The following is a 64,468-nucleotide window of genomic DNA, read 5'->3' on the forward strand; positions in this document are numbered from 1 at the left end:
GATGGGGGGCAGGGACAGGGGCGTCGCCGATATTTATTAATAACCCTAAGCCCAGCCTGATTTTGTTCCACGCATGCAACATTAAAAAAAAAAAAAAAGACGTCATAGGAAAAATGAGAACTCTAGATTTCCCCAGACCTCTTCACCATTTTTTGGGTTTTCCTCATTCGGATTTTTTTTTGGGGGGGATGCACCCCGCCCTCTTCAGCCTCTTTAGGGGGTCTACATGGTCTTTAGGGCTGTATGTGTATGCGGGGGGGGGGGGTCAAGCTTAGAGCATTTACGAATTCCCTGGGGAGTTTATTTTAAAAGCTGCTCCTGAGAGGGAACGGCCGCTGCAGCCGGTTTCCCTAATTCCCAGGAGTCTCCGCCGGGCGCAAACAAGATGCTGGAGTTAGGGCGGCCTTGGGGGCGGGGCTTTGGTCTTTAAATGAAAGGATCCTCTGGATGGCGGTTCTCTATCCTGGATGCTGGAAACACCCGGGGAGCTTTAAAAACTCCTGATGCCCAAGCCCCACCCCCAGGGGTTCCGGCTGGATCGGCCCGGGTGAGGCCCGGCTTCCGGGCTTTTGAAAGCTCCCCGGGGCAGTGTAAAGTGCCATGGGGGCTGGGAACCGTGGCTCCGCCCGGATTCCAGGGAAAAGGGGTGGTCTATACGGTCGGTTCTCAAACTCGGCTGTATGTTGGAATCATCAGGCGAACTTCAAAAAACACTAGTGCCCTGGTCCCAACCCCAGAGACTGTGTGTGGGCGGGACTTTGGAAGTTCGAAGGGTCCCAGGTGATGGCAATGGGCAGGCGAGTTTGAGAAGCTTTGCTTTACCAGGAGGTGCGAGGGCCGGGCGCAGTGAGCACCGCGCGCCACTGGGTGGCGCTGCCCACTCGGTCCGGCGCTCGGGGAGGCGCGTGGGGGCCGAGGCCCGGTGCGCACCTGCCCCGCCTCCTCCAGGCGGGCCACGGGGCATGCAGCCGGTCGGGGGCGGGGCTCCGAGGCCAGGACTCGGCCACCGGCTCCCCCGCAGCCTCCTCCAGCTGGACCCCGTCGCTCTCCTGATGCTGCTCGTGGACGCCGACCCGCCGGAGCCCGTGCGCAGCGGGGCGCGCGAGCTCGCGCTCTTCTTGACCCCCGAGCCCGGGGCCGAGGTAGGGGACAGGGGATGGCGGTGGGGGAGGCGCGTCTCGGGGTTGAGGGTCTGGTCTCTTGCACCCCGCGGCAGGAAAGGGTGGGTGCGGCCTCCGGAGCGCCGGGACCCGAACCCTTGGCGTCCGCGCCGCATCCTCTCACACCCGGCACAGGGGCCGGAGGGCCCCCTCCTTTGCGGAGAGGTGATGCCTGGCGCCGCCCAGAGATACGCGGCAGGTCGCGCCGCTCCCTCCTCCAGCCGATGAGGCCCCGGGGGTCGCAGACTCGCGTCGCTTCCCGGGCAGGGCTCCCAGCATCGGCGGGGACTGGGGAGCAAGGCGCGCAGGCAACCGCTGCCCTTTGCCAGGCGGGGCCCCGGGGAGGCCGCCCCCGGGTCCTGCCCCCCGCCGGGCGCTCAGCCCACATCGCGGCGAGCCAGGGGCCCCAGGCCTGGGAGGAGGCGGGCGGGCTGCGTCTGTGCGGGGAAGCCCTGGGCCTTGGTCCTGCTGTTGCTAAGAGGGAAAATACCTCGTCTCTATCTGTACTTTCTATTTTAAAAGCACAGAATAAAAAGTAGATCTGAAACTAGGCCCTTCATCGTCCAGCTGAAGCCAGTCTGTTAACAGTGCCGTGAAAAAGTTACTTATCCAAGTCGGCCGGGGGTTATTTAAGGCTTGAATTCAACTCATTCTCTTTTTTAAATCTCAAAAGCAGGACAGAACTATAGCACAAAAAGGGTGAGCGCCCTCTCCTTTTTCTCGGCGTCCCTAACTCCAGTCCCCAGAGATAACCATCACCAACAGTGTGGTGTACCTCATTCCAGACACTTAAAAAATGCGTTTTCAAATGTGGGTATGCATACATATTAGTAATGCTACGTGTTAGTTTTTATAACACCCCACTTGAGACTGTAATGCCGTTCTGCAGGTTGCTTTTTTCCACTCAAAATCTCATGAACAAATGGGAAGTGACTGCTAATGATAAGGGACAGGGCTTTTCGGGGTGATGAAAATGTTCTGGAATTCGTGGTGATGATTGCGCAACTTCGTGAATACACTGAAAACCACAGAATTGTACACTTTTAAGGGGTGAATTTTATGGTATGTGAATTACATCTCAATTTTACCAAGTAGCATGGACATATTTTCATGTCAGAATGTATCCATAAGAGCTGTCCAATAGAAATATAATCTGAGCCACGAATATGAGCCATTCATGTAATTTGAAATGTTCTGGGAGCCACATAAAAAAGGAAAAAGAAGCAAGCGAAATTAGTCCCAGTATACTTAAAATAACAGTGCCTCCAAAATGGCAGTCATTTTAATATGTAATCAATGTAAAACCATTTTAATGAGATTTTTACTTTTTTGTGTGCTAGGTTTTCAAAATCAGGGTTTTTATTTATTTATTTTTTTTTTATTTTTGAGAGAGGGGGAGAGAGAGTGAGGTGGGGGGTGGGGAAGGGCGGAGGGCCAGGGAGAGAGAATCTTAAGCAGAATCCTCTCCCAGCCTGGAGCTGGTCCTGGGGTTCGATCTCACGATCCCAAGATCACCACCTGAGCCGAAATCAGGAGTTGGACCCTTAACCGACTGAGGCACCCAGGTGCTCCCAAATCAGACTTTCCTACTGAACTTACAACTTATCTCCATTTGGACCGGCCACATTCTAAGTGTTTAATCGTTATATGAGGCTGGTGGCTTCCGTGTTGGAGAGCGCAGGTGCCATCATTGTTTGGCTTCCCAGTATCCCACAATGAACTAATAATTACTCCCGTTTCCTGGGCACATATATGTGCTAGCTGTGTGCTGGGCCCTGGTCCCACTGACCCAGTGGCCAGGAGGTTTTTGGGGGGCTTGTATGGCTGAGAAAACAGAGGTCCTCGCAGAATCAGCACCGCCCCCTGGAGGGGCCGTCATTTATGACCTCTGCCCCCAGGGACGGGCTTTTGGGGTGTCTACGGTTTTTCACTGGTTTAAGGAACGTGAGCATGTTTCTCGTTCCTTCTCTGCCTTGCTCTCAGCAGAGAGATGTCATTGTGCCCAGCGGCTAAACCTCAGCTTCATTTTGTCTCTATTAGGGACAGCCTTCGAGACAAACTGCGTGCGTTAACTTCATTTTCTCACTCAGGGCTCTCTTTAACTCAGACACGGGCTGGCTCACCCTCGTTTGTGAGGGAGGTAATGAAGAGCCCAGCTCCCTGCAGCTCCGTGCGGCAATAAACCCACTTAGAGCGCTGGCTGAAGTTTATTTACCAGAAGCAGCAGAAACTGCGGGAGCAGAGTCACTTGTAACCTCTATTTAAAGCTTAATTCATTAGCGGGTCCCCACGCTGAGGCTGTTTGCAGATGGGTCAGTGAGCTGGAAAAGGCAGATCTGGGTTGGGAACAGGCCTGGACAGCTGGGCCCTTCTCCTGGGGCCATTTTTGGCTTTTAAATGGGTCCCAGACCAGCCAGCTCCAGTCCTAGGGGTGTCCTGGGATTCCTAGTGAAGTGGGCCCTGCTGTGTTCAACACCTTGAACCTCTGGTCTGTGCCAGGAGCTGGGGACAGCAGCGAAACACGCAGGGGCCCTGCTCTCAGGACACCGTCGGACTATAGACACGTCACACACAAAAGCTCTAGATGGGGGACAGCGGCCCTCGGAGCAAACACGTGGTGTTGTGGTAGAGGGTATCTGTGTGAGTCAGCAAGACAGGGGGTGGGCAAGGTCTCTCCAGGGAAGCAGAGACCTGAGTGGTACCCACTGAGGAATGTGCAAGAAAGAAGCAGCCCAGGCACCTGACTTTGTTGGGGTGCAGTCAGGGAGGGCTGCCTTGAGACGGCAGCATTTTAGACTGAGCCCTAAAGTGTGAATGAGAGCTGGCCGGGCTACGAGGAGAAAAATCACCCAGGCAGAGGGAACAAAACCTGCAAAGGCCCTGGGGTGGAAGGAAGCAGGATGCCCTTCGGGATGGGAGAGCAGCCGGTGGAAGGGGCAGCCGTGGGCGGTGTGGTCAGCGAGGAGGGCAGGTGCGCGGCTGCAGCGTGGCTGGCTGACGTTGCGGGCAGCTGAGTGTTTTACTGTTTCTGGTGCCTTTGGGGTATTCTGTGCAACCAGTTTTGTGTGTGTTTTACTTTCTCTCTTTTTCTGGTTTGAACTTCCTCTTTTGTGGGGGAGTTTCAGGCCGGTCTCCACAAGCTGCTTCAAGATGGCAGAGAGAGAGATGTTTGCCTCTCCGGTGTGCTCTGATTTACGAGGACAGGTCGCTCGGGGCCCTCCCGAATGGCGGGACGCCGGTACCCACGCATGGGTGAATCCTTGGCCAGGCTCTTTCAGAATCCTCTTTGGTTCCTGTGCTGGGACACGGGACAGGCTTGTGAGGTTCATGGCCTGGGTGGGAGAACATCAAGCCTGCCCTTTCCGAGGCCCAGGGTCTCTGCTTGAGTGAGCAGAGGATGAAGGCGGAGAAAACACCTGGTTCTGTTAACCGCATGTGGACTAGCGCGGGGGTTGCAAACTCCCGGCCGCAGTGCTGAGTCCCGCAGTCTGATGTGACTGAATCTGTCAACACAGGGCTTCTTAAATGGAGCACTCTCGTGAAAAATTCTGAGTTTCTGGTTTATTTAAAATATTAGGCAGTCTGTTGTTGTGTTTTGTTCTGAAGGTAGCTCTATGCCCAGTGCGGGGCTTGAACTCACAACCCCGAGGTTAGGAGTCACATGCTCCACAAGCGGAGCCAGCCCAGAGCCTCTCGGTCGGTGGGGCAGGTGACTCTTGATCTCGGGGTCAGGAGTTCAAGCCCCACATGGAGCATAAAGCCTACTTACAAAAATGAAGTAAAATAAAACATTAGCTGTTCTGGTAGGTCTGGGTCCCTGTTTGCCACAGTCCCCACTCCTCCTTGCTGTCTTCCCCATACTGAAGCTTCCCCATAGCATCAGTTACCATTTACCCTTGAGCTTGAACTTTTGATTTTTCTGTCATAGGGAGAAAGTGGAGTGACTTCTCTAAACCATGTGTTTGGACTAAAGTAGGAAAATCTAAACTAAACAAAGATGCCCTGGAGTTTCATGGGAAAAAAAAAAAAATCAAAGAGAGTATGTCCAACCTGCAAATACCATGTGCTTATGCTCCCCCTCCCCCGGTCATGTGTCCTTGTGACCCGCTGGTCCTCTTTTGGCATTCAGGTGAGGGATGTTCAGATGCCCCGTCTCAAAGTGCAGTTCCGTGTTCCTTTATTCCTCAGATCTTTATGGTGAGCCCCGTGTGTGCCAGGCTCTGTGCTGGGCAGGGGACCAGGGAGAGGCCCGCAAGGCCAAGGGGGTGTCTGGCCCGAAGGACTGGCACTGTGGTGAGGGAGATGAGCACACTGGTCACGATCGAGCAGAATAACTCAGTGGTGCCCAGTGCCGTGAAGGGGACAGCAGAGGGACGATGACGGACATGCAGGGAGGGTTGGAAGGAACCACCTGGCAAACAGGCACGGGGTGTGGGGAGATCTCGGCAGCCGAGGGTGAGAGTGGGTGGGGCGAGACCAGAGCGTAGAGCCATGGGGAGGGATCCGGATTCGATCCTAGGGTGCTGGCCGTGAGCAGGGGTGCACTGGCCATCAGCAGGGGAAAGCCGTGATCAGGTTCCTGGCCTCACGGCTGCAGGTTCTCAAATGTGTTGCAGGGGCAGGAGGGGGAGCAGGGGGACCACAGATGCGGCCGTCTGAGGGGACGTGGCCTGAGCTGGCCATGTTCCCTGAATCAGAACCTTTAGGGTGTGGGGCCAGAGCAGGTGCTTGAAGGGGGCAGCCTCTCTCAGAAGGAAGTTCCTGTCTTTCTGCCCCGTGGAAGGAGCCATACCTGGGTCTGAACAACCTCTTCTCGTAGGACGTCCCCGCTTTGCGGGAGGGTCAGGCTGGCTGACTGTCAGGACCGACTGAGAAGCTTTAAAACAGAGAGGATCCGAAAGATCGGGAAGGATTTCAGTGGCTGGCAGCCGGGCCGGTTAACAGCAATGCGTCCGCACAGTGGCCAGTTGACGGCTGCAGGGGGAGTCAGCTCTGGGTGGCCGTTCACGGTGGCCTGCGGCGCCCGGCTCCAGGGGAGAAAGGCGAGGGGCACGGAAGTGTGTGTGGTGTATACAGCAACTTACACTGCAGAAAACCCCACACCTATTTCATGCACCTATAAACAGAAGATAAAGGGGAAGCAGTCCCCAGGGATGGGGCGGGCCATCGCCGAGGTCAGGAGCATGTAGGGCATGGTACCCGCACTTTGCTGAAGGTTGCAGTCATCTGGGGATTTTCAAAAAAAATCTTTTTGGGGGGTGCCTGAGTGGCTCAGAGGTTGGGCCTCTGCCTTCAGCTCAGGTCATGATCTCAGGCTCCTGGGATCGAGCCCTGCATCGGGCTCTCTGCTCAGCAGGGTGCTTGCTTCTCCCTCACTCTCTCTCTCTCTGTCTGCCTCTCTGCCTACTGTGATCTCTCTTTCTGTCAAATAAACAAATAAAATCTTTAAAAAAATTAAAAAAATCTTTTGGGGTCCTGCTGTGTACCACCCCCAACACCAACCCCCCAGCCCCGGGTAGTCCGATGTCACTGGTACGGGTGGCACGTGGACACTGGCCTTCTGAAAGCTCTCCATTCTGGTGGGCGTGCGGGGAAACCAGTGTGGTTGCTGACTGTGGGGGCCCCCCGTGAACAAGCCCAGGGCTGGGCTGGTGAACTGTCCCGTGGGGATTCTGATGGCCAGCCTGCCCGTCTCATGCGGCGGTTGGGGGCTTGGATGAGCGAATCTGAAGGAAACACGTGGCGCGGGGCCTGGCCCGTGGTTAGCAGGCTGGGAACATCCGCGGCCGTGGTTCATTCCCTCGTTGTGCAGGTGTGTCCCGAGCAGACCCCTTGCCGGGTGCTGGGAGGGAGAACGCGTGAGAGACACTTCTGTCCTTAGGGACAGAGCAGGTGTGGGGGTTGACGCACACTAATTGTTTGGGACAGTGTCGGGCAGTGGGGGTTCCGGCCCTTTTAGGCCCTTCATTGGTGCTGAAGATCACGAGTTTACACGCACCGCGGCCTCGTGGAGGCCTAGAGACCCGGCGTTCACCCTGCCCTGTGCGCACGAGGCCGGCTGCAGGTTCCAGCTCTCGGTTTGCAAAACCCAGTTGCTGAGCCCACCGTCCGCGTGAGCCACCAGTTCACCTAAAGCAGCCTTGGGTCCTGAATTAATTCCTTGGTGCAAGTGTGATGGAAATGTGGCCTGGGGGTTCTTTTATTGTTTATTTTCTTTTATTTTTTTAAAAGATTTTTTTAAAATATTTTTTATTTATTTGACAGAGAGAAATCACAACTAGGCAGAGAGGCAGGCAGAGAGAGAGAGGAGGAAGCAGGCTCCCTGCAGAGCAGAGAGCCTGATGTGGGGCTCGATCCCAGGACTCTGGGATCATGACCTGAGCCGAAGGCAGAGGCTTTAACCCACTGAGCCACCCAGGCGCCCCAAAAGATTTTTTATGTATATATTTGACAGAGAGGGACAGACACCACGAGAGAGGGGCACAAGCAGGGGCAGTGGGAGAGGGAGAAGCAGGTTTCCCGCCGAGCAGGGAGATGGATACGTGGCTCGATCCTGGGACCCCGGGATCATGACCTGATCCGAAGGGAGACACCCAATGACTGAGCCACCCAGGCACTGCCCTGGGGGTTCTTTTAAAGTAAACGGGGGTTGGTTTTGCTCTTAAGTTTTGTTTTAGGGGCGCCTGAGTGGCTCCGTTGGTTAAGCCTCTGCCTTCGGCTCAGATCATGATCCCAGGGTCCTGGGATCGAGCCCTGCATCAAGCTCCCAGCTCAGTGGAGAGGCTGCTTCTCCCTTTGCCTCCTGCTTCTCGAGCTTGTGCGTTCGCTCTCTCTCTCTCTCGCAAATAAATAAACAAATGCAATCTTTTTTAAAAAAGTAAAAAATAAGTTTTGTTTCAGAAAATAAGTATACGCACTTGTCACAAAATTCCAAGGCCCCAGTGGCGAAGGAGTGGTGAGGACGCTTCCTCCCACCCAGGTCCCCAGCCCCTTGCTGCCCAAGCAGAGGCCACCACTGTTCCTGTCTGTGTCCCCTTCCCCCAGGTGTGACAGGTCCTTCCCCATCCCCACCTGTAGCCTTCCACTGGCGAATCCTGCTTCCTCTACTCAGTTTGTCTTGGAGATGTTCCGGATGAGCACACACAGGGCTGCCCGATTATTTTTAGCTGCTCAGCAGAATTACATCGTCTGGACTGCGGGTCCGACAGCCATTTCTCTGCTGATGGACATTTCGGTTACGCGGCTGCTTTGCTCCCACAAAGCTTGTTGCAGGAGGAGCTCTGCGCACCCATCGTTGCGTTTGCGGAAGTATGTCTGTCAGATCAGCACCGAGCAGGGGATTTCCTGGGCCCAAGGGTACCTGTGTTTTAAATGTTGGTGTCTGTTGCCAAGTAAACTCTTTACGATACCAGGGTCAAGGCAAGCATAGTGGAGTGGCTCAAACCTCAAAGTCAAGTGTCCCTGAGGCTTTGTTGGGCGCTCTTGTTTGCCCCATTTTGGGGCTGGAGAGGAAGGAGTTCCCGTGTCCCCTCTTTGGGAAGTGGGTTTCTCTGAGCATGTCAGGTCCTTCCTGGGTCCGGCTCCCAGGGGCTTTCGACCATCACTCCAGCCCTTCCGTCCCGCGCACAGAGACGAGGCTGCTGTTCCTGCCTTCTGTCAGGCTGGTGGACAAGCAGACACCGACGTTAAAAAGACTTGACTTTGCTGTCCTCTGAAGGGACCACCACAGCTGCTTGGGGAGAAGAGGTGTCAGGCCTGCTGGCGTGCCCAGGGTGAGGGCAGGCCACCCGGTCCTCGGGGGTCGCTTCCTTTCCACCCAGGTCGTGTCCTTGGCAATCCCCGGCCCCGCCTGGATGGAGGAAGCCCCAGGGCAGGGGCAGGCAGCGGGTGTGGCGTCAGAAAAAGCTGAAAAACCCGCCCTGGAACTCGATGTGGCTGCAGGTGGGTGTCCTCTGGCTGGCACCGTGATTTGATTTGAAAAATGCTAAGTGGTTGCCAGATTCTATAAAGGGGGAGTTTTCTCATAAAAAATCAAATGTCTGGCTTCTCTGAAGGTATTACCCTGTTCCTGGCCTGGCTGGATGGACCTTGTGGTTGCCTAGGAGGATTCTCGAACATGCGTGCATGTGCGTGCGTGTGTGTGTGAATGGCGTTATTGCGATGTAATACATACATGACACAATGAAAGTGTACAATTTAACGGCTTTTTGCTTATTCACAGAGTTGTGCAACAATCCACCTGAATCAATTTTAGAACATTATTGTTAACCCTGTACCCCTCACTCCTGCTCCCCAGTCCTCCTCGTTGGTCTGCTTTCTGTCTCTATAGATTTACCTGTTCTGGACAATTCATATATGCTTACGTTTTGTTTATTTTTTTAAGATTTATTTATTTATTTGAGAGAGAGAGAGCACGTGCGCACTAGCGGGGGCGGGGGGGGAGGCAGAGGGAGAGAGGGAAGCAGACTTCCCGCAGAGCACAAAGCCCCAGGCTGTTCAGGGCTCCATCCTATGACCCTGAGGTCATGACCTGAGCTGAAACCAGGAGTCAGACGCTCAACCAACTGAGCCACCCAGGTGCCCTATATATTCTTGTGTTTTAAAGACATGGGTCCGTGATCGAGCCCCGTATCAAGCTCTCTGCTCAGCAGGGGGACTGCTTCCCACCCCACGCCTCCACTTGCCTCTCTGCCTACTTGTGATTTCTCTATCTGTCAAATAAATAAATAAAATCTTTAAAAAAAAACAAAAAACAAAAGACATGGGCCCGTGGTTCAAAGACCCCATTCAGCCTGCAGACAGGTTTGTTTGGCTGTTGGGGGGTTTTGAATTCTCAAACCTGGAAAGTTTGTATACATTCCTGGGTCACTGTCTCCCTTGAACAAAACAAGTTTGGTGCCTTACCACCTGGTTCACTCTACTGGGGTCAAGTAGCAGATGTTCTATTTAGAGGGGCACGGGCGCTCCTGTGAGCCCCAGTCCCCACCCCTCCCTGTTGTCTCTCTGCCTGGAAACTGAGTATTAGCTGCCATTCATTATCCTGCATGTGCTGCTGTGTTTCCTAGAGAAAAGTAGAAGGTCTCTTCAAAAAGTGAAAAACTGAAAAGAAGCAGTGTACAGAAAGCATTCTCCCTTGTATTCGTTTCCTACATGGCTTTTGTGTCCGTGGCGTTCGAATGCAGAGACTCTGGTAGGTCCTAGTCACACCTGTCTTTTGTGTGGGTTTGGCAACTTGCCGCGAGTAACCTAGAGAAATTACTTCATTGACCCTTCTCGGCTTCCATCTCAAGACGGAGTCTGAGGATTGCTTTCCCCCAACTTTCAAATGGGAAACCAAAGCACACAGATGTCAGAGTGTAGTTAAGCCCACACAGCCCTATGACACGCAGGGGTGGGACTGGAGAACAGTCTGGGCTGCTGTCCTCAGGCTGTAGCCCCATTTCTCCCTCCTTCCCGTGCTCATTTTTCTTTCCTTCCCCGCTCCCTCCTTCTCTCCTTTCCTGCAACAGGTGTTCTCTGGGCACTGTATTGATTTCCAATCGCCGGGTACCAAACTACCCCAAGTCTTGGTGGCTGAAAACAACCACTATATTATGGCACGTGGTTTTGCAGGTCTGCGGAGCTCCCCTGAGCAGTTCTGCCCCCAGACTGCAGGCTGGGCTTAGTTGGGGGGCTGCCTTCCGCTGGGTGCTGCAACACGGCCTCACTCAAGCCAGGCAGTGGGTGCTGACTGGGCGTCTCAGTCCTCCACGCAGCCACTCTTATCCTGTGGGGTCTCCGGCAGCATCGCCAGGACTAATGGACGTGGCTGTTGTCTTCCAGAAGGGTGAGTCAGATGCTGCCAGGTCTCTTGATGATGTCACAAAATATTCTTGCACCCGTTTTATTGGTCAGAGCAAGTCACGGGCCAGGCCGGATTCGGGGGGAGAGAAGAGTAGATTCCCCCTCTTCCTGGGCAGGGGCCAGAGTCAGCTTGCGCAAAGGTATACAGATGGGAGGGAGTCAGAAGGACATCTCCAGAAGCCTGAGCCCCAACTAGGTGTCAGGTGTTGCTCTAGGCCCTGGGAATGCAGAGGTGAGTGAGAGGCACTAAGACCCCTGCCCTGTAGGGGCTTTCTTTCTGATGGAGGAAGATGACACCAAACAGGCAAAATACACAAGATGTTAGACAGTGATGGAGACTGAAGAGAGAGAGAAATTGGTGTAGGACGGGGAGTGGTAGGGACTGTAAGGCCAGGGAAGGCCTCACTGAGGAGAGACAGCTGAGCAAAGGCTGAAAGAAGTGTGCAGTGAGCTTTGTTGATAGCGGGAACAGCAGGTGCAAAGGCCCTGGGGTGAGGATGTGGTTGGTATGGTTGCTAGGGAGTGAGCTGTGGGCACTGAGGTTGGAGAACAGATGGAGGGTCCAGATGGTGTAGGGCTGGCAAGGCGTCTATTTGGTGATTGCTGAGGGAGGTCTTGGACAGGGGAGGACTTTCCTTTTTTCTAATTAAGATATAATTCATGGAACAAAACATTTACCATTTTAAAGTGTACAATTCCGTGGTTATGAGTATATTCACTACGTTGTGCAAACATCACCATGACCTTGTTCCAGCGCATTTCCATCCCCCGAGAAAGGAAGACCATGGCCATTAGCAGTTCTTCCCTCGTCCTCCCGCTGCCTGTTAACCTCCAACCCGCCATCTGCTTTCTGTCTCTGTGCATTTGCCTCTTCTGAACCTTGCCCCTCAAAGGAATCATGTGATGCTTGGCCTTTTGTGTCTGGCGGCTTTCACTCCGCCTCACGTAGGCATTACGCACGTTCTAACACGTAGCAGGTCGACATTCCTCTTGATTGCCACGTAATATTTCTTTTCTTTTTTTTCTTAAGATTTTTTTTATTTATTTGACAGAGAGAGAGAGCGAGCACAATCAGAGGGAGAGGGAGAAGCAGGTTCCCCGCTGAGCAGGGAGCCCGATGCAGGGCTCAATCCCAGGACCCTGGGATCGTGACCCGAGCTGAAGGCAGACGCTTCGCCAAATGAACCACCCAGGTGCCCGCCACGTAGTATTTCCATAGTGCGGCCACGGCATATTTTGTTTGTTTGTTTATCACTTGGTGAACCTGAGTTAGTTCCACTTTTCGACTCTCATGGATAACGCACACCTTTCCTGTAAGAACAGTGTGTTTTGGGGCGCCTGGGGGGCTCAGTGGGTTAAGCCTCTGCCTTCAGCTCAGGTCATGATCTCAGGGTCCTGGGATGAACCCCGCATTGGGTTCTCTGCTCAGCGGGGAGTCTGCTTCCCCCCTCTCTCTGCCTACTTGTGATCTCTCTCTGTCAACAAACAAACAAAAAAACACAGCGTGTTTCCTGTTCCCTGGCTCTGTGGCTGGGTCATAGGGTAACTCTGCATTTCACCTTCTGAAAGTGTCAGACTGGTTTCCGCAGCAGGGGCACTGGGTCCCAACCCGCCAGCGGTGCACAAGGGTTCCAGTGGCTCCCCACACTCGGTGGCGTTTGTCATTGTCTAGTTTTGCAGCTGTAGCCACCACGGTGGCCGGAGATGGTGGGCTGGGAGATTTCCAGCTGACGAGGGCTGTGGTTGTGGCAGGGTCTTTCAGAGGAGTAGACGGTCGCGGGAGCCAGCGAGCGAGGACTGTGCCCGGTGCCCCGGGGGGCAGCGAGGGGGGCAGACGGAAGCCTTGGGCTTCGGGCTATGTTCCGAAGGCGGCACAGAGAGGATTTGCAAACACTCCGCGGGGGGGGGCACCTGAGAAGGGCAAGTGCACGGAGGCTGCCCCCATCGCCTGAGCAACGGGCAACGGAGTTTCCCCTTGTTGAGCTGCGGAAGCCCGCGGTGGATGGCCTGCTTGTGGGGTGTTTGGTGCCTGTCGCTTGTGGACAGGGACCAGTCGCATTTCGGTTTCCTGGCATCCCCAGCTGGGAAGCTTGGATTGGCACTTTGGGAGATTGATTTAAGAAAGTAGATGCCGTGATTTACATGTGTTAGAAATGCTCCCGCCATCCCCGCCGGCCGAGCCCCGAATGTCACGCTAGACGAGCCATTTGCTTTCTTCCCCTCCGAGTGCGACAGTTTATGCCCGGGGAGTTGCACGGGAGGGCGAGGGCATTCATTTTGCCGATGGGCTGGGGAACAAGGCATGTGGACTGCAGCCGCCAGGACTCTAATTTCTGAGGCCACTTAGGGGATTATCTTGAGAGAAGATTGTCCTGTGAATGATTTGTGGGCATGGCGGGTTGGCTAATCCCGAGCTCCTTCCTGTTGGTTGGGTATGACTCCGGCCCATTCCTCCTCAGCTGGCCAGTCAGCAAATGCCTTCTCGGCTCTCTCCTGCTTTGGGGCCCTGCCCCAGGAGGTGGGGGGAGAGGTGGGGGACGGAGACCGTAGCTGACAGGCAGCCATAAAGGGGACACTTTTCCCAGTCTCCAAAGAGCCCCTGGTAGTGACAGACTTCAGCTCTGCACTCGGAGTGCTCAGGGTCAAATCTGGCTTCAGACTTTATTAGCTGTGTGACCTTGAGTGACTGCCTTAAGCTCTCTGGTCCTCTGTTTCCCAGTCCATAAACAGGGGGAAGTTAGAGGCCGTGCTGTACGGAGTTCTTGTGAGAATCAAGTGAAGGAATCCACATAGAGCGCTTAGCCGTTGTTTTTATCATCTAGGGAGAGAGGGACGCAAAGCGGCCACCTAATAGCTCCTACCGTGTGTCCGTCGTCTCTTCCCGGATTCGACCACATCCATTGTACGAGGTTAACCTCCTAACAGCCCTGCCCGGCGGGTGTGGCGGTTACTGTCACAGGGGAGCCCACTGGAAGGCAGAAGTCAAACCCTTGAATTCAGGTCCCATGGTCGGCCCAAGAGAAGATGGGATTTGAACCCGGGATGGACTGACCTCCTCTCGGAACACACCACCGTAGGGTGAGATGTGCTGCCTCTGAGGAAAAAGCTTCGGGCCCCGCCGGGGAAGGAGGCGGCCCATCCAGCTGGGGGGGGGGGGGGCGTCCGCGTCCCTCTGCTGGTGTTGCCTTCCTCAGCGGGTCTGAGGTCTGCGGGCGGCTGCACCTGCGCTCTGGAGGGAGCCTCCCCTTCTCCGGTCTCATCCCTCCCTCTGCGAGCAGAAGGAAGCGCCCAACCTTCCTGTCTCCCATGTCTGTGGCCTCTTGCCTCCTTCTTCCCTCCTTAGCACAATAAGGGGCTTCTTTTCCCATGATCTTACTTTTTGGGGGATGGAGAGAACTTCCTTTTGCCTCTCAGTCCTCCCTCCGCTGTGGTCCCCTTCCCCGTCGAGCCTCCCCCGTGCAGGCACAGAAATAGTCCCAGCTGTGAGACGAAGGTGCCAGAGTTTAAAATTGCAACTTGGTACTATTTTTACTCCAGCCGGAAAGATGTTGGTTGTGTTTTTTTTTTGCACAGCCGTTTATTTTGTTGTGGTAGCGACGGATCCTGCCGCAAGCAGCAGGCCCTGGTGGGGCGTCAGCCTCTCTGCCAGGACGAGTGGGCGATGAGGGGAGCCTTCAGGTGTCGGGGTGCCGGAACAAGGCCTGCCCAGAAGTGTCTGCGGTCGCCTTCCTGGAGCAGAACGGTCTGGCTGGGTGAGCCCGAGAAGGTGGCTCACGTTCTCGGTGAACTTTCTTCCCAAAGGCCTCGTCGTTACAGAAACAAAACCAAACCAAAAAACTGATATTTTAGAAGTCGTGAACATGGTACATACTTGAGGGGGGATAAAAAAGGTTCAGGCTGAGTTTTGCACAAATGACTTGAACGGGGTGTAGACCGGCAGACCCTTCCACAGTCATGTTTGACTTGGCCCGTGCTTGGCCGGATGTGAACCTGTGCTACCATTTAAAAATTGGGACATTTGATGGGGCGCCTGGGTGTCTCAGTGGGTTAAAGCCTCTGCCTTGGCTCAGGTCATGATTCCAGGGTCCTGGGATCGAGCCCCACATTGGGCTCTCTGCTCAGTGGGGAGTCTGGTTGTTCCTCTCTCTCTCTCTCTTTGCCTGCTTGTGATCTCTCTCTCTCCATGTCGAATAAATAAATAAAATCTTAAAAAAATAAATAAAATCTAAAAATAAAAAAATTGGGTCATTTGGGGCACCTGGGTGGCTCAGTCATTAAGCCTCTGCCTTCGGCTCAGGTCATGATCTCAGGGTCCTGGGATTGAGCTCCGGGATCAGGCATCGGGCTCTCTGCTCAGCGGGGAGGCTTCTTCCCGCCCCCACTCCCCGCCTGCCTCTCTGCCTACTTGTGATCTCTCTCTCTCTCTGTCAAGTAAATAAATAAAATCTTTAAAAAAAAAAAGGAGACATTTTCCATAATGTTAAGATTCCTGGCATCTCTTGAAAAATGGAAGGCTCTGGCAGCCCCGAGTCTGTGTTTGCTGCTGGCTGCTTTAGATTTGGGCAGGCACTTTTCAGATCACCACAAAGCCCCGGAAGCCTGCTTTACTCCTTGATATCACTCATGATGTCACTCCCCAGTCCCGGTACCTGGAGGTTTAGACCCTTCGGATAACATAAAGCACTCGAGTCTCCCTTGTCAGACCCTGTTCCCCAATTCCTACTCGCCAGGGCCAAGGAAGAGCCATTAACAGGTTGCCAAATAAAGTAGGGGATGCCCGGTTCAATCTGAATTTCAGATTGAATGATCGTTTAGTGCAAGTTCATCTCCTAATTGTTAGCAGGTTGGTCTGTATGGTTCCAGGCCTTTCTGGTAAACCACGTAGGTCCTTCGTGCGTTGTTAGCAGGTTGGTCTGTATGGTTCCAGGCCTTTCTGGTAAACCACGTAGGTCCTTCGTGCGTTGTTACGAGGATGGGTTTCTATTTCCGTCTCTTCTGCATCTTTTGTGAGCTCTCCGTGGTGTTTGTTAGGGGGCATTTCTCGGGGTGTATAAGAGCTTTGAGGCTGTGGACTCAAGCCCAGTGGGAATCCTGGGTCCCCCACCTGCTACCTGTGTGACCTCGAGCAGGCTTCCCTCATCCTGGAGGCTCAGTTTCCTCATCTGAACAATGGGGTGATGCAGGTAGCTTCGCCCTGCTTCCTGCTAGTTTTCACTCATCTCCTCCCTTGTGACATCTGCACGGAGTGGATGGGCGGTGGTGGCTTTAACCAGGCCTCTGTCCACGGGCGTCAAGATCGCCTCCAGCTTATCACGATTTTAAATGAGGCTAGGAGAGATTTTGAAAAGGGAAGGGAGGTCTGAAGGGAACTGGGCAGATAATCCTAAGATTTAGTTTGCTTTAAAAAAAAAAAAAAAAAAAGTGAAGGGCGTTTGTCTCCCTGGAAACCACTTGCTAATCTCCAGGATATTGTCTCTTTTCAGGCGAAGGAGGTGGAGGAGACCATCGAGGGGATGCTCCTCAGGCTGGAAGAGTTCTGCAGCCTGACTGACATGGTGAGTGCCTGCCTGAGAGGCGTGGATTTAGGCCCAGGCCAGACTCCAGGCCCTTCCTGGAGTTTTCTGGGGAAGCCATTTTGGTGGTGATTTAGCAACCAGAAGGAATGGGGCAGCAGCCAGCGGTGAGAGGAAAGCCACACACACACTCCCTCACACTCTCTCGCTCTCTCTCAACACCAAGGCTTCCTGAGGCGGCCATCTTGATAATGCCCATCCCCCCGCAGATGGCTCTTATTCCACCGAGGAGCCTGGAGTGGGCCACCAGGTGGCACTCTCGGGCACTGATGCGGGGAGCCATTCAGCGGGGATGCTAAGACTATATTTAACTTTCCTCGGCTCTGCGCGGTCCGCCAGGCAAACATGGAGACAGCCAGGAAATGGCTTCAGGCCTGCAGGGCCTAGAGGAGCCTCCAGCCCAGGCTGTAGCCCGAGGCAGGGGTGGGCATCAGGTTCCTTCCTCAGGTTCCTTCCCGAATCTCTTGGCTTTTGCCTCCTACTCTGTTCTGTTGGATCAAATCCCCTTGGCTGGTGGAGAAGAAGATGGAAGATGGTGCCTTAGGCCCAGAAGACAAGGTCTCCACTCCAAATTCTGTAAAAAATCTCTAGATCCTTGTGTCCCCGGGATGGTAGCCAGCCAGGTGTGGGGCCCTGGGGAGCAATGATAGAATTTTCTAGAAACTTTCAGCACCCTGGGTTGAAGGCTTCTGCCCAAAGGCCCAAAGGGCAGAGCTCCATATTGTGGTGAGACCCTGCCTGTCCCCGGAGCGGAGGAAGCCCAGCTGGACCCAGTAGGGTAGATTTGTGCCCCCGTGAAGCAGGTGTCCGGGGAAGTGTTTGTGAGAGCCCAAGGGTGTAACAGTAACAGCAGCCTCGGACGTTTATTGAATAGCTACTGGGTGCCTGGCACGATGCGAAGCATTTTTCCGTGTCACCCCATTTCTCCTTGAAGCAGCGTGAGATGATGGGCACCGTGTCATCCCCATTCATTCAGCAGACCTACCTCATGCCATCCTCTGGGGACATAGCAGCGAACAAGGCAGAAACGTCCCCAAGAGGACCTGTATGTGTTTCTCTCTTGAAAACCAGTTTTCTAGTTTGGGTGTGGGTCCAGGTGGGAGCTGGGTAATGAGAGAGACTTTATTGATTGATTTATTTAGATTTTATTTATTAGGGAGAGAAAGAGAGAGAGCACACGGCAGGGGGAGAGGCAGGGGGAGAGGGAGAAGCAGACTTCCTGCTGGGCAGGGAGCCTGACGTGGGACTCGATCCTAGGACCCTGAGATCACGACCTGAGCCAAAGGCAGATGATTAACCCACTGAGCTACCCTAGTACCCTGAGACAGACTTTAAACAGCCTGGACAGTCCTTCCTTCATCACCAGCCATTGGACACCTTCCCTGACTGGGCGCCTTAGTGAGCCTGAGGGTAAAGAGAGAGTCAGCTCCGTCTCCTGTCCCCCCTGCTGCAGGAGAGCCCCGTGTGACCAGGACTGTCACCTAGAGTTGAGGCACCCGCCTGAAGCTGTGTTCAAGGTGCAAAGGGAGACTGCAGAGGTTTTGAAGAGGGAGAAGAAGGTCTAGAAGAAACCGGGCACATGATCCTAAGACTTAATGTGCTTAAAAAAAAAAAAAAAAGTAGAAGAGCAGAGGCGTTAAATTCTGCCTAGAAAATTGGGAAAGCTTTGCCGAACAGGTGGTGATTAATTTGGGGCTTGAAGAAGGAACAGAAAGAATTCAGCCGCTGGGGAGGGCGAACGTCCAGGCAGAGGCACTGACCCATGGGTGTGGTGTGCGGGCACAGTGTGGACCATGGGGTCCCATAGGCAGGGGGTGGATCTGTAAGATGGGTGGACTGGTGACCTAGGGACACTTCGTTCTCAAATTCAGCCATCCTGCCCCTTGAAAGGAGACCCACGCCCTGCCTGAGGGGAGAGCTTGGAGCCGGAGTCAACCTGGATGGGCAGAGGTGCTCGGCCACCCTGCCTTAGAAACTGTCAAGGCTTCCTGGTGTGGCAGGGGGGAGCCTGTGTGTGTCACCCGGAGGCCAAAGTGTCAGGCAGCGCTGACAAGGCCCTCCCCTAACCAGAAGCCTGGAGAGACATTTATGCAAAGATTTTAAGACTGAGATCACACGTGACCCATGGACCTAGTCCTACCTGCAGATATGTTGGATGTTTCTGGAAGGAAAAGAAAAAGGAATTTGCTGCTGACATTTATAGAATGTCATGCAAAAAAAAAATCAGGATTTCTGGCTTCTTTTGGAAGAGCAAAGACCTGGCTCCCTTGGGGTGTGCTTGGTCCCACCTGCCCAGCATCAGCGAGGGTGGCTTCGTGCCCTCCCCACTGTGGACGGCATGTGAGGCCTCCAGCTGGTCACCGTCCACGGCTCCTGTGGGGGCTCCCCGACTGCATGGCCAACTGCCAGGTACATCCGTCACGTGCTTGTGCGATTTATGGCAGAGTATGTTTCTCTGTACTTTGGGCCCTACTGAAAGCAGGAAAATGAAACCAGACCAAGAGGGTCCTGTGTTTCAAGAAAGGGAAGAGAGTGGGTTTCCCATGGGAGGGAAGACCATTTCATGAGTCTATATGTAAACACGTGTGCATGCATTAAGAAAACATGTCAGGTATGATGCTTTTTTTGGCCCCTGCCACGATGCTCAGTGCTGACACCATTTTGATTATGGAAATCCTCCTGCCCCAACGGGTGAGGCTCAGTTTACCTGGTGTGTCTGTCCACATGGCACAGAGAGAGGCTTCCAGCTCTCAGCCTTGGCTTGGGACCTCCTTCTCTCTTTTGATCCAAGCTAGGAATAAGTGGAGATCTCGGGGGAGCAGGTAATGTCACAACACGGACACTGTCCCCTGGGTCTCTGCGGTGGCCTTTGGAAACACTGATCACATTAGAAATCTGAGAGACGCCAGGCTCCCTGCACAGTCCAGAGAGAAGCAGCTCCGTTTCCGATCAAATCAGGCTCTTAGAAACAAGAGTCCGGCTTCTTGTCGGATGCATTAGCTCTACGGTCAGCCTATCCCTGACCACTCTGTGTGGCTGGAATTCATGACCCTGCACCTGCCACCTGTTTAGACCTTAGATATGATGCTAGTCACTGCCACTTTGAGCTCTGACTCTTCCTGCTCTGGGGCCTTGGGCATAGCCTGTCCCCTCTCAGTGCCTTTCTTTTCCCTCTGTAAAATGGACATAATGGTCCATAATGCATCACACTACCCCAAAACTTAGAGGTGTCAGTCAACAACCGATGTATTATGTGGGCCAGGGCAGGGCACAGAGGGGACGGTTCATCTGAGCCACATGCCACCTGCTGGGGCAGGGATTTCCAAGGTGGCTCCTTCGCTTGCTTGTGACGTCTGGGCTAGAAATACTGGGTGGCTGGGGACTGGCTGGTGTCACCTGTCCCTGCGCAGCCTCTCCTTGGGGCTAGCTCACCTCCCACAGCAAACGTTCCGACAGATGGGAAGTAGAAGCTGCCAGTTCTCTGGAGGGCTTGGGATGGAAATTGACACAGTCTCACTTCTGTCCTGTTTTACTGGTCGAAACCGTCAGGTAGCACACCCAGATCCAGGGGGAGAGGTCCCAGACCCCTGCGTCCATGGAAGGAATGGAAAGAATTTGTAGCCCTCTTTAATCTGCAAACCATGTCCTTCTCCTAAGAGTTACGTCGCAGACTCGATGAGGTGGGGATGTGCCCGTTCCATCCTCTAAGCTGACCACAACGACGAAGACCGACAGTACCAAGTGTGGGCGAGCGTGGAGCCCAGAGACACCCGCTCACGCGTCGGTGGAAGCGCACAACGGCCCGGCCCCTTGGGAAACAGTCTGGCAGATTCTTACCAAGTCACACGTGCGCTGACCCTACGTCCGTCCCAGCAGCTGCAGCGCCACCCGAGAGACGAAAATGAGAATCTGCAAAGACCTGCACACGAGTGTTCCGAGCGGCCTTGTTCATGATGCCCCAAACCGGAAGCAACCTTAACGCAGACGAGTGAAGTGGCCCGAATGCCGTGAGCGCCTCTCCTGAACGTGAAGCGGGGGAAGGAGCCAGACACGGAACGCCCGGTGTCGGAAGCTGGGTCGTGGTTCGCCCCGGGAGGGCGGTCGTGACCGGAGCCTCTTCGGTGATGGGAGACGTCCTACACGTTGGCCCGAGTGGGGCCGGCACAGATGCGGACACACGTACTCGTTCACCCAGCCGTCCGCTTGAGGCCGGGGCCCGTCGCCGGCCGTCGTTTCCTATGTTCAGTGAAAGATAACTGCTTAGTCAGGTGCCAGGTCTGTAGGAGGTGACCCACGTGTGGTGGCTCCCGAGGTCACCGTCACCAGAGCACCAGAAGGTCGTGACACCCGGGAGGATTTGTATGGCCTTCAGCTCAGTGCCCTCTGGAGCTTGGGCCCCTTGTCCGGGCCCTCCCTCCCTGGCAGGGAGCGGGCTCTTACTTTGCTCGCATGGATGGAGCAAATTCCTTGTTGGCCTTGGGCCAGCACTTGCATTTGGCATTGGTGGGAGTTCTTGGGTCAAGTGCACTTGGCTGTCCTTCTTGGAGGCCCTGAATCATCCTGGACAGCCGTCTTTGCTCAGCGAGAACCCCCGCATCCGCTGGCCAGCTCCGGGGAGGTGGGAGACCAGGCTGGAGAAGGGCCTGCTGGGTGCTCAGGCAGGTAAACCTGGTTGGGGGTGCATCCTGGCAGAGGCTCAACCCGCATTGGCTCTTCACTGACTCTCTTTGCTCAGGTGCGTGTGACATGAGCGTGTAAAGTGGGCGTGACGGCAGAAACGTCTTTCCTTTGACTCCTCTATAAGAAGAGAGCGCACAGGGTGGTCACAGATACTGGGGAGACTCTAGGGAGTGGTGGGGACTGTGGTTAACCAAAGGAGGCAGCTGTCCCCCAGCTCCAGGTGATTGCTGTCACATGGGACGTGGACCCAGGATGGCCTGGTCCTCTGCTTTTTCACAAGAAGCTAGAAATCTGAGCTTCTAAGGGAAATATGCTTCATTTTAGATTGTGGCATCTGGTGTGGGTGCGCTTTGGTTCTCTCAGATGTGACATGGGCTGACTCCACAAGGCCCCGCAGAACATGCGTGCAGATCTCTGATGTCACCGGTAGCCTCAGACCAACTGGGATAGGAACGTGCCATCTCCTGCATGGTCGCCTGTGACCTTGGGCCGGCTCATTTCATCTTCCTGTCTCTGCTTTGTCCTCAGCCAGGAAAGGTTGAAGATAAAATCGGTTCTGAGTCACAGGACCCGTTCTCAGCATGTGGTGAAGGTTTGTGGCGCACTGGCGTGGTGCCCCTCCAACCTTAGTTTCCCCTTCCAGTTCCCAGCTCACAGGGGAGCCACAAGAAATGTTTGGGGGCCATTCAGACCCCGAGGGTTACTCTCTACTTTCCCCCACGCACATACAGCCAGCCATGCGGGCGAGTGTAGCTGGCTCCCCATTGCCCACGATTCCCGTTAACGGGTGTCTTCAGAGAGACATCTTCTTGGCTGGCCCCAGACCCTCTCTTCCTTGGCTTCCTTCAGAGCTGGAGGAGGGGAGGGACGTGCTGGTGAATCTCCTCTCTGCACCATCCCTTCTCTCCGGTGGGTGGGTCACTAGGACCAGGCCCTCCTGATATGCTTTGTTCTCACCCTACTCGTTTCTCTAGAAATTAGCAGAAAGAAAAGATTTGCGTTTGGTCCACCATGTTCTGACCCTGCCGTGAGTTATCTACTCTTCGTCGCATCACCAAACCTTGGTGATTTCTCCAGAGTTTAGCCCTGTTGGGGGGATGGGGGGGGATGAGTATGTCTCTAGAGATTTGGCCTTGGGGGAAGAAAAGGAGGATAGTGAGGGCTTCCCCCCAACCAGGGTAAAAAATGCAGGTGCCCGTGGGAGCCAGGCAGGATCTGGACCCGAGTGAAGGGGATCGGGGTGAGGCATTAGGGAGGGATGGTGACTGTGTCCCAGAGAGCTCATGCCCCACCTCTGGGGGAGCAGCCCCTGCTCAGCCTGGCCCTCCGTGCCCGGGACACGTAGACCCAGTGCTGCTACAGGGGCCGACTTTTTTTTTTTTAATATTTTATTTATTTATTCAACAGAGAAAGATATCACAAGTAGGCAGAGAGGCAGGCAGAGAGAGAGGGGGAAGCAGGCTCCCTGCTGAGCAGAGAGCCCAATGCGGGACTCGATCCCAGGACCCTGAGATCATGACCTGAGCCGAAGGCAGAGGCTTTAACCTACTGAGCCACCCAGGCGCCCCCAAGGGCCGACTTTTAAGACACCTTGTAAAGCCCTGCTTAATCACTGGAGCGTTTTTAAAGCCATGTTTATATGTTTTGTTTTGCAATAGTTTTAGATTTATAGGAAGCGTGCAAGGATGGTACAGAGGGTTCCCACACGCCCGCTCCCTGCCTCTCCCTGCCCCCCCCCCCGCCCCAGGGCTAGCAACTCGCGTGGCCACAGCGCCTTTGCTGGAACTGAGAAACCAGCAGGGGCCTCTTGATTTTCCTTTTGCAGGCTCCCCACGAACGCCCTCTGTCTTGTCCAGGATCCCACATGGCTTTCAGTCGTCCCCTCCACGTGGTCTCCTCCTCCATGACTTTTCTGTCTTTCCTGGCATCTCATGACCTTGGCCATTTTACGGAGCTCTGGTCAGGTATCTCGTAGAAGACCCTTAGCTTGGCTTTGTCTGTTATTTTGCTATGGTTGGACGGGTGTGGCACCCGTCGGATTCTGGAGAGAATCCGCCGAGCTAAGGGGTCTTCTCATGGCATCATGAGGGGCACATGGCCCCTGTGGTCCCCTTCCCATGGCCTGTGTCCCTGACAGACTCGTTTCTTCCCGACAGACCTGCATGGGTTCATCTTGTCCTTCGGGTTCTAATCCCATATGGCCTTACATATTCTGTTGTCCCGATAATTCCAGCTTCAGTCATTTGGTCTTTCTGGTTGGCTCCTGTGATCCTTTGACAAGCTCCATCCTTCATCTTTGCAGACGCTCTCTTACAGGGCACCTGGCTGGCCCCTGTCCCCTGTCGACCACTGGCGACTCTGGAGCTCAGGGTCATGAGTTTGAGCCCCACGCTGGCTATAGACATTACCTAAGGAAAAAAAAGTTTAAAAACAAACAACAATCACTTACATTCTGGTACTAGAAGGTTCTCCAGGAGCTTGTCTTGCTTGCCCCAGCTCTAGAATCAGCCATTTCTCTTAAGAGCCCCACTTGACTCTTAAAGTCAGAAATTAAGTCAAATTTTAAAAACTCAGACACTTTGCGAGCCGCACGCGATGCGTGTATAGGCCCCACACAGTCAGAGATGGTCTCGTTTAACCTCCAGAGCATTCTTTCAAGAGAAGTACTTGTATGGTCCCCATCTTATAGACTAGGAAACCGAGGCACAGGGAGGTCAGGGCAGAGACAGGCCAGGTGGCATGATGCTGGATGCCAGCCTCTCAGAACCTGTCTGTGCCCTTGTGGGGCCAGGGCGTGGGACAGGGGGTGTACCCAGGACAGTGACTTGGAGCCAGGTGCCCAGGGACATGGCAGCTCCATGACCAGAGGAGGGGAACCAGGAGGGGGGAGTTTGGTTTTGGACATGCAGGGGATGGGGTTGCTTCTGAGACCCAGGGAATGGGGTGGGGAGTGTCATCCCACAGGGCGACAGGAGCAGAATTCCAGGAGGACCACAAGAAGCTTCATACATTTAGGCAGGAAAAGGAGAGAAAAACAGAAACAGTTTTCCAGTCATTTCTGGAATTTCTGAAATTTCAGAATTAATTTCTGAAATTAATTTCTGAAATTTAAAAAAATGTACTGAGTTCTCGCTGCGTTTGTTATTTCTTGCTGGTTAACACCCTGTCCCAAAACTCTCAGTCCTCACGACCTGGCAGCACCTGGGACTCAGGAGTCCGAGCGGCCGCGCCAGGTGGTCTGGGGGGTCCTGCTCACGCGGGCTCCTGGCAAGGTGTCGATTCACCTGAGGCAGGACCGCGGGTAGCAGCAGCAGCGGGTACGTGGCCTCCATTCTGCACGGGCAGGTGACTGGAGGCTGCCCTCTGTCCCCAGCCACGCAGCCTCTCTGCCATGGCAATTGGCTGGTGACGGAGAGGCCAGGTGAGAAAGAAGATGGGGGAGAGAGGGAGCACGAGAGGGAGCTGATTCCTGGTCCAGGGGAGGGGACCCCACAGCGGTGTGACTACCAGGAGGCAGTAATCACTGGGGACCGTGTCAGGCACCGCCTGCAGGAGCCGCGCCAGGCACTCCTGCCAGACGTTGTCTCCTCACCGCACGCCAAGGAAGCAAGGACCACCAGAGGAGCAAAGCAGGGCTCAGAGGGGTGCGGTGACTTGCCAAGGTCGCACAGCTCATGGTGGGTAGACCCGAACTCACACACCAGGCTGAGCCCTGCGTCCCGCTCATAGCGTCCTAGCTGGTGTTCTCCCACGGTCCCCGCCACACCCCGACTCCAGCGCGGCTTTGGAACTTGCCTGAAAACACATTCCCAGCTGATCCCAGATGGGGAGGGGCCTGGAAATCCACACTGGGCGGGTCTCCCGCAGGGGATCCCGATGCTCCCTAGCATCTGAGAGCGAGCCTCGCTGCCTCCTGCTCCGAAAGGAGATGCTAACATGGTGATGGTCTCTGTCTCTCTCTCTCTATCTCACACGCCGAGGGGTTAGGCTTGGTCCTTTGGCTCTTGAAGAAAATTGAGGCCTAGGTGTCTGATTTCGGGGATCAAGGGAAGCATGTGGCTTTGTAAAGGTCATAGGCACTTTTGGAGCCCTTCCAAGCAGAAGCAACATGAGATGCTGTGTGTGGGGGAGGCTCGGCGCGGCGTGGACAGACACGGCGCCCTTGGATCCACGAGAGCTGCGGTTTCCATTCGTGTTGTTCACGGCCGTCAGTAATTGCGATCAACTTAGTACCATTAATTTCAGTGCAGTGACAACGGTCAGCTTGGGTTCCGAGGAGAGACTCGGCTTCTTTCCATTGGCTCCGGCTGAGTGGTTTGGAAAACGGGGCCCTTCCGTCGGCCACTGGTATTGTCAGGTGTTTGTGGGGGAACCAACTGGTGGTTCCAAGTAACAGCTGGGTAGGTCTGGGGCCTGAGAGGCGGTGGGCTTGGCCTCCACCTGGGAGTCTGGGCAGTTCCCGAGCCCATCCCCAGGCAGGACACCGCTCGGCGACTTGGCAACCCGCCAGGTCTCGACAGACCCTGGGTGGGCGGAGAGGCGGGCAGGAGCCTGGGGTACCCGGGCAAGGGGCCTGATGAGCTGTCTTGTTCCTTGCAGATCAGGAGCGACACTTCACAGATCTTGGAGGAAAACATCCCGCTCCTTCAGGCCAAAGTGACAGAAATGCGTGGCATCTATGCCAAAGTGAACCAGCTTGAGGTGGGTTCGGGACCGGGAGCTTTCTTTGTGAGATCCGTGGGCTCATCCTGGGTCTTTTGTCCTGTCTTCCGAAACGCTGATCTGGCCTCAAGAGTGTCAGTGCAGGGGCTTGGTGGCAAAAGAGAGTCTGCATTTACGTGGTATTTTTAGAAATACAACAAACACACATTTATATGAATTACCCTGCTTAAAAATCAGGGTACTTTTTAAAATAAAAATCTGACTTTTAAGCTGCTTTTGTAAAGTCAAAGCTTGACTAGCACTTAGCCCACATTTCTTTAAATACTTTAAATATTTTAATCTCGAGGGTTATTTCTTGAGGTATAAATACATAAAGTGTACACATCGTAAGTGTATGGCTCAGTGAATTTTTACACACATAAACTCCCCTATGAGGATGACCCACATTGAGAAGCAGAACGTTTCCAAGCCGTGGGCTGTGTTTTCGTGGAGCTAAGGGCAGCTGCCCCTCAGGTGGGGCTGGTGCCCTGCAGCCGACCGCAGTCCCCACCATGCCCTGTTGCCTCACTGCTGACTTACCTCACCCACGTCTTCTTTGTGGAAGCCCCAGGCTAAGCCTCAGGGTATCTCCTTTTTCTCCTTGCTGCATTACCAAGTCGCACCATCCCTGTCCCATCTCCCAGAGGGAGCATAAACTCCAAGAGGGAAGCCACGTTCCTGGTGTTTCCCCCACTGATGCCTTGAAGCTGAGACTTTTGCTGGCATCCGCTGGAGCCCAGGCTCTTCATCGTCCTGGGCTGCTCCGCCTGGGTTCCTGGATCCTTACACAGGGAAGAACCCGGGAGGCTGGGAGGAGCTTGCCACTTAATCGTGGTCACCTGGACAGAGGGGATGGGAGCCCCCCCTCCAGCCATGGAGGAAAGGAACGTGGCAGTCTGCACTGGGGTTAGCAGAGAGTTAAACTTCTTGTCAGCAGAGGATGAGGCAGGAATATAATTAAAACTTTGCCCTTGGAATAGCTGATTCATTTGAATTTTATTCCACATGTTTGACAGAGGAAAGAAAATGTGAAGATTTGAAGCCCTCCCTGGTTCTCTCCTGCTCAGGCTGGCCTGGCTCTTTCCGTGGCTTTCAGTCCACTAACACTGAGGACCTACTGTGTGCCACTGAGGGGCTCTCCCAGTGAGACAGACAGGTGCCGTCCTTGGCCCTGCTCCAGCAGGAGAGACCTGACCTCAAAGGACTGCTGTAACAGTAACAGAAAACCACAAACTTAAGGGCTTAACACAACACGGATTTGTAGCTTACGATCCTCCCGAGGCTGGAAACCCAGAATGGGTCTTACAGGCTAACACTGGGCTGTCAGCAGGGCTGGTTCCTTTTGGAGGCTCCGGGGAGCCTCCGTGTCCTGGCCTTCTCCACCTTCCAGAGGCAGCCTGCGTTCCTCGGCCCACAGCCTCTGCCTCTCCTTCTGCCCCACGCGTAGCTCCTTCCAGACTCTCTTACTCCGCCCCTCTGGCTTCCCTCTGACAAGGACCCTGTAACAACATGGGTCCACCTGGACAAGCCAGCATCTCCTCCGCATTTCAGGATCCTTCATCCCTTCCGCGAAGTCCCTCTTTCCCTATAAGGTGATCTATTCACAGGTTCAGGGGATGAGGACGTGGACCTCTCTGGGGGGACATTCAGGTGCTCGGTGAGGACCACCACTGTTCTGCTGGTTGTTGGCACCGGCCGAGAGTGGAGTCTGTCTGGGACGTCTGCTCGCCGTTCTGCCCAGTTGGCCGCGGACCCCTGGCTGTCAGGGGGCTGGGGGGGCCATCAGGGCCTTCCAGGGAGCTCAGGACCACCCTCAGATCAGTGCCACCTACCGGGAGGGACTTGGGGACCACAGGGTGACCCCTCAGGCAGGCACTGGGGCCTTTCTCAGGTTTAGTATTAAAAACGAGTCCATACAGGGCACCTGCTGCGAATCAGGAACCCCAAGTGCTTTCCCGGAGAGAAGGTTCTCTCTCGGCCAGCAGCCCCGGGAGCCAAGCCCTGTTACTGGTCCCATTTGGGAGAGGAAGCAGGGAGGCACAGAGAGGTGAGGTGGTTTGCCCACCGTCACACAGCTGGGAGACGGCAGAGTTGGGGAGCGCAGCCATCTCCCAACTGCTCCCCTGTGCCCAGTGTTGGCTCTCCCGCTGGCCAGCGCCCTGGTCTGAAGCCGGGCCTTTTGTCAGCAGTATTTACACCCATCCAGTACTTACCGGTATGTTCAGAAACGGGGGGGCCCCTTCTTCCCTTCTTCCCTCCCTCCTGATAATAAAAGTTACACATTTTCATCCTAGAAAAGACGAAGTAAGTGTCCCTCCTACTCCCAAGGTGCAGCCCCCAGACCAATGTCACGAAGCGGTCGCCCTCCTGCTGCCCCTGCCCCGCCTGTGCCGGAGCCTGAGTCGGGCCTCTCCCTGGCCGGCGGGTCCTTCAGCCTCAGGAACGTGCATTCCTTGGTGTCCCCTCACGCTCCCCACCAGATTGGCGTCACCACGGGGAGGATAGCGAGGACAGACACCATGGGACTCTGTGCTGGGTTTCATAAGCCGATGCCCCTCAACTGGGGCGGGGGGCAGCTCCCTGGCCCCGGGACCCCTTGTCTCCTGTCCCCCCCAGATCTCCAGATCTCGTGAGGCTCATTGGACCTTTCAGCTCTGGCCCCGCCAGCAGCCTGGGTGGCAGCCGTGCCACAGCTCAGGATGCCCTCGTTTGCACGTGCTCCCCCCCACCGTGCCCCCACCATCCAGCGGAGCCCCTGCAGGCCGACCGGCCTCCGGGGTTGGCCTCGTGAACAGCACAGACTCCACACCCGACCTTTCAGGACCCACATGCTAGAGGCAGGCGGGTTATGAATCAGCAGACAGGAAGTTCGGAGGCTCAAGAGGGCTGAGAAGACAGGGACACTGGGGGTCTCCAGAGTGCCGGGGGCTGTGGTAGATGAGGCAGTGAGGGCAGGCCTTTCTGTGGAGGGGACGGTCAGGCCAGGGCCTGAGAGAGGGGCGGTGTTCACACCACCAAGGACAGAAAGCAAGCAGGGCCCAGCCTGGAGAGAGTGGGTGGAAGGGCCCTGTGGCGCGTGGGGCCTGCGTTTTCAGGGAAGCCAAGGGAGGCCTGTGTGCCTGGTGTGCAGGAGGAGGAGAGGGCAGGGCTGGGGATGGTGGGCTCCTGGTAGACCTTGGGGGCCATGAGCTTTCTTCTACTGAAGGGAGTCTCCCTCGTAGGGCCCAGCCCTGAGATGTCCTCCTCCTTCTTCCTGGTGAGAGAAACTCTCTTCCAGTCCTCTGTGGTTCAAGGGAGGCCCACAGAGGTGAGGCTCTTCTGACACAGCTCTGGAGTCGCTACCTTCGGTGGCCTTAGCCGTGTATGCACGCAGCACACAAACACGTCCACACACGTGAACACATGCACACGCAGACACCGGCACCCGCACGAACACACTTAGATACACACATATGTGAACACAGACATGTATGTGTGCTCAGTGTAGAGAAAGGCATGCAGAGAGACCAAAAAAAGGAGGCAGATGAGTGGGTTGAATTTTTCTGGGCCTACACAGTATTATTTTTTTTAATTGTGAATTTATTACTAGCGTGGATTAAAATGGGAGACTTTTCATAAAATCAATTTTTTTTTCCAAAGCGAACCTGGCCATTTCTTTTTTTCTTTGAGATTTTATTTATTTATTTGACAGACGGAGATCACAAGTAGGTAGAGAGGCAGGGAGAGAGAAAGGGAGAAGCAGGCTTCCTGCTGAGTAGAGAGCCCGATGCGGGGCTCGATCCCAGGAACCTGAGATCATGACCCGAACTGAAGGCAGAGGCCTTAACCACTGAGCCACCCAGGCACCCCGAACCTGGACATTTCTTGAGCTCAGTGTTGCTGATCACCTAACTGCTTAGCAAGGTTGTTATTGTTCGTAGTCAGGACGGCGATATGAGCATCGTCTCAGGGATAAGGAAATGGAGACTTGTAGAAATTAACGAAGTTGCCAGAAGGCTCACAATTAGTAAGTGGCGGAACCTAGATTCTAATCCACAAAGTCTGACCCCAGACTCCTCTCCCTCCCTCTCCATCTCTCTCTTTTGCAACTGGGAATTTTGTGTCAGAGGCCCTGCATGGAGTGGCCCCCGTGGGCCTGGACCCGGCTTTCTGGGCCGTCTTGGCCTCCTCTCCGCCCTCCTTCACCTGCCAGTCTCCTGCCTGCCCCGTGCGGCCTCTGAGTGTGAGACTCTGAAAGCCATCAACTCTGAAAGTGAGCATTTTGGAAATTTCTAAAACTCGTTTCTAATACAGAGGGCTTTGCAATCTGGGGGATGTGCCCCGAGTCCCCTCTCGGCCACTTATTTGGCCAGGCGACCCGATCTCTCTGAGCCTCAGTGTCCCTCCGCTATGAAACAGAGGCTGAAACTAGGGTCCCCATGGGAAGAAGGTGAGAGGACGCAGCAGAGGTGGCCGGGCCTCCCGTGGAGCCGTTACTGCTACAGTCAGGGTGTCTGAGGATGTCCCCCGCCGAGCGGGCCCTGGGTGACCTCCTCAGGAGCCCGCAGGCCACCGCGAGGGAGGGCCTGGCCTCTCCACAGGCTGGGACCGCGTGGCCAGGACCATGCCCCAGTCCGTGGCAGCTGCGGCATCCCGGGTCTCCCTTCTCTCTGCCAGGCCTTCGTCAAGATGGTTGGGCACCACGTCTCCTTCCTGGAGGCCCACGTGCTTCGGGCCGAGCGGGACCACGGGGCCTTCCCGCAGGCTCTGCGGAGGTGGCTGGGCTCCGCGGGGCTCCCCTCCTTCAGGAGCGTGAGTATCTCCCCACCGCCCGCCTCCTCCCCGGCCCCAGAGTGGGGAGGGGGGCTCAGGAAGTGGGAGTTCAAAGGGCACATCTCACTTCCAGAGACAGGAAACTGGGCGTCTGGAAGGCTGGCTGAGGGAGTGCTGACCCAGGGCGGGCAGGGGGCGGGCTGGCGGGCTGGAGTGTCTCTGTCCCTCCCTTTAGTACCTCTTCTTGCCCTGAGCTTTGAGCTTCAGTGCCGTGACCACGCGCTTATTCATCCACCATTGAGCGCCTGCTGTATGCTGAGCACTGTGGTCCTTCCGGGATTACCGCAGTGAGCAGGGACAACCCCTGCCCTCCTGTCCTGTCTTTATACCCCTAAGGACAGGCTCAGGGTGACATTCAGAACTCAGGGTGGGTCCTTCTCTTGAAGGCACAAGTTAGCCTCCAGCAGACCAGAGGGGCCGAGGTGGCAGAGGGCTGGGGACGGGGAGGGCTGGGGACAGGGAGGGCCAGTCTGCTCGTGGCCCTTCGTACCTTGCAAAGGTCTCTTCCCTCCACATCTCTGCTTCCCTGGGATCCTCCCTACAACCCCAAAGAAATTATCATTGTACCCCTTTCACCGGTGGGAAGACTGAGGCCAGACTGACTCTGCAGTGGAGATCTTCAGTGTTTAAGACACATCTGTCTTTGCCACTTGTTATCGGCTGGCCTCCCAGTCCAGGCGACACTGGGCAGTGTCTGGAGATAATTTTGGTTGTGAGCTGGATGTGGGGTGGGGGGGCTGCTGGCATCTACTGGGTAAAAACCAGAGGCGATGGGACGCCTCAGTGGCTGAGTCTGTTAATTGTCCGCCTTCGGCTCGGGTCATGATCCCAGTGTCTCAGGATTGAGCCTCGCATCAGGCTCCCTGCTCAGCGGGGAGCCTGCTTCTCCCTGTATACACGCTCTCATTCTCTCTCAAATAAATAAGGAAATCTTTTTTAGGAAAGAAAGAACCCAGGGGTGCCGTTAAACACTCTGCACCGTCCAGGAAGACCCCTCACGCCAGAGGATGCTCTAGCTGTGCACCTGAGTAGGGCCGAGTCTGAGAAGCCCCACCCAAAGCCGCGGCCGGTCATTGTCACATGGTTCCTGTCAGGTCTCTTCCAAGTGCTCCGTCTGCTGGTTTCTGGGGCACCTCGTTCTCAGACCAGTCTCTGGAGGAAGGACCTTTATCATCACCCCCCGCTTTACAGATGGGGAGACTGAGGCTCTGGGAGGGAAAGGGACTTGTGGGAGGCCACACAGCCCGGTGTGACAAGGCAGGATTGGACCCTGGTTGACCCATCTCTGAGGCCTTGCCCTTCACTGCTCAGCCAGCTGCCCTGTCCTGCCCTTCAGCGGGGTCTCTCACTGTTCCTGGGGTCTGCCTTGGGGGGGGATCCCCCCTCCGCTCCTCTGACCCTCTGCCTGCCTGCACATCTCCACTTTGTTGACCATGTTCCAGCCGCTGCTCTAGGCATTTCGTGGGTGTGGATTCATTTACCTCTCCCAGCCGTCACGTGCACTGGCCATGACCGTGATTCCGACCGGAGAGGAGGTGCAGTAGAAGTTCGGAAGGTTTCAGCGGCTACGCTCTCGCAGCCCGCGGACGGCATTTAGCTGGTGTACTCCGTTCCCTTTGGCCAGGCAATGTTATTTCAATGGTGTGAATTGGGATACTTGACTGGGGGCTTCCCTGTCTAGTCCCTGCCGGGACCCCATTGCTCCATCTTGTCTTACACCTGCCTGAGGCATGTGCTGCTCACTTGCCTGCCTCCAGGTGAGTCACCCGCGCAAGGCCCGTAACAACCAGACAGTGGCCTCGCAGAGCTCATGGTCTTGAAACTCCTATTAATCCTTTAGAGCCTAAGTTAACACCACCTCCTCTGAGAAGCCCTCTGGGATTGCCCCATCTCCAGCCAAAGGCTACCTTCTGTCATCCAACAATGACGAAGTCCGGAGCTGCTTCTCTGTCCTCCTCTCCCTTGAGCGGTGGTGACTGTTCCTTGGTAAACAGGAACCCACCCAGTCACGCAGTGCTCTGCCCACCGATGTTCAGAAGCTCATCGGGGGGAAAATCAGAGGACTGCCCGTGGCCTCCAGCAAGTCTTCTCATAGTGGGTTCTGTTGGGCTCTTGGTCGTTGCACTTTCCAGTCTTTTTCTGTGATCGGCGGTTTTCCCCATGTGGTTGGCACTAAGGTCCCCATTTAGATGTGGAGACTGAGGCTCAGAGACGGAGAGTCACGTATCTGAACTCAGCACTGGGGTTGGAACTCGGGCCCGCAGGCCTCTGAAACTGGGGTTCCCCTGCCCACTCCTGCAGCAGGATCCCATGTGGATGTGGCTGGGCCTGCTGGGACCTGCGCCCTCTCTTGTCTACCAGTCGGCGGGGAGGGGGGCCCCCCAGGCTTACCTGCGGTGACTTGTTCCAGGAAGTACATTCCAGCCAGGGGTGGTGAGTCATTCAGCAACCCAGCGCGTGCAGCTTGGCCCCAGGAGGGCTTTGTCTGGGGCAGGTGGTGCCCGTTGGTGTGTGCACGCGAGTGTGTGCAGACCCAAGGATGTCCAGGGGTGCAGCTGCACCGAGGGTGTGAGCCGGAGGAGCCCTTCGAGCACAGTGGTCGTCACAGCTCGTGTTGGGGCCCTGACTCTGCAGGCACCAGATGTCCCCCCCCGCCCCCGGGAGGTAGGTCTGTCCCTGTCCCGATTTTACGGAGGAGGAAACTGAGGCAGAAAGACTCAAATAGCTTGTCCACCCAGAAAGTCGGGAAGCCAGGATTCAGATCCATGAGTGCGGCCTGGGCTCTGGGCAGGTAACCTGCTCCGCTTGGCCCTGCACCCTTGCTGTGCCCGGTTCTGGCCCTGGGACTGCCGTCTGGGAGATGGGGGCTCTCGCAGAGTACGGGGTAGGTTCCCCCGAAGCCAGGATTCCGCTGCTTCCTCTCAGTGAGTCCACACAGGCCTTCCTCCCCTGCACAGTGGGAAGCTGCCCCTCACAGCCCCAGATTCCATCTGCTGCCCTCATGCACCCTCTTTAGACTCCCTCCAAGGGTCCCCAAGAGTCCCTGAGGGTCCTGTGGAGTGAAGGACGAGACAGGGGCTCTCGGTCTCCTTTGGCCCTGTGGGAGTGCTGGCAAGGGGTCCCGTCCCTCTAAGATGAGCCATAGCACTCCCCCGAAATCCCACCAACCATCACTGCCCCCTGTGACCCTTCTGGAGTCAGGGGAGGGGTGGGGACACTCTCGTGGGGCCCAGGAGGGAGGGCTCTCAGCCTTCACCTCTAGAGCTGGGCAGGGGCCTTTCAGGGTATGTTTTCCCTGTTCCTGCTAGTCCATGAGCTGGAGCAGAAGCTCCTGGGAAGGTTGGGGGGGGGGGGGCACAGAGAGAAAACTGGTCCTTGTTTTTATTAACTTGGCCAGCCCGCCCTCCCTCCTTTCCACCCTCCTCCTCTCCCTCCTTCCTCACTTTGCAGACGTAGCTGGAGGCCCAGGGAGGGTGCAGGGCAGCTGGGCCGGGGTCTCCCCGCACCCCAGGAACAGGGCCAGGAAGTGGTCCCTCCACCCCCGAGCCCAGCGCCAGGGACCCAGAACAGGGTGCCGGCTGCGGCCTGGGCTGGCCTGAGGACAGCACCTCATCTCCAGCTCGCCTGAAACCCAGGCCTTTTACCTCTGACCTAGCCGCCCGAGAAGCAGACCATCTGTCCTCAGGCTGAGATGAGGGCAGGGCTGGCACTCCAGGCCACCCCAGGCCTCCCCCGGCCCAAGAATGTGTGTGGTTCATGGTAGGATTTCACTGCCGACGCACGTGTGTGTGCTTATGAGACGATGGTCTAGCGTCGTGCTGTGCTGCGTCTCCTGTTACACTGTTACACTGATCCTTATAATGTTCCAAGATGTTTAACTTACAGCCTTTGGCTAAGCATAACACCTCTCTTGCGGTAGCCAGGCCCCGTCTCTGGCGAATTGTAGCTGCGTGTCCGTGGGCAGGTCCCCCGGCCTCTGGGAGCCTCAGACCACTCAGCTGTTGGCTCACTGACTGGAGTACGACCAGGGACGTTCAGCCTGCCAGGAACCTGGCTTGATGTTTGATGCAAGGGGACGAGGGCCTCCTCCCAGGCAGTGGGAATAGAAAGGAAGGGAAAGACTCCAGAACTCTCCGAAGGACGGTTCTGAGTCTGAGCATCAGTAGACCCGAGAAGCCAGCTCTGTCTGGACATGAACGGGGTGACCCAGGACAGAGTGTCCAATTGTTCAGCGGGACACGGGTATCATGGCGATGGAGACACAGAGCCAGGCCTGTGGCGGCACGCGCTGTCCTCGGCTGGTCAGTGCCCCAGAAGGTGGGGGTGTGGGGTTGCTGCTTTTATCACCATTGCACAGGCAGGCGAACTAAGGCACAGAGAGGTTCAGTAACTTACCCAAGGTTACACAGCTGGGCATCTGGATATGAACCCACTTTCTTAACTCTGTCCTGCCTTGCCTTGGGAGAGAACTGTGATCTCTTCCCTCAGAGAGCCTGTGTCTCATGGGAGAGAATACAGGCGGTGACCAAATCCTAAGAAAACTCAGTACATAGTCATTTCGAAAGGGGACCCTGGCTTGCTCTGAGGGAGCCAAGGATGGCCTCCGAGGAAGGGCCACGTTCGCTGGGACGCGAATGATGAAGAAGTCCGGGTGAAGTTGGGAGAAAAGGGCCCTGGATGGGGAGGGCACGTGGAGCCGGGCCACGGCAGGAAGTGCTGTGTGGCTTGGCTGAGGGAACAAAGGGGACGGTTAGGGGACATGAGATCACAGCCAGGTTAGGCAGTGTCTCAGGCCACACGGGGATGTTTTACGCTATTCTGAGGGCAATGGGGAGCCATGGACGGGTTCATAGCAGGTGAGGGACGTGGTAAGACTGTTTCGCTTGGAGAACCACCAGGCTCCTCTCCCCTTAGCTCGGGCTGGTGTCCAGGGTTGGCCGTGTTGTGTTGAGCCCTGAACAGTGTCATGTGAGAACCGAGGGGGGTGAGTGGTACCGTCCGAGCTCCCGGGTTCAGTTGGTAGGAGCGAGGGTCCTCAGCCTAGAAACATCGCATGCTGTGCCCTGAGCTCGCCAGAGTCCTCGCCTCCCTGGGCATCAGGGCCCCTGTCCAGTCGAAAGTGAGAACAGAGGCTCGGGCGGGGGGGGGGGGGGACCCAGGTCTCCCAGATGAGTCTCTGGTTCCAGGGACCCCACCTGAGCAGACACTGTCAACCCAGATCAATGCAGAGGGCCCCTCGCTCCTGGAGATCTTTCTAGACGTGTGCGGGACTGGAAGTGTGAGACGCAGCTGGAGCCACGGGGCCTTGGAAGGGCATGGGAAGGGCATGGGAGACCATGTCGGGTGTCCTCGGGGCCCAGGCCCTGCACGACCCCGTGGGCATCCCCGGCGTCCTGCGGACCACACCAGGCCTCCTTCTCTGAGCCGGTGCCTGGAGGCCCTGAGTCGCCCCGCTAATTTGTTTGTTTTGTTTTCCATTGAGCCAAAACATCTTGTTCAGGAGGTGTCATTTTGATTCATTTTCTGGTGGATCAGAGTGTGATGCTTTCCAAGGAAATCTCTTTGGCTAATAGCAAAACCACTCGGGGCCAAGTCGTGACACCCACACAGAGCCAGGCTGCCCAGGGGTGGGGGGACTGCAGCCCGGCCTGGCCCCCTCTTCAGCCAACAGATGTCCAGGGGCAGCCCGGCTGTGCGTGGGAGCATGTCCGCCGCCCTGACGCAGCAAGGAGTAGTGAGGGGGACCCGCAGGGGACTACAGAGCCCACACCCCACCTAAAGGGGGACGGACTGTCTGGCCGCTCAACTACATTCTTGCTGGGATGACCCAATTTTCCTGTTTTGGAGAGAAAGCTAGACCTCGAAAGTCTTCTAAGAACCTTCTTCTTCTTCTTCTTTTTTTTTTTAAGATTTTATTTATTTATTTGACAGAGAGAGAGAAATCACAAGTAGGCAGAGAGAGAGGGGGAAGCAGGCTCCCTGCTGAGCAGAGGGCCAGATGCGGGGCTCCATCCCAGGACCCTGAGATCATGACCTAAGCTGAAGGCAGAGGCTTAACCCACTGAGCCACCCAGGCGCCCTGAACCTTCTGATGTCTAAAGTCAGCAGCAAATGTTTCTAAATGGTAAACACAGTGGTGAAAACCTATGGTGCCTTGCGTCTAGCATCCTCCCCAGCTCTGGATGTCAGGCTGATGGCCCGTACCTCCTTAGAGGCTTTGGAGACAGGGAGAGTGAAGAGGTGTCTTCTCGCCTTCTCCGCGCAGGCCCAGCCGGCGACCACCAGCCTGCAGCTTCCATGAAAATATCTACTACAGCCCCAACTGCTAGAGCTCTAGCGAGCACATACACGAAGGGCCTTCTGCGCCCTGAATCCGCTTCCCACAACCAGCCCAGAGCAAGCTGTTGTTATCCCTGTTCGTGGGGAAGGAACCTGAGGTTCAGAGGGGTCTATATATTTGCCCACGGTCACCGAGCGTCAGTGGCAAAGCCAGGATTTGATCCAACTTGGACCTTGTTCCATGCGTCTGTCCCCTTTCTCTTTCTAAGGCCCCGGACCCCTGCCTCAGTAGCCACGGTGGTGCACGCAAGATTCTTAGATCCGATCAGCCCTACTGAAGTATGCTCTTTGCCCAGCTTGGGGGATGTGTGTGTGTGTGTGTGTGTGTGTGTGTGTGTGTGTAACTGGAATGAGTTGCCCGTCTTTAAAAACCACATTTCACAGAAGCATCTGTACTTGTCTTCTGTTGACAAAGCAGAGGTCTGGGCTCCTGAGCAACATCCCTGCTGAGACACCATCTGGCCCAAGCTGCCCCTGCTGGGTACTGGCCCCAGGGCCTTTGAGTTTCCTACCCCAGCGGAGCACATAGTAGGTGTTCAGTAAATATTAATCAGCAGATGCTCTTCAGGCTTTCGTGGCCCTTGATGGCCTCCCTGCTGATTTCCTGGTCTGCAGGCAGTGCTGAGCTGGGATGAGTGTCTGGGCCTGCCCCTCTCCCCTGCAGCTTGGGGCCGCCTCTTGGGTTTTCCTGGAGGTAATGGAGGCGGTGGGCGGAGCAGCCCTGCCCAGGCTGGCCTGTAGGAGTCAGTGCCAGGCTCGGTGTCTCCTCCCCTCCAGCTCGCTCGGTGCACCCCCAGCTCCCTCCCCACCCAGTCCAGCAGAGGGAGGGAGGGCAGGAGGGAGGGAGGGAGGCTCTGGCTGGCCAGGGCGCCTCCCCCTCCCTCTGCCCAATCCCCCTGGAGGGGTGACTCTGGAAGGAGGCACGGCTTGGCTGGGGCTTTATCTGGCGGTGGAGGCTGAGCCAGGCACCAACACAAAGAAGGCAGAGGAGGCTCCAAGGCTCCTTCTCCAGGGCCCTGAACTGGCCTCTTCTTCTCCTTCTGTCCCGTCATCCCTTGCGGTGGAAATGCAACACGAGCAGATGGCAAATATTAACGCAACAATGGAGGGCTGAGTGGCGCTCGGTCCCCAGCCCCCCTCCTCACCAGCACCCCCCCCCCCCGCCCTCCCCACCACACTGGCCCTCCGTGAGCTACATACTCACACGTTCATGGATCTGCTGGACTCCGGATGTTTGGTGGCATGTGTGCTGGGGAAGGACAGAGGGCTCCCGGCAGGCTGGTTTGCAAACCAGATTTTTTTTTTAAAGCATTACATTCTTGTTGAGATTTTGAGGGCGACTGAGAAGAACGTTCCTTTCCATGAGAAGGGGTTTCTATCTCATGGGGGCCCCTTTGTTGAAGCCCATGTGGGAGCCTTCCAACTTCTCCCTGGGGGGTGGCGCATGCCTCGGTGCCCACCCCAGCCTCTCTGTGACCGCAGCGTCCCTGGGGCTGGTAGACAGCCTGCCCCTTGCACATGCTGGTCCCCTGCCTCGAATACCCTCCCTGGTAATGCTGATTCATTGCTCAGGGCCAAGTTGAATGTTACCACACCTGGGAAGCTGCCCTTGCCTCCACCGCCCGGGCCAGCGTTCCTCTGGGCTCCCCATTTCCCGTCCATCCCCTGGTATCCTAGGGGGGTGTCATCTGTGTCTTCCCCTGTCGTTCCCCCAGACTGAGAGTTTCTCAAGGGGAGGGACTGTCTTTGTCTTTGACTTAGTGGTAAGCAGCCGGAAGGGCCAATGGGAGCCAGTACTCTGCTGGCCAGGGCTGGGATCCCCCCATGCCCACCTGTCACTCAGGTTCTCTTACCATGTCCGCTGTACGGATGAGGAGACAGACTCGGAGTTAGAACGCTGGACTTCGTTCCTTTGACTCTAGAGCCCTATGTTCTTCGTGCTCCGGGGGTTGAAATTCAGACACTGGGGTCCGGTGGCCCTAAGTGCGGCACGGGGGGCCGGGCAGGGACTGCCGACAGGAGAGGTGGGTGCCCTCAACGCCAGCCCAGAGCTACTGCTCAGAGTGGCCTGACCTTGGCCTTCTTTTAAAAAGGAGAGGTTGGGAATGCAGATTTTCATGTGCAATCAGTTGATTTGGAAGACAAATCTGAGGCTCAGAGAAATCTCAGGGAACCTATTGGCCCCCAGGCTCCTACAGAGCCTGCCCAGGTGTGGGGTCAGTGCCTTTGGCTGAGGGACTGGGAGTGTCCCCCTCAAGGTCATCCTTTGTAGATCCCGCTCTCCCTGTTTCTGGTTATAAGGCACTGCCCCCGCCCCTCCCCAAGCCTAGACCAAACTCCTGTGGTCCTCAGAGGCGGTAGTTGAAAGCACGGGTTCAGACCAGGGTTCCACAACCTTGAAACTACTATCATTTGGGGCCAGATCGTTCTCTGCTGTGGGGCTGTCCTGTGCGTCGTATGATTTTAGCAGGGTCCCTGGTCTCTGCCCACCAGTTGCCCCCATTTATGACCGTCATAAAAGTCCAAAAGTTGCAGAAGTCCCTGGAGGCAAAATTGCCCTGGGTTAGGAACCTTCCACTGGCCCAGATGAAGGACAGTTCTCAGAGCCAGACGGTGGTATGTGGGGCTCATCATCGTCCCCTCTTTGCTTTCTTGTGTTTCCTGTAAATACAGAAAATTTCCAAGATAATTTTTAAAAATATTATCATTATTTAATATTATTAATATTAAATAATATTTAATGCTATTTATTTATTAAATATATTTACATAATGTAAATATATAAAATTATACATTATATAGTTATTTATTAAGTAATATATATTTAATAAATATAATAAATAATATTAATATTATTTAATGTTCCTTATTATTTTTAAAAATAAATTTTAAGAAATATTATTTATTTATTTATTGGAGAGAGAGCACAGATGAACCAGGGGGAAGGGCAGAGGCAGAGGGAGAAGCAGATTCCCCGCTGAGCAGGGAGCCCAGTTCCCAGGACCCTGGGATCATGACCTGAGCCAAAGGCACTTAACTGACTGAGCCACCCCAGCACCCCCCAAAATAGGAGTTTAAAAACGTGAAAGCATGGGTTCTAGAGCCCAACAAGCCTGGGTTTGTGGCTTGGCGGAGTTGCTCATCAGCTCCGTGGCCTTGGAACAGGGTCTCACCTTTTCCTTCTATGAAATGGGGGAGCAGTGCTCAAACCTCCTGGAATCGGGGTGAGGGTTTCAGCATGCAGGATTCCCTCGTTACTCAGCAAGCTTTTCTTTTAATGGGCCCTTGATGTGACGGGAGCACTGTTTGGGTAATGAGGCTCATAACTCACTAGGGGAGGAGCCAGGGAGGACTCCCGCAGGGCAGGTGCTGTGCTGGGTGCTCCCTACTGAACTCGGGCCGCAGTTCCTGCTTGCTTAGAGAGGTAGGCGGCCATCCCTGGCCCAGAAGATCAACAGAGGGAGAGCTGCTCACCCAGAACCAGGCAGAGGAAGGAAAAGGGAAGAGAAGCAGCCAGATGCCCCCAGCCATCCTGCCCCAGAGCACCTGTGGGCTTGCACACTGCCTCTGGGAATGGGGATCCCTGTGGGCGGCCCCCAGCTGCTCTGCGAGTATGTGCTGCTGGGGTCCCTTTTGTAGAAACTTCCTTTTGAGTGACTGGCGGTTCCACAGCCCCCTCTTCCCCAGGTCGGACACCCCCATTCATGCCAGGACCGCAGCTCACCTGGCCAAGGTGGCAACTCAGAGGGCGAGAGGCACCAGGGGCATTTGGGGTCCCCCTCTGAGTCCCCACCACTTTGAACACACTGGTGGCCATATTGGCCACACGTGGAGAGGTCAGCCCCTGTCAGGCTCTGTGTCCCTCTGGATCCCCATCTCTGAAGTGTTCATCTGCCCGTCTCTGCCTCTTTCCATGTGTCCCTGGGCTTCTCTCTGTCTCCTGGTGTCACACGCACCACACAAAGCTTCACCGAGCCCCCTACCGTCCCTCCTCACCTCATCCTCCCCTCAGGGGTCTCACAAGGACCCCTCCCTCCTCAGATGGAAAAAGGGGTGGAGTGGAGGGACCCCAGGGCTGAGTCTGGTTCTGCGTCCACTGACTGGGCTGCACCGTGGACACCACCGCCCCCTCAGAGCCCCGGCATCCTTGGGGACATAGGTGCACTGGGAGAGGGAGTCCCACGGTGACACGTGCTACAGGGAGCCTTTAGTGAGTACAGCTGTGACTTGAGTGCCCACGGATGATGGAATGATGAGACTGCGTCCCCGCCTAGGCTCAAGTTCTCCCCAGAAAGTGAAGCTTCCCGGGCAGGTGCTCTTAGCAGGTAGAGCTGAAGAGGGCTGCCTGCCCCGACCCGCGCATGTGACAGAGAAGGAGCGAGCGGTCAGAAGAGTGGCTGCCACAGAGAGGCAGGACTGACCTGGCGCTGGGTTGCTCGGCGCCCACAGGCAAGGTCGGGCTGGCAGAGGGCGGGCAGCCGCCCCGGGCCATCCTGGTTCCGAGGGAACGCGACGCGTGCAGGCCAGCCCTTGGTTAGCGCAGAAACGTGTGTGATGCCCGCAGCTGGGGTTGGGGCTTCTGGAGGAAGTGTGGTCCCTTCGATGCCCAAGGAGCCCGGGAAGCTCTTGACCTTGCCTGTGTTCATGGTCACCTTTCTTCTGGGAAAATAAACCACGTCTCATTAAGCAGTAAATTTGTCCAGGTGCCTGTTCCGGCTGATACCATCACACCTGGTCTTGCTGCCAGGCCTAAAGTCAAGGCCAAAGTTCCCGTTACTTGGAGAGTCCTAATAATTAACCTGGAACCTCAGTCAGAAGGGGGTAATGCTGGCTTTTAGATGTAGTGAGGAGCTGGAGCAGGGAGGGCTGTTTCCAGGCCTGGATGTTGCTGAACACTGGTAGGGAGGTGCCCCCTGACCCTGGGTGGGGGGGGGGTCTCAGCAGTCACCCCCTCTTTCCCTCCTATGACAGGAAGCTCTTCTCTGGCTTGCACCTGGCTCCAGAGGCCTCAGGCCATTCCCCAGGAGTGGGTTAGGGGGAGGGTGGCCAGGAGCAACTCAGATAGCATCAGTCATTGGTTTGAGAGGAATGGGAGGCCACGGCCAGGGGCTGCTCTTGGGGCTGGCTGCCAGCATGTCCGTGCCTGGTGTGGCCTCCGGTAACTTGTCAGTGACCAACTGGTGTTTATTGAGTATCTACTGTGAGCCAGCTGCCGTGATTGATAAATGAGCCCTGCCTTTCAGTGGCCGGGAGAGGCCCCCACGCTTATTAATTTTTGAGGCCCCTTTTTATTAAAAATCAGAGCAGTACCAGCATGGGTTCCCACAACTGTGATTTAGTTTAAATGTTCATGTTTTGAAACTGAATGCATTTAATACCAAAAATGCAATGTTATGAAATTGTCCGCTTGGGCTCTTTCTAAGCTACTGACGGTATTTAAAAAGAATATGAATTCCGGGGGCCATAGTAATAACGACATTAGTCGAGAACCGTTGGGCACTTACTGCTTTCTAAGCACTTCACGGTTATGTGGGCATAACACCCTGTGAAAGAGAAACCATTATTAGCCCTGTCACCAGGTGAGAAAACTGAGGCACAGAGAGGGTAAGTAACTTGGCCAAGATCACACAGCTAGGCAGGGGGACCACTGCTGTCCGAGGGATGTGGGAGTGGGAGTTTCCTGTGCTGGATGGAGGGATCGGCTCTCGGCGCTGGTAGGTCCACGGGGCGGGGGGTGGGGGTGCTTTGGAGACCACTTCAGAGCAAATCCAAGGCCCTCTGTGTGACCCCCGCCCCCCATCCCCGCCTTCTCCCACATCCTTGCTCCCCAAGCAGTGAGCCACTTGGGAGGAACTGGGCAGATGGTAGATTTGACCCCTCAGTCTTGACCCCTGTATCCCTTGGAGGCCCCAGAAAGTGAGCTCAGCCTCGACCTAAACCCAGTTTCTGGTTTTCTTGAAAGCGTGTTGGGATGTGTGCTGGAGGGTGGGCACATGGTATTCTCTGTTCCCTGGGCTTTTGCTCTGGAGCTGGCCCCGCCCATCCCCCCTCTGTGCTGAGGCACACACACACAGGCCTCTTCCTCCCCCGCCTTCCCCTGTTAGATGTCCTGGACTGCTCCAGGACCCCAGCCCCTGGGCCAGACTTAACTCCTTTGATGCCGGATCTCCACGGACCTCCCCTTGGTACTTCTGTTCATTCACGCATTGCTTCCCTCGTTCAGCAAATACTGAGCCACCCACCTGTACGAGCTGTTCGATCTTTCAGATCCTCGGGACCCGAGGAGGACAGAGAATATTCCTGCCCTCCAGCAGCTGACCCCCTAGGGCCCCAGGGACAGAGGAGACCAAGAAGCAGCAGGCAGGGAGTAGGAGTGAGGGCAGGAGGTGGTCAGGGAAGGCCTCCCTGAGAGGGTGTCTGGAGCAGGGTTCGCACTGAAGGAGGCAGGAAAGGGGGTGGGCCGGCGCCTTGCGCAGCTGCGGAGGAGCCGTGAGACCTGAGAAGGCAGCCCTCGGGAGCCAGAGGCAAAGGTGGAGGGAGCGGAGAGATCGGACCTGGGCCCGGGGCTGTGACTCAGCTCTGGAGGGTTCCAGACAGCTGGTCTGTGGGCCAGAGTGGAAGCTGGGAGGTCTGAGCCCCTGGGACGGTCCAGGAGAAATGCTGAGGGTCTGGACCAGAGTGGAGCAGGGAGGGGGCTGCGGAAACGGGGTCATTCTTCCTGCGTGTGTGCGTGGTTGGGCACGGGGCACGGTGTTTAATTGTAGATTCACAGGCAGTTAAGAAATAATACAGAGAAATCCCTTATGCACTTGGCCCATTTCTCCCTAGTGGTAACATTTTGCAAAACTGCAGTAAGGTATCCTGGCCGGGTCTTAACATTGAAAACAGTCGGTTCTCTACAGTTGTATCGGTTCTGTACGTTTTTACGTTATTATTTGGGTTCCTGTCTCTGCCTCTACGGTCAGGCTGGGGAACATCTCCAACATTACAGGGGTCTCCCGCCGTCCTTTCATGACCGCCTTCACCTCTGCTCCATCCCTGGCAACCACGGATCTGCCCTCCGTTTCTCAAATCTTGCAATTTCAAAAACGTGCTCTAAACGGAATCCTGCACGGGGAACCTTCCAGGACTGGCTTCTCTCACTCAGCATCATTCCCCGGAGATTCGTCCAAGTCGCCGTGTGGTTCCAGAGTCTCTGTGGCCGTATCTGTCGGAGGAGACCCGGATGGAGATGCGCGTGTGGGGTTCAGGCCTAGAGGTATCCCGCTGTGCTGTGGCGCTGGGGCCCCGAGGCTGAACGAAGTCACCCAGGGAGGCAGAGGGGCTCCAGGCTGATGACTGAGAGTTAACTGATTCAGCCTCGAAATGCACCAGGCACAGGGATGTGGCCTGCCCTGAACAGACGACGGACAGACAGACCGATGAAGTCCCTGCAGGTGGGGTAGGGCTGCCTCAGGGCTGGGTGGCAGGGGGCGGCGTGAGAGAGGGCATGTGCTTAGGAACCATCCCTTACCCCGCTTTGTCCCTTCGCCACCAGAATGCCAGGCCCCACTGGCTGGGCTCTTTGGCTCAGAGTTTTAGACCAGAGTTTCCACGAGTCCTGAACCACATGGGAAAACAGCAAAGCGTTGCCTCTAAGATGAGACGGAGTCCCTTCCACAATGACTGACATCTCACGGCCTCTGTGCTTCAGGAATATTATTTCTTTGACAAAGGGATGGGGCTGGGGGTGGTTGGCCAGTGTTTGCTCGTGGCCTCCGGAGCAGCGACCTGGCTGGGGTTTGGAGAGACCCTGAATGCACTCCTGTCACCATCTTCTCCCCTCCGGGTCCTTGTCCCCAACCTTCCCCCATCACCCTCTTCCTGGTGGGCCTCCCTCTTCTCCCGGGCCCCCGTCCTTCCCTCTCCTCTTCCGTCTTACTTCCTTGCGTCTCCCCCTCTCTCCCCCTTTCCCTCACTTTCCCTCCTGCTCTTGCCTTCCATCGTTTCTGCTTTTTCTCAGGCTCCCCTATCTTGTTTCCACATCTTCTCTCTCTCTCCCAGGTGTGTCTCTGTCCCTCTCTGGCTGTCCTTCTCTTTGTCTGAGCCTCCTTCCCCGTCTCCTGTTACCTCCAGCTCTCCGCATCTCGAACCCTCTTTCTTTCTTTCTCTCACTTTCAGATGTTATTTTCCAGGCCTTAAAAATCATCCCTTGTCACTCTCAGGGGGCCCAGTGGATAAAATGTCTTAATCAGACCAGGAAAGCACAGGGCTGACGGAGGAGGGTGGTGGAGGGTGGCGCAAGCTCCTGGAAAAGGGCTTCCTGAGGCGAGTGCTGGGGCCGCAGGAATAGCATCATTGACGTGGTGGCCGCAGCCCAGGCTGCCTGCTCGGAGGAGGCAGGCCCAGCCGAGGTTTGTAGGCCCAGACTAAAACTCTGAGAGCCCCTGGGTCTGAAGAAAGCGTGGCTTGAGAGGAGGCTCGCAAGGCTGCCTGGGTGCCCGGGACAGGGGACAGTCTGGGCGGTGGCTGTGAGGCAGGCTCCTTGGCTGGCAGGAGGTGGTGGCCCAGCCCTCGGGGAAGAGTCTTTGTCCCTGCTGGGCAGGGGCATGGGGCAGGCATGGAGGCGGCTTCCTGACACCTTCTGGTTCGGGTGGACGCCTCTGTTCTTGCCCTAATGGCTTGTTGATTTGATGGAGAACAGCTGCCCCCGGTAGGGACCCTTACCCAATGGCTGCTCCTGTCTGTGTTTTTGCTTTCTGCTTCCCGGAGCTGTTGGGGCTATTTTCAACATTCTTTTATGGACCCAACAACCTTTGAGGCCAGCCGATAAAAACCTCCAAGGAGTCTATTGATGACCAGCATCAGAGTGAGAGCTGTACGGCTCCCACACGACAGTGGCCAGCTGGGGCCTCGGCCAGATGTTGACCGAGGCCGTGGGCGCGCGTCTGGAGCTGGACCACCGCTGACTGGCATCCGGGCATGACCGGGCCTCCGGTGGGGAGTCGAGAACCTGACAAGGCAGCTGTGGGACTGAGCAGATCCCTGGGAGGGGGTGGCTGGTCTGATGCTCTAGGCTGGAAAGGAAACTTCTATCCTTGCTCCCTGCCAAGAGTGGATCAGTCCTGGCTCCGCCCAAATCCAACCGCCGCTGTCCCCGCCCCCCTCAAATTCGCTGCTGCTCCTGCTTTCACCCTCTGCCCCCCCGGGGATGTCTCCTCAGCCAAGGGTGCTGGCCTGGATGGCCTCAGACTCCCCATGAGCCATCCATGAGTGACCCTTCTGAGGTGTGAACACCCACCTGGGAGCCCAGAGATCCTGGGACTGGCTGCAGCAGTTTGTTAAAGCTTTTCCAGAATTTCCAGGCAGGGACAACAGAGCATTCGACAGAGTATGACTGCACGGGGCAGGGGGAGGTGGGGGCATGACCCGGCCACGAGGCTGTCCCCGTGTGTCTGTCACCTCCTGGTGTCACTCCCTGAGTGAGGTCCCGAGCCAGCTGAGTCTCGTTCCCCACACCTGCGCAGCGGGATTTAGAGTTCGAGCCTCTGCAAGGGGTCGTCGTGAGCCGTGATTTCAAGTCACGGAAGGTGTAGGGGCTGTTCCTGTTCCTGGTGACACGGGGGTCATTATTTAACAGCTCTTCTCTGGGTCGCTGGCTCCGTGTTTTGCAGATGCTGCCATGGACACGCCTTATTTATTTATTTTTTTAAATGACCTTTCTGTATCAGATGATTTTCGACCTGCAGAAAGCTCGTAAAGACAATACAGAGTTCCCGTCGGCCCCTTAATCACTTTCCTTCGCTGTTCTCTCACGGCACGAAGGCGGCGGCCGTGACACCAACGGACTGGGGTCTCTTACGGTTCACGAAAATTCTGGCCTGGCTTGGATTTCACCAGAATTTTCGTAGACAACCGTTCTCCGTCCCAGGCTCCCATCTAGACCATGGCGCTGTGTTGAGTGAGTGTGTTTTTATCTTTGGCACGACCTGGTGTCTCCAGCAGTGGAGCACGGACCTGGCAGGGCAGGGAGGCCAGCCTCAGGCCACCTGGTGACTCCAGAATGGGGCCCCTTCAGGTGTCCCTCTCTGCTGATGTCACCATTGACCTCAGGCTTCTGAGCCCTGACTTAGCAAGAGGCCAGCCCTTCCTGCTCTGTCTGGGGTTTGGGGCACATTCTAATTCATTTGCTTCTTGCTGCTCTGTGGCTCTGAAGACTGACACGGGTCCCATCCCCGTGGAGCTCAGCGTGGTGGGGAGACTGAGGAAAGAGGCAGACACGATACGCTCTTTCGGGGTGCAGTGGGGGAGGGAAGGTGACTGGTGAAGCTGGGGGTCCCTTAGGAGGGTTGGAAGGAAGACACCAAGCATGGGAAGATCCTGGTGACAAAGCCTTGAGCAGGGAGTAGCAGGTGTAAGGTTCCAAGTCAGGAAAGACCCCAGGGACATCCGGAAGGGATTTCCAGGCTGGAGGGTTATGAGTGCTGGGAGGGGACAGACTGAGTTTAGAGTCAGCCAGGATCACAAGGTTCTGGGGTGGCAAATGCCATCTCTCGGGGCCAGGCTGGTGGACTTTGAGGGTGTGGCCAGAGCTTGGTACCTGCTCGTCATCACCACTCCGTGCCCTAGAGCTCTGGAGTTTTTAAACGAGAAGCTGGAGATTCATCTTTTGTAGAGAAGTGGCGTTTCATTCAAAACCAGGAGAACGCCGATGACCAAACAGAAGCAACGATGCTGGTGCGGATACTCCGCCCAGTGGAGGCAAAGCGGGACAGAGCTCTGGCCCCGCCGGACGAGCGCCCATCGGTGACCTCACTGGCAGCGCCTGATGGTGACAGTGGAGAGTAGCATTTTCTTTCTTTTTTTTTTAATATTTTATTTATTTATTTGACAGGGAGAGATCATAAGTAGATAGAGAGGCAGGCAGAGAGAGAGAGAAGGAAGCAGGCTCCCTGCTGAGCAGAGAGCCCGATGCGGGACTCGATCCCAGGACCCTGAGATCATGACCTGAGCCGAAGGCAGCGGCTTAACCCACTGAGCCACCCAGACGCCCGAGAGTAGCATTTTCTTCTAAGCCCTGTACTTACCAGAGGATAAGATCTGTTTCTTAGTACTGTCCCTCAGGCTGTCATGTGGACAGAGGGTTAAGGGCAAGGGGAGCAGCCGGGAGGTGGCCCCGATGAGATGACAGCAGCGATGGGGAGAGGGATCCGGGAGGAGTTAGCAGAAGGGATGGAGGACAGGTGGGATGCGGGCGTCCAGTCTGGGCAGTGGGTGGGCCTCACAGTGAGTCACATAACCCAAGAGCCTCAGTCTGCTCATCTGTAGAAGGGCTTCGTGACACCTGTGCAGATTTGAGCCTCCGGAACGTGGCAGGTGCTCAATAACTCACACGCAGGGATGGATGCCTGGCACCCAGCTCAGTCAGTTAAGCATCTGCCTTCTGCTCAGGTCATGATCCTCAGGGTCCTGGAATCGAGCCGCACATCAGGCTCCCAGCTCAGCGGGGGAGCCTGCTTCTCCCTCACCCTCTCCCTCTCTCCCTGCTCATGCTCTCTCTGTCTCTCTCACCCTTTTTCTCAAATAAAATCTTTAAAAATAAATAATATTTTAAAAAGCAGACATAGAAGTATGTGGCGGTCAGACAATTCTGCGAGTGGCCCTGGGATGAGAAGCAAGGCCCAGGGCCCTTGGTGACAATGAAATCACCCGCCAGCGGGGGAGCCAGGACCCCCAGAAGAGGGGCCCTGATAGAGGAGGGGCCAGGCTTGCAGCAGCAGAGCCCAGGTCCAGGGTGGAGGGATCAGACTCTGGGTCGGGAGCTGGGGCCCCCAGGAAGGTCTAATTCTGGAAGAGGCCGTGACACGGCCCCGCCCTCCTGGCGGTCCTGTCTTCCCTCCCAGACCGCCTGTGACTTTGCATTTAGCAGCCGTATCTTGGCAGGACTTCCAGGGGCTCCTCCTCTGCTAGTTTCCATGTTAACGCTTTTCCTCCAACTAAAAGCAGAATCCTTGGGGATCCTCGAACCTTCTAGAGCTGCTGCCCAGGGTCGGCATCACCTATAGCGAGACGGCACCAGCTTGTCCCTGCTGCTGGGGTCCTTCAGGGCAGGGGCTGCCCACTGTGGGAGCCCCCAGCCCTGTTCCTCTGTCACCAGAGCCTCAGCAGCCTCCCCCTGCCACCAGCTGCTCTGGTCACTGGGCTGGCGGAGGTTGGGGCCGGGGGCCCAGCTGGGTGGGAGCGTTCGGAGGGGAAGGGGCGCGGCGAGGCTGGCCGGTGCAGCCCTTCGGGCAGGATTGGACGCACAGGGGCTGCTTACAGAGAAGTGGGAGGAGCTTTGCTCACAGCTGTCAGAGCCTTCTGGAAGACCTGGGGCCCTGGAGCAGACACAGAACATTGCAGGCAGAATTGCCAGGCGTGGCCTGAGGTGCAGAAAGCCCTTGGCCAGGACGGAACAGGGAGGCTGGGACCGAGGGGAAGGTCCTATGGGCCGGCTGTGGCAGGGACCAGGTCCAAAGCTCAGGAGAGCCCACTGCGATTCCTAGCTCGGCCTTTCCCCAGCTGGGTGACCCTGGGCATGTGACCTCCCCTCCCCTCTCCAAGCCTGCTTTGTCCCGCACAAAATAGGCCCCGTCTCAGTGCCTGCCTCCCGGGCTCTGGTGAGCAGTGGGGGAGCCGGGAAGGGCAGCAGCCGCTGGGCTTGGCAGTAGCCCCAGGCTGGCGGTTCCCAGCCCATGGGGCCCAGGGCAAGGGGCGGGAAGCAAGGCCTTCTCCATCCAGCTCCTCGACAGTCCCGTGTCTGGGCGATGGGACATGCGCCTGGAGCCCCCGCCAGCTCCGATGCCCACGGGGCTCGGCAGGACCCGCAGACGAGCGAGTCAGGCCGGGCGGGGACCACAGCGAGCCAGGCAGCACGTGCCCCGTCTCGAGGGGCCAGCTCCCTGCACCCCGCAGGAATGCGGACCCAGTGTGGCCCGATCGCTCCTTGCAGGAGAAATAGGAACTCAGTATTTATTTGAAACATCCCAGTTCTTCCATGTTGGCAGCTTACTCATGTTTAAATTTGCATGAGCCAAGCCAGTCACGTCTGCGGGCCAGATGCTAACCAAAGGCCACCAGTTCGCGATCTCTGAGTCGGCTGAAAAATGGTGGGGGGGTGGGTCTGGGGTTGCCAATGTCCCTGTGGTTGGAAAGTGGGTGATGAAGGGATGTGCTGAGCCCTGCACTGAGAGGGCACCCCCAGCCCCACTCAGCCCTTGGGGCTTCCTGAGTCCGGGCTCGGGCTGGGGCTGGGTGGCCCCTGGGTTCCAGTCCAGCTCTGCCAGTTTCCACCTGGAAACTCTCTCACCCTCTCTCACCCTCAGTTTCCTCTTCTGCAAAATGGGATTAAGGATACTTGCCTCTCTCTGCAGCTGTGAGAGCAGACGGGCTGTGAACCTTCGGGGCCCCTCCGGGGCTGGGTGCTGAGAATGTGCTCGGTACTCGGTCACGGCCATTGTGGAGAGGCCGGGTCCTGTCTGTGTGGATAGAGTGGTTTCTTCCGTCTGTTGCTTTTCTCCTGCACCCCCCAGCTACGTTTTTGAAATTTGAGAATTCGGGACAGGTTGCTGTGATAATGACGGAGAGTTCCTGTACCCCTCACCTGGTTTCCTCCTTGTTACGACGGTATTTACTGCGGTGCCTTGTTCCAGCCCGGGGACCAGCCCCGATGGATTGCTAATGACTAAACTCCACAGTTTATTCGGATTCCACTAGTTTTTCCCTGATGTCCTTCTCTGTTCCAGGCTGGTGTCCAAGCTACCAACCGTGTTCTGTTTAGGTCATGCCTCCTTAGCCGCCTCTGGTCTAGGACAGCTGCTCAGACTCCCCTGGATTTTGATGACCTTACAGCTTTGAGGAATATCGGTTAGGTATTTCATACAGTACCCCTCGCTTAGGGCTGATCTGTTGTTTTTCTCACGGTTGGATCAGGGCTACGGGCTTTGGGGGGAAGACCGCAGAGGTGAAGTGCCTTTGTCCCCCCCAGGGCACAGGCTGCCAACGAGATTGTCACTGATGCTGTTGACCTTGACTGCCTGGCTCGGGCAGTGTTCGCCAGGTCCCTCCTGAGCAGTTCCTTTTCCTTTTCATAGTCTGCTCTTTGGAAGCCATGCCGAGTGTAGCCCCATCAAGGGGAGGGACAGCTAAGCTCTGGTGAGGTTCAAAGGGCAGAGAAAACCCTACCTTGAAGAGGGCTGGGAGGGTCACAGACACTGCGTGGAACCTGGGGCACGGCAGGTTTAGTGACTGTAGTCGGGGGAGTGTCTCCCAAGCACCGGAGAGCTGGGAGTGCCTGGTGACCTAGGGGAGGACTGTGGGCCTCTGGGCACCCGAGCTCCCCTGCACAAGGTCAGCCTGGGGCCTCTGTCCACGAGGGGCTGACCAGGCTCTGGGGCTGACCCCCGTGGACCTCAGAAGCCAGGCCACAAGTGGTGTTGACGCATGGCCTGCTGCTTCTGGCAAGGAGGATGCTGGGTGAGTAAGGACAGGCTAGAGCCCGAGTGATGGCCAAGGGCAGCCAAACAAACAGCACCCAGGCCCGGGACAGTCAGCGCGGTGGGCCTGGCCCAGAATCCTCCGGCGCGGGTCAGGTGACCTGTCACCCAGTGCCCATGGTATGGAGGATATGGGGAAGGAATTTTGTCCTGATCTCTTTAGGAAGACAGATTTCATTTGGGGGCAGACCGTGGCGGGGGGTCCCCATCTGGCCTGCCACTGTTCAGGGAAGTCCTCCTGGCACCCGGCTGAGCTGCCAGTTTGCACATTTCTCTGCGGCTGCTGTGGGGCTTCAAGGGCAGAGTTGAGTTGTTGCGACAGAGACCTGTGGCTTGCAGAGCCTGACATGTTTACCGTCTGGCCCTTCACAGAGCAAGTTTGCAGACCCTGGCCCGGGCAGAAAGCAGACCAGGATTTGGGATGTGCAGTTAGGGCTTCCCAAAACGGAGACACGAGGCGGGCCGGGACTTCCAAGGAGTGGGTGGGGATTTCTGGAAACAAGTGGGCAGGTGTCAAGGGCGAGCCAGGACCCTGAGGTGGGTGAGCTTCACTTCAGGAGACAGTGATCTGCCCGAGACAAGCTGGCAGTCTGGTGTTCATGAGAAATTTCCTGATTTGTTACATGTTTGCAATTATTCACGTTTTAGACTTCATGAAGCCCACCAAGCACATCTGTGTGGCGTGTGGGCTACAGGTTTGAGAACTCGGGTGTCCAGGGTGGGAGAGAGGATGTGTGGATGGATGTGGGTAGACAGGGGAGAACAGGCCAGGCCCGGCACAATAAGCCGGCAGGCGAGCTCTGGGCTGGGGGCAGAGGGGACAGTGAAGGGAGACTCCGAGAGGGGGTGCGGCAGAGTCCGAGACCTGCAGAGTCGGATGGCTCCGTCTCCCAACCAGTCCCAGGCCGGTGGAACATTCCTGCCTGCAGGCTGGGAGCTGGGAGCAGTATGACACTCCTCCTTGCTTACCTGGCACCCCCTCCCCCTCGTGGGAATCTGTAGAAGGGGAGGTAGGAGGTAGAGATCTCTGAAGTGCCCTCAGACAGGGTTTGGATTTGCTGCTCTGTCCCCCAAGACTTGGGCCCTCTGTGGGGATGGACAGAGGCTGGGCTTCGAGCTGGACAGGCCTGGTGGACCCCACGCCCTGGTCCCCTGGCTCCTGCCACTTCTGAGACCCAGGGAAGACCCCTGTTTGGCAGGCTGCCGGGAGAATCCGGGGGAAAACGGGCGCGGAGGACTGGGTTTCCATGGCACCCTGACGTGTCTGTGATTGGGGCCTGGCCTCCAGGATGTGGTCTGCTCCTCCTGACAGCAGCCGGGGCATCTGGCTCCTTTCAGCCTCGCACCTTGCGGTGCGGCCCTTACCTGCGGGTTCAAGCTGCTGGTTGCCAAGTACCCACTGGCTTCGCTGTGGGTTTATTGCTTTAGGACGCCCGGTGGCAAGTGACAGCGACACAGGTTAACCGGCCGAAGCAAACAAGAGAAGTCCATGGCGCTGGACAGGAGACAGCCCAGGGTGACTCCCGCCTCGGGCAATAGTGGATCCCGCTGCTCAGATGATACTGTTAGGACTTGATCTCACTCCGTCCCCAGCTCTGCGTCCCCGTGTTGGCTTCAATCCTATGCCGGCGCTGCATTGTGGTGGCAGAGGTGGCCTTCAGGTTCATGGCCCCCCCTCCCCGAACCTGGGGGCAGCATCCTTGTCTCAGTAGGGAGAGCCCCAAGACTGATGCCCATTGGCCCAGCTCCGGTCACAGGCTCAGCCCCAGACCAGTCAGAGCTTGGGTGGGTCAGGCCTTCCCTGCCCCTGGCCTCCCCCACCCCCGGGGTCCCCACCTGAGCCATAGCGGGTGGGCAGGGCAGCGGGGTCCAGCACAGGCCCAGGTGATCTCGCAAGAAGATCAGAAGGTTGGTCCCGGGGCGGGGCAGTGCAGGCCGGACGGGCCCCGCGCCCACTAAGTGCAGCGTCTGTGCCCTGGAGGCCCCGTCTGGAGCCCCCTGGCTCATCAGAGCTCGCCCCTTCCTGGCTGACTTCAGGCTCAGCTCTCCAGCCAGCCATGAGTCACAGCCCACATGTCCCCGCATGCTCTAAGATGTTGGCGGGGGTTTGGCCCAGGGCGGCTAGGAGGCTCTTAGGATGACTTCTCTTTGGTTCTGTTATAATTATATTGATTTTCTCCCTTTTTGGGAAGTCTCTCTCCTTGAGGGAGGCGGCAGAAGCCTCACCCCTGGGAGGGGTGTCTTGCCCATTCAGAGGAACCCCCTTTTGAATGGTGGCACTATTTCAAAAAGAACAGGGGGTCAGGATGAGGCCACAGTGGCCCCTCATGGGCCCCCTTCCCTTGCCTGGGACCCGAGGGTCGGGAGAAGGGACCTAGCTTTTCAGGATCACAAAATGTTCTTTGACCTCCGTGTGTCAGGACCAGGGAGCTGGTCTTTGCGCCGTCATTATTCGCTTGAAAGTTGCATTTTCTAGATTACTACAATGACCAGTTTTCAGGAGAAATGGGGTGAAGAGATCCTAAGCCCACGGGCTACCCACAGATTACATCCCCGAGGCTGGGAGATCGACGTTGTGGCTCACTTCTCAGTCGTGCCCTGGTCGTGGAGCTACTGGAGGCCTTGCATCCCATCCATGGCAGCAGGGGCAGCCCAGGAAGGTGCTAGAAAGAGGGGGCAGGTGGGAGGCCTGGGCCTTAAGTGCCTCCAGGTAGGCTGAACCAAGAATGGCTGATACAGGGTTGACAGACGGAATGTTCTGTTGCCCTTCGTGAGGCTGGCCCTTGGCCAAGGAGATTGGCTCATCCTGGTTTTCCAGCTGTGGGATGGTGACACAGGGAGGTACGTGGTCAGACACCTGAGCACATTCTGTCTTACTTGAAATAGTTTGACGGTTTCCTTCTGTGCGGGGAAGTTCTAGGGCTTTGAGCTCAGACATGAGAATCTGTCCACTCTTGCCCTAAACTTGGCGGCTCCCCTGTAGGCGATCTTGACCACAGCCTCCTCCCTGCTCCCGTCTCTCCCCACAGTTCTCTTTCTAAAACACCTAATTCCACACCTGAACTCCCCATTAGTGACTTCAGTGGCTCCCTGGTCCTAGCGATGAAGTTCTTAGCACGGCTTCCGAGAGCCCATGTGATCTGGCCCTGGTGTTAGAGCCTCCTCTCCGCACAGTGACCTGGCCCCGCTCCAGACTGAGCCGCTGGAGTCCCCAAGTGCCCCTCCCTCCCCGCCACACACTGTGACACGCCATTCCCTCAGTCTGGAAGCCCCCTACTTGCTCAAGCCCCCAGACACCTCCCAGCCCCATCCCCCGGGGCGAGGACGGTCTCCTCCAGTTTCCACAGGTCCCTGCGCCTCCCTGCCGTGAGCCCTCACATGGCCGTGTTGTTCCGTTGCTTCCTTTATCTCCCCGCCAGGGAGCCCGGGATGGCTGGAGCTGCGGTCTTGTGCGCAGATGGGCCCTGGCTGCTGCGGGCCCTCAGGACCTGGGGGTGGAGTGGGCGGACGCTTGGAGGACATGGGTCAGGCACCCCCCTGAGCCTTGGTTTCCCCGCCTCCACGATGGGGATGATGGTCAGGGCGTCGATGCAGCAACAGGTGTGCGAGGAGGCCCAGGATGCTCGCAGCGTGGTGCTGGGCACGTGGAGGGGTTGGGCTTTGGGGGAGCTGTTGCTGGCCATGGGCCAGAGCCCCCCCACCCCAGCCCGGGCACCTGCACCTGGAGGGGCTCTCAGCTGGAGGGGGCAGGAGGCTGGACAGTCAAGGGAGAGGAGTCGGGGAGCAGGGGGAAACGGGGAAGGTAGCGAGAGGGATGCCCAGTGGAGACGCGCAGAAGAACCTCGTCATACCTGCCCATCTCCCGGCAGGGCCTGGTCCCCCTCCTCCAAGGGGGCCGCCGTTGTCATGGGGACCAGCTCTGGCTCTGCATGAGAACCATCTGGGGACTTTGAAATACCCCCAGGGCAGGCCATACCCCCGAACATTGTCCTCAGATGCACGGTGGGGCCCCGAGGCGTTTCCTCGCTCTACCAAGGGGGTCACAGCGCCGCCACGATCGAGAAGCCCTGTTTGACGTGGTCGTCTCTGAAGCCGGTTTCTCCCCCAGAAAGGGTCTCAGCAGCCCGAACTAGGGGAGGGCTGCTTGATGGAAAAGCTCTTCTTCCAGGCTTCTCCATGAAGACCCACACCAGATATAAGTGAGCACTTCTTAAAATGGTTTGATTTTTTTTTTTTTTTTTTTTAAAGTAACACATTCAGATGGCACCAGCTCGAGGCAGCGCAGATGGGGACCCGGGGAAAGCACACTCAGCCCCCCCCCCCCACCGTTGCTCAGCAGCAGGCCCTGGGCCCGGGCTCTGGGGCACCCCGTGGAGCTCACGTAGGTGTGCACGCACACACACACACACACACACACACACACACACGCATGCACACACCTGCTTTCTCAGTCACTATCAGAATGGCACGTCCCCACGCCGGCAGCGTTCCGCCTGGACGGGGACCTGCACTGGTGGCCCGACACTGGTGGCCAGATGCCCTGGGGTGGGGGGGACCTTGGCTCTCCCGGGCAGTGCCACCAAACGACCATGGCCTCCTTGTCACAGGAGCCACACTGCCCGTGGGCTGAGCTCGTTCCGACGACTGGAAATCTTGGGTCACAGAGCGAGGGAATTCCAGAGGCTCACGGGACACCTCGTTTCTGTCGTTCCAGAAGCCGCTGGCGGCCCCGGCCTTCGAGCTGCCCGCGCTGTACCGCACAGAGGACTACTTCCCCCCGGCCACCGGCTCTGCCGCACTGCGGACCCCCCGCCCCCAGCGCCGGCGGGTGTGAGCCTCTGAAGCCACGGGCCTGTCTCATGCTGTCCCTTCATGCCGTGATCCCCTCCCTCACTGCACGTGGAACCACGGGGTTCGGAGACCCATCTGGGGCCCGTGCGGCCGGGTCCAAGCGGCCACCATGGCTTTAGGCCCCTGGTGGCTGCTCACTGCCACCAGACGCACGGCTCCAGGGTCCCCTGCAGTGTGGCTCATCTGTCTGCGATCCCCGGTGCCCGCCGGTCTGTGAATCATCTCAATAAAGGTGTCAAGAGGTCATGTGTGGTCTGGGTGCAAATGTTTTCTCGCAGGGAACTCCTGCCACCGAGGCCCTCCCTGGGTCTTTAGGTTCCCTGCAAGAACGGGGAGATTCTTAGGATTTCCAGGGGTCTTTGAAGGTGCGTTGGCCTTAATTTTGTTTCAGGCAGATGAATTTCCTGCTCTCGTCCTGAAATTCCAGATTTCTCACCTTGGAGATGCATAATTCTGGGGTGTGTGTGTTTGTTTTTGGAATTCCTCAAAGAGCCAAGAGCACACGTACACACACAGCCAAGCTGCAGACCTGCATTCAAATTTCAAGGAAATTTCACAAAATGAACCGAGAGAGAGAGAGAGAGAGAGCACAATAGAAAAACAAGGAATAAAGCTGGATCTTGACAAGTTTAGGACAGTTTTGGTGGCTCTGTAGGTCAAGCATCCAACTCTTGGTTTCAGCTTAGGCCGTGATCTCATGGGTCTGGGATTGAGCCCCGCATCGGGCTCCTTGCTCAGCGGGAAGCCTGCTTGGGATCTCTCTCCCTCCGCCCCTCTCCCTGCTCTCACATTCTCTCTTTCTCTAAAATAAATAAATCTTAAAAAAAAAAAAAGGTGGAAAAAAAAAAAAGGTGGGTGCCTTGTTTCAAAAAGAGCCATCATTTTCCTGTGGAGATTATTTTTTTAGTAAAAAACTTGTGTATGTTATTTTTTAAAAATTTTTTTTGAGATTACTCATTTATTTGAGAGAGAATGAGAAAGAGAAAGCACGAGGAGGGGAGGGGCAGAGGGAGAAAGCAGGCTCTCCGCTGAGCTGGGAGCCGGATGTGGGGCTTGATCCCAGGACCCTGAGATCATGACCCGAGCCAAAGGCAGACGCTTAACGGACTGAGCCCCCCCAGGCGCCCCTTGTGTACATTATTTTAAATGACTGAGGTATAGTTTCCTCTAGGCGGGAGGTTCAGGGAATTCTCACAAACCGCACCCCGGGCCACCAGCACGCTGATGTCGGTGATGTACTTTGTGTGCCGGGCGGATGGGTGGACGGGGCCCACGTGGTGTGGTCTGTGTGTCTGGCTTCCCCGTGGCTGACACCATGCCTGTCGCTACATGTTCATCCCTGTGGCTGTGCTGTAGTGATTGGGGCTATTTTTAATGAAGGAAGGCCAGGTATTTCCTGGGCCCCAGTGCGTCCACTCGAGGAGAGCCGGGATCCGAGAGAAAGTTAATTTTTCAGACAAGCGGTGAGGACACCAGCTTCCGGAAGGCCGAGTATATGTGGCTTGCTGGTGACGCCCAGGCCCTTCTCCTTTTGGGGCCTGAAGCAGGGGCCAGGGAGAGGTGAAAGGGAACATCATGTGACCAAGCCACAGCATTGTGAGTGTCCTAAAATAGAGACCCACAGGACTGTGGCTTAGAGCTTCTAGGCTCTGAGGTCAGTCTGCCTGGGTGGTACCATTGTCTCCTGCTCACCTCAGCTGTGTGGCCCTGGGCTAGTTGCTTACCCTCTCAGAGCCCAGCTCCCTCCTCAGTGGGAATACGGCAAACAAGGGCACATGCCCCCTGGGGGGTGTTTGTGTGGATGGCATGGGGGGACCGGTGTGAGCGCTGGTCTCAGGGATGGCAACGGGCGCTACAGTGAACGGCGTTGCTATGGCAATCAGCCTGGCCGGGAAAGGGTCAACTTTTGTGCTGTTTCTCAGTTGATCGGTGGCATCTGGCAGTGTCAACAGCAAGTGACTTAGGGACTGCCCTTAAATTATGGAGTAAGAACAGGTGGAAGTGTGCACTAGCCCTCTCTGTGTTTCACTGTTCTTGGATCCTTTCAGGGACACCCACTTTCCCCCAGGGCAGCGAGGACAGGAGTGGTTGCATGAGAACATCTGTGGGAAGCTGACTCATGAGCAAGGACTGGTCATTCCAAGTTTGCCGGGAGTCCTGATGCCAAATAGTAAACTTTGAGGGACATCTGGGGACACCTGGGGTGGGGGGAAGGCCAGGACACAGAGCCTGCCAAACGGTGACCTTTGAGGGACATTTGGGGACACCTTGGGGGGAAGGGAAGGCGAGGACATGGAGCCTGCCAGCAATTCTGACCCCTGTCCTTTGCTGGTGTTCTGGAGTCACTGTCCTTGTGTTAGGTGAGCTCTGTCCCACATGAAAGCCTTGACTGCTAGCTCGGGTGCAGCCTAGGAAAAGGTTCTTTTATGGGATGCCAGTAGAAAGGGGAGGGCAAATTTTCAGAAGAACCAGGCTCTTCATTCAACCGCCTCCCTGCTTTGCAGTGGATGTGAACTTCATGTCTGTCAAAGCAAGAGGTTTCAAGAAGGTGGCCCACGCGTTGGCAGAAATGTGTGGTTTACCCTGAACTGTTTAAAAATGTTTTCGTGTTGAGACAACTGGGTAACCATCTGGAAAAAATAAAACGAGTTCCATACCTCACTCTGTACACCAGGAACATTTCCAAAATTCCAAATGGATTAAGGACGAGTTAGATGTATAAAATGAATTCATGTAAGAAGGCAGTAACACTGAAGAATCATTCAACATCCAGAAGCTTTAAAGATACATTCGATTATATCAAAAAAAGTTAAATCCTCTGAATGGCAAAAACAAGCCAAAAACTCAAAAAAAAAAAAAATCCAAACAAATAAGAAACCCTAAGCAAATTCAAAAGACAAATGATCGCAAAGACAGGTGACAAATTGGGAAAAAATCTATGTGCAACTCATTTTACAAAGGGAAAAATCTCCTTAATATATAAACAGCTTCTGCAAATAAATAAGAGACAAAGTAGAAAAATGGGAAAGAATATGAACAGGCATCTCACAGAAAAGAAAATGTAAAAGGCATTTTAAAACACGAAAAAATACTCAATCTCTACCAGTAAGTATGAAATACCATTGAAATTCCTTCATTTTCAGTATGTGAGGCTGGCAAACATGAAACGTTTTTGATGACAGTGTCAGTGAACTTTTGAAGAAACAAGTGTTCTCATGCATTGCTAGTGAGATATGCTCGTGAGGGCCGTGGGCATCACCGATCCAAAAGAGAAATGTTTATGCCCTTGGACCTGTCCTTCTACTTCTAGGGATCTCACCTCCTAATAGACACACACGAGAGAAATGATAAACCCAAACAGTGATTGTCCATGTGTGGAAATAACCCAAGACGGGAAGGCACCTAAGTGTCCATCAGTAGTGGGATTGCTTCAGTCCTAGTACGCCATGTGCACACAGATGGATGGAATCCTATGAAGCTGTAACAATGAGTTACGAGTTCCCTATGAGCTGGTTTGGAAATGCCACCAACACACGAAAGCCAAGGTGCAGAGAAGTTGCCCACGACATGCTGCTGTCCGTGTGAGAAAGGGGCTGACATTCGCTGGAAGGGTGCACAGAAATCTGAGAACAGTGAGTCCCTCGTCTTGAGAGACAAGCAGACTTTTCATGTCTTGATTTTTTTTATCCTTTTTATTATTTTGGTGTTTAGCTCTTCAAAAAAAAAGTCACCAAAATCAGTTGGCAGCAATTAAAAATGAGGACAGTTGACAGAAAGAGCTGGGTTTCCCACTTGTCTTTGGAAACTGGAATATAAGGCACGACTAGGCTCACATCGTTGTCAGAATTGATGAACCAAAGCCGAGTCGCTTTAGACGGCCGTGCTGTTCCAGGTTTCTCTGGTATCCCAGCTGTTATGCCAATTTATTATATCTGCCTGGCCCCTGTGGGCGTCTGTCTTTGAGAGCCTTAGAACCGGAGGCCCTTCGACACGGAGAATTTACTGCAAGGATACGGAGTATGTGAAGAAATGCAGCTGGGGGGAAGTGACAGCTGCCATTGTGACCGCATTATGTGTAGTTAGCAACTGGCCCGCCCGCAAGCATCTCGGTGCCCCGATTCCGAATTTCCTGGGGACAAGGGAGTGCGGTCTTACTGCAGAATGTGTGCGTTCCATGGCCCTCCTTTTGAAGTGACTGAAACCGAGTCAGATGAAGACCTAAGAAAACTAGAGACCAATAGCCCTCACGAATACAGATGCAAAAGTTCTCAACAAAATATTGGCGGGGGTGCCTGGGTGGCTCAGTGGGTTAAGCCTCTGCCTTCGGCTCAAGTCATGATCCCAGAGTCCTGGGATCGAGCCCCACATCCGGCTCTCCGCTCAGCGAGGAGCCTTCTTCCTCCTTTCTCTCTCTCTCTGATCTCTGTCTGTCAAATAAATAAATTAAAAAAAAATATTGGTGGACTGGACCCAGCAACGTAGAAAATGGATTATACCCCATGACCACATGGGATCTCTCCCAGGAATGCAAGGTCGGTTTAACATCTGAAGATCATCAGATCTTCATCACATCACAGTGTAAACCACTGTGTTCATACAGGTCAGTAACCACGCAGTCATTTCCACAGATGCAGAAGAAAGCGTCTGCCAAAGTCGAACATCCATGCGAGACGAAATTCTCCTTCTTGGGTTGCAAAGGGGAGTTCTCAGCAGGGTTAGAGGCTGGGCTGAAACCCCGAATGGTGTCTACTGATAGGATTACCAGCTCTCTGGGGATGATTTGTTGACCCGGGAAGCTGGACGCAGCTTTTTCCTCCCCATCTTAGAGCAAAATCTCACTTCATCTTTTTTTTATTCCCCTTCTGCAGAAAGCTTTATCATTTCCAGTTGGTCCACAGCTTGAATGAGGGCTGAAAATTTTGCTTAAAGAGCCTGGTGACAGCACCTGGCTAACTCAGTTGGTAAAGCATGCCACTCCTGCTCTCGGGGTGCTGGGTTCAAGCCCTGTGTTGGGTGTTGATGTCACTTAGCTCCCTGGTGGTGACAGAGAGAGGCTCAGGCTGAAGCTCGGATAGTAGCGGGGCGTTGGGGGGGGGAGTTTGCTGAGGGGCCCTCCAAGGCCACGGGCTCTGGGAAGCCTCTTAGATGTGCTTGGCCAGCTTTGTCTCTTGGTCAAGAGCACAACCGTCCTTGGCTGTGAAAGAACTCACAGCAATTCTGCCTCGGCCGCTTTACAGACTTTCCTCTGTGAGGCTTGTGGGCCTGCTGTGGCCTCAGAAGCATCCACGTTCTTCCCAGGGAAGGTCAGTTGGACGCAGTTGAGGCCTGTGGGCGGCGTGGCATGGTCGTGAGGCGGAGGCTGCGTGGGCCTCCTTGCGGGCACTTAGGGCCCAGGTGCTGCTGGCCTCACGTGGGCCGAGTGTGAGGAAGGCGTTGAGGGGAGGATTGAGCGGACCCGGGTCTGGAGTCAGGACAGGCCGCTGGCGGCCCCGCGCTGCCACATCTGACAGTGGCAGGTGGGGCCTCTCCCCCAGAAGGACTTGCTCGTGGGGTTCGTCCCCGCCACTCTCCTGGGGAGCCGGGTCCCCGACGGAGGAGAGGGAGCAGAGCTGGATGCGCCCGAGAACGAGGTTTGTGCGTTTTTTCCATCGGCTCATCAGTGAAAGAGCTGAGGACTCGGGGCTGGGTGGGGGGCAGGGGCAACAGGGCCCCCAACCCAGGGAGCCCACGGTCTCCTCGTTGCCCCCCACCGGGACCCCAGGAGGTGCTGGGGCATTTGCTTGCACGTGGGAAATGGATTTCTGCAGGGGCACCTGGTTGGCTCAGTCGGTGGAGAATCCATTTGATCTCAGGGTCATGAGTTCGAGCCCCACATTGGGTGTAGAGATAAACTGAAAAAAATTTTTTTTCAATTGTTTTCTGCACACAGGTCGCCTCTCTGAGTGTAGAGTTGGGGGTTCTTCGGCTGTCCAGCTGGTGTTTGTTAAATGGGGAGAAACAGAACAAATGGTCTTACATAGGAAACCCCAGGCAGCAAGGGTATTACTCAGGGGAGGGCTCAGGCTGTAGGCCACATTCACGTGTATGTCTTTAAGTGTCTTTAAAACAGGGCTTCCCAGTCTTGGCCGCACAGAGGAATCAGCTGGGCCACAGGACCACCCGCCCGGGGGCGGGGGAGGAGCTCGGTAGAACTCCCCGGGCATTTCAAGCTGCGGGCGCCCAGCACCGCCGTGGTGGTACAACAGGAGGTTTTTTTTTTTTTTTTAAAGATTTTATTTATTTATTTGACAGAGAGAGCTCACAAGTAGGCAGAGAGGCAGGCAGAGAGAGTGAGAGGGAAGCAGGCTCCCCGCCAAGCAGATAGCCCGATGCGGGACTCGATCCCAGGACCCCGAGATCATGACCTGAGCCGAAGGCAGCGACTTAAACCACTGAGCCACCCAGGCGCCCCGGTACAACAGGAGGTTTACAGCGACTGGCTACCTGCGTTCCAGCAAACACGGTTTCTTCCGTCTTACATTCTGCGCGAGCTTGCTTTCCCTTCAAGGGTGCAGGGGCCTCAGCGTCCGCCTCCCACCTTCCTGCGTGTGGTGTGGGATTGGGTGTGAGCTGGTTTCCGGTTTGTGTTGAACTGATTCCACCCCAGCTCCAGAGATGGGTGCTGACTGATCTAAGCCAGTCAGGGTGCTCCGAGCTCCCAGGGACTCACCGAGCTAGCTCTGACCTAAGCCCTCCAGCCACAGACACCAGCTCAGGAATGGTCTGCTTGGCTCAAGGTCAGGACTCTTGTTCAGTAGTGAGGGCAGGTGAATGGGAAGCACCCTGTGGACACCAGGGGACCGGCCTAGGATGAGAGTGACCATGTGGGTGGGTGGAAAGACAGAGGACCCGAGCCCTTGCCCATACCACTGAGCATAGATGTTATCTGTGTGTCCCCTTTATCCAGCACAGTCTGAGTTGGAGCTCCTGTTCCCTGGCAGTGACAGTCCCATTCATAAAAAAGGTGTCTGAAGCTGGGTAAGGAGAGTAAGGTCGTCACTGATGGGCAAGGACTTCCCTGGGAAGCACTGTGAGCCAGAGCCGCTCCTGGGCTCTTCGGGGCCCCTTGGAATGCACTAGAAGACGTAAGTCACACCAAGACACGCAGCTCCCCCAATTCTTTCAGTCTTGCCTGGGCCAAGGAAGAAGTCTCATTTTGGTGTTGGTGTGCCTTGAATCCCTCTGGTTTTCCTTTTTAACAAGCAGAGCCAGACTCAGGCTCACAGCCCTCAGCAAGCAATAACAGGGGGTGAAGTTTTTTTTTTTTTTTTTTTTTTTTTTTTTTTAGGCGGTGAAGTTTTAGTCTAAAGTGTTGTATTTATTTTTGCGGACGTCTTCATCAATGGCAAATTCTGTTGGCTGTCCTTTCTTGTAGAAACAAAGTTTTCCTTTTTAAAAAGGGCCCTTGAGACATACCAAGTACATAAAGCAGTTGTTAGATGACCAAGACGGCAGTGAGAATGAGTAGTGTGGGAGATGCTGCACCGGGGAAAGCATGATGTGTTGGTTTAGAGACGGGGCTTGCGTGTCTGTATTCGCAGCGGGGAAAGGCTTTAAGAGGCTCCTTTGTAGCCCAGGTTAAGACTGTGTGGTGCAGTTGGAGTGCCAGTGGCTGGGGACTCAGATGTCCTGGGTCCGAGTCAGCATCTATCTCTCCTCTGCCAGCTGGGATCTTAGGACAAGTTCATTTCTTTTTTTTTTTTTTTTTTTAAAGATTTTATTTATTTATTTGTCAGAGAGAGAGAGACAGAGAGAGAAAGATCACAAGTAGGCAGAGAGGTAGGCAGAGGGAGAGGGAGAAGCAGGCTCTCTGCCGAGCAAGGAGCCCGATATGGGACTCGATCCCAGGATGCTAGGATCATGACCTGAGCCGAAGGCAGCCGCTCAACCAACTGAGCCACCCAGGCGTCCCAGGACAAGTTCATTTCTTAAACCTGGAGCTGATATTCCCTTCACA

The 64,468-nt window shown here is 55.8% G+C and overlaps 1 protein-coding gene across 2 annotated transcripts; it reads left to right on the plus strand.

Moving 5' to 3' along the window:
• Positions 1-689: 689 nt before the first annotated feature.
• On the plus strand, positions 690-56,716 carry BCAS4 (breast carcinoma amplified sequence 4). Of its 2 annotated transcripts, none has more exons than XM_045981797.1 (5): positions 690-1,142; positions 16,487-16,558; positions 25,856-25,957; positions 30,614-30,748; positions 31,710-33,227. In XM_045981797.1, the coding sequence occupies exons 1-5, from the start codon at positions 963-965 to the stop codon at positions 31,971-31,973; spliced, it is 753 nt and encodes a 250-aa protein (XP_045837753.1). In that variant the 5' UTR covers positions 690-962; the 3' UTR covers positions 31,974-33,227. The 2 variants fall into 2 exon arrangements, with proteins under 2 accessions (XP_045837753.1, XP_045837754.1); XM_045981798.1 differs by lacking the exon at positions 31,710-33,227 and adding an exon at positions 56,336-56,716 and having other exon boundaries at positions 744-1,142.
• The last annotated feature ends 7,752 nt before the right edge of the window (positions 56,717-64,468 follow it).

This window comes from Meles meles, chromosome 16 (assembly GCF_922984935.1).
Source record: "Meles meles chromosome 16, mMelMel3.1 paternal haplotype, whole genome shotgun sequence".
In the NCBI taxonomy this organism is placed as follows: Eukaryota; Metazoa; Chordata; class Mammalia; order Carnivora; family Mustelidae; genus Meles; species Meles meles.

Excerpts from the sequence above, each read along its gene's own strand:
- BCAS4 (XM_045981797.1), top strand. The coding sequence starts at position 963 with ATGCAGCCGGTCGGGGGCGGGGCTCCGAGGCCAGGACTCGGCCACCGG. Across the intron at positions 16,559-25,855 it reads TCTGCAGCCTGACTGACATG|ATCAGGAGCGACACTTCACA; the intron begins GTGAGTGCCTGC and ends TGTTCCTTGCAG. Across the intron at positions 25,958-30,613 it reads CCAAAGTGAACCAGCTTGAG|GCCTTCGTCAAGATGGTTGG; the intron begins GTGGGTTCGGGA and ends TCTCTCTGCCAG.